Source organism: Schistocerca cancellata, chromosome 8, assembly GCF_023864275.1.
Source record: "Schistocerca cancellata isolate TAMUIC-IGC-003103 chromosome 8, iqSchCanc2.1, whole genome shotgun sequence".
NCBI lineage: Eukaryota > Metazoa > Arthropoda > Insecta > Orthoptera > Acrididae > Schistocerca > Schistocerca cancellata.
Window position 1 is genome coordinate 500,274,665 of NC_064633.1, and position 72,089 is coordinate 500,346,753.

General features: G+C 43.9%; 1 protein-coding gene across 1 annotated transcript; it reads right to left on the minus strand.

Moving 5' to 3' along the window:
- Nucleotides 1–30,536: 30,536 nt before the first annotated feature.
- Nucleotides 30,537–32,339, minus strand: LOC126095060 (G-protein coupled receptor dmsr-1-like). Its single transcript, XM_049909743.1, has one exon. It carries the CDS (start codon nt 31,698–31,700, stop codon nt 30,537–30,539), a length of 1,164 nt encoding a protein of 387 aa, XP_049765700.1. The 5' UTR covers nt 31,701–32,339.
- Between the last annotated feature and the right edge of the window lie 39,750 nt (nt 32,340–72,089).

Below are 72,089 nucleotides of genomic sequence, written 5' to 3' on the forward strand. Positions count from 1 at the left end.
ATAGGCAGAAGAAGTGCTCCCAGTTACTGAACGCTGTGTAGTCAAAGACGACTTCCAATCCAGAGGTGAAGTTCAGAATCGTATAGGTTCGGAACAGTACAGTGCCTAACTGTTCTAACTATAAACTCTCCTGAGAGCAAAGACAGCAAGACCGCCTGTATCAACAAAGCTGATACCGAGTGACCGTCACACACGGGCGCTCGCAACGGAAGACCACGTCTCCCCACTGCTGACTTTCAGCAAGGCTCGGCTTCCCAGCCTCGTAATTCCGAAAACGATCATATTCCCGAAACCACGGAATATTCTCCCTCTCTACAGATTCTTCCGAACGCCGACCAACCATATTTTAGTCTTTTGTCGTCCAGCGCGGAAAGTTTGCGAGGAAAAACCTATACTCGTACAATGGTACGCTTCTGAGTAAAAATCCTTGGAAATGACCCAGCCTGCGTGGTTTCCAAGGTGCCATTTCTTCGTTCCTCTCACCTGCGCCCAAGATTTGCAGAGTGCCCGGTTATCCTTCCGGTCCTGCTACAACAGCGGCCGGCCGTCACCCTACTGTGCTCCAGAACTCAGGTGCCACGACGTCCGTCTAGCTACTTCCTGTTTTTAAGTAGGACCAACACCTGTGCGGGCCTTCCACCCAGAGCTTGAGTTCTGCCTGCCATTTCATCTCCATTGGCTTTCCAACCTCTACTGGTATAGGCAATCATTCATTACGCCATTCTGATAATAAACACACTCCGCCACCTTTCGTGCAATAAGCGTTAAGACTTATTTACAAGACATACGTGGCAATGTCAGTCTCCTTTAAATATTCATATATACGATATTTTTAAATTTTTTTTATTTTTATTTATTTATTTATTTATTTTTTTTTTTTTGGTCATCAGTCTACTGACTGGTTTGATGCGACCCGCCACGAATTCCTTTCCTGTGCTAACCTCTTCATCTCAGAGTAGCACTTGCAACCTACGTCCTCAATTATTTGCTTGACGTATTCCAATCTCTGTCTTCCTCTACAGTTTTGGCCCTCTACAGCTCCCTCTAGTACCATGGAAGTCATTCCCTCATGTCTTAGCAGATGTCCTATCATCCTGCCCCTTCTCCTCATCAGTGTTTTCCACATATTCCTTTCCTCTCCGATTCTGCGTAGAACCTCCTCATTCCTTACCTTATCAGTCCACCTAATTTTCAACATTCGTCTATAGCACCACATCTCAAATGCTTCGATTCTCTTCTGTTCCGGTTTTCCCACAGTCCATGTTTCACTACCATACAATGCTGTACTCCAGACGTACATCCTCAGAAATTTCTTCCTCAAATTAAGGCCGGTATTTGATATTAGTAGACTTCTCTTGGCCAGAAATGCCTTTTTTGCCATAGCGAGTCTGCTTTTGATGTCCTCCTTGCTCCGTCCGTCATTGGTTATTTTACTGCATAGATAGCAGAATTCCTTAACTTCATTGACTTCATGACCATCAATCCTGATGTTAAGTTTGTCGCTGTTCTCATTTCTACTACTTCTCATTACCTTCGTCTTTCTCCAATTTACTCTCAAACAATACTGTGTACTCATTAGACTGTTCATTCCGTTCAGCAGATCATTTAATTCTTCTTCACTTTCACTCAGGATAGCAATGTCATCAGCGAATCGTATCATTGATATCCTTTCACCTTGTATTTTAATTCCACTCCTGAACCTTTCTTTTATTTCCATCATTGCTTCCTCGATGTACAGATTGAAGAGTAGGGGCGAAAGGCTACAGCCTTGTCTTAAACCCTTCTTAATACGAGCACTTCGTTCTTGATCGTCCACTCTTATTATTCCCTCTTAGTTGTTGTACATATTGTATATGACCCGTCTCTCCCTATAGCTTACCCCTACTTTTTTCAGAATCTCGAACAGGTTGCACCATTGTATATTGTCGAACGCTTTTTCCAGGTCGACAAATCCTATGAAAGTGTCTTGATTTTTCTTTAGCCTTGCTTCCATTATTAGCCGTAACGTCAGAATTGCCTCTCTCGTCCCTTTGCTTTTCCTAAAGCCAAACTGATCGTCACCTAGCGCATTCTCAGTTTTCTTTTCCATTCTTCTGTATATTATTCTTGTAAGCAGCTTCGATGCATGAGCTGTTAAACTGATTGTGCGATAATTCTCGCACTTGTCAGCTCTTTCCGTCTTCGGAATTGTGTGGATGATGCTTTTCCGAAAGTCAGATGGTATATCGCCAGACTCATATATTCTACACACCAACGTGAATAGTCGTTTTGTTGCCACTTCTCCCAATGATTTTAGAAATTCTGATGGAATGTTATTTATCCCTTCTGCCTTATTTGACCGTAAGTTCTCCAAAGCTCTTTTAAATTCCGACTCTAATACTGGATCCCCTATCTCTTCTAAATCGACTCCTGTTTCTTCTTCTATCACATCAGACAAATCTTCACCCTCATAGAGGCTTTCAATATATTCTTTCCACCTATCTGCTCTCTCCTCTGCATTTAACAGTGGAATTCCCGTTGCACTCTTAATGTTACCACCGTTGCTTTTAATGTCACCAAAGGTTGCTTTGACTTTCCTGTATGCTCTGTCCTTCCGACCTATCAAATGATACCTAATTGTGGTTGTATCTCACGGAAAAGTATGTGGATGAGTGCTTGCAAGGCGCGAAATTATAGCCACCTTACAACTTATATCGATATGCTTTGAAAATTTGTCTGGACAACCTCCGAAATTTTGCCGATGTGGTTCTTGTTTACTTTGCACGTCGCAACAAAATCTGTACGCTATATACACTACTTGATCAGATGCACCCGAACACCCGTACGTAACGCGAAACTGATCTCTGGACGTGACGAGGGACGGGCCCGCCAGTGGAGAAGGAGACGGGCAGTGTCGCGCCGTCGGCAGAGCAGCGGTCACGGCAGCACGGGTAGGGCAGGAGAGCTCTGGGACTCGACACGAACCGGTCATCTGACGTCACTGGAGTGACAGAACCATCGAGGACAATCAACCCTCCTAAAGCTACCTGTGTCCGACGTCAGCGTTGTGATTGCCAAGTGGAAACGCGAAGGAAGAACCTCAGTTAAACCGAGACCAGACAGACCTCATACACTTACGCACATTGCAATGAGTATGATCGAAGGTGACGAAATGAATTAAAATTTGTGCTGCGGCCGGGACTCGGAACCGGGTCTTCTTCCTTGCTAGGGGTGTTTGCCAATAGCGGAGAGCCCTGGCAGTATTGACAATATGTAAGGGAAAATGAAGTTTGTGTTGGGGAGGGCACTCAACTTACGTAGTTCTTGCAGCACTGTTGACCATCGGGCTGTGGTTGTGCAATGGTTAGCATTTCTGCTTAGCAAGCAAGAAACCCTGGGTTTGCGTCCCGGCCGCAGCACAAATTTTAATTCATTTCGTCGTCTTCGATCATTATCGTAAATAATAAAGAGACTTAAATGTCTCAGGGAAACATTTAATTATAAGATATATAAGACTGTGATGAGTGGTGGTAAAAAATCGCGCGTAGTCAGCAGAAAGAACCACTCGTGAGTTCCAAATACTTCAGCTAGCCGAATGACTGAATACAGCGAGTAGTAAAGAATGGGGTACAGTGACGGAGCAGCTCCTTGTAAGCCACACAGTTGTGCAGTCAGCGCTGAGAGACGCCTGAGGTGGTGGGAAGAGCAACGTCATTGGTCACTGGGTGGCTGGAAGCGAGTTATCTGGTGTGACGAATCACACTATAGCTTGGGGAAATCAGATAGAAGGGTCTGGGATTCCCGAATGCCATAAAGTGCAGTGGCAGCAGTGAGATACGGAGGAGGTGTGTTACGGTACGCGGGTTACTGTGTGGTCGGAATATTTCATACACGGAAGGATGTGAACGCTTTTTACAGATTTCTGTATTGTAGAGGAGCAGTTTGGAGACGGTGACTGTATCAGCGTGACAACGCACCCTGTCGTAAAGCAACATCTGCGACGCAACGCTCTGAAATGCACTGGGCAGCCCGCAGGCCCGCCCTGAACCCAGTGGAACTGCCCCAGGATGAGTCGGAAATTCGACCTCGCTCCAAATCACAGCGTCCGACACCACTACCTCCTCTGATTCCGGCTGTCAGTCAGGCAGCAGTAGCCGACCGAGGCAGACCCGGCAACAGGGAAGTAACCGCATTTGTCATTTACGAGTTCCTAACCAGGAGCGAATTTTATATCATCTGTGTGCGTTAATAGTTCAGATTCTTGACTTTCTGCGTGTAAATTCAATATCTAATAGCCACAGTTGTCGCGTTTTTCGTTTGCGTCGAAAAGTAAACCGATTTTGTGGCATATTACAAGTTCCAAATCAGGGCCAAGTTATTTAGATTCATCTGAGTCCTTCGGTAGTTAGGTTTTTGAATATCTACGTATTACTAGACACAGTTCGTGCGTTTTCATCAGGTTCTACAGTAGAGTTGCACAGCACGTGCCAATAGTCCGTTTATCTGCATAGCTTAGTTTTCCACGGTCTTTAGTATGGACAGGGAGGGACTGCGATTGTTGTGTTCGGATGCGATCCGAGTTGGTGACACATCGCTCTCAACTTCAGGCAGTGATGGCTTCGGTTCCACAGCTTGAAGCTGCAGTGGATGAGCACCACTGTTGTGGGCCGGCTGTGGGGATCCAACGGACGTCCAGCACGTCCGAATCCTCCAATCGGTCCTCACCGGCTGCCAACCCAGTTACTTCTGACACTGAGGCTGACCTCTCACCTGTGGTCGAATGGGAGGTCGCCCTGGGGCGAAGCAGGCGGCGGAAGGCTTCCCAGGCGGCTGCACGTAAGGCCTCCCCGATTTGTCTGACAAACAGGTTAAAGTTGCTGTCTGTGGCTGATACTGTCACCGAGCCGGATGCTGTCGCCTGTCCTGTTTCAGAGGAAACCACTCAGCCTGCGAGATCCTGGCAGTCGCAGAGGGTGGAATTACTGGTAGTTGAGGGCGCCAACGTTATGCGCGTTATGGGGTCCCTTAGGGATTTGGATGACAAGAAGGTTAAGAAATCGGTGAGAATACCAGCTGGAGTCATTCCAGATGTTGAGAGAGTCCTACCGGATGCCTAGAAGAGCACAGGTTGCAGCCAACTGCTGGTGGTGGCTCACGTCGGTAACAATGATGTGTGTCACTTTTGGATCAGAAGAGATTCTCTCTGGTTTTGAGCGGCTAACAGAAGTGGTAAAGGCTGCCAGTCTTGCTTGCAAGATGAAAGCAGAGATGACCATTTGCAGCATAGGACCGATTGGGGACCTCTGGTGTGGAGGGTCTGAATCAGAGGCTCAGACGGTTCTGCGACCCTGTATGCTACAGATTCCTCGACTTGCCTCAAAAGGTGGTTAGGTTTCGGGTTCCACTGAATGGGTCAGATGTCCACTATTCGCAGGAAACGGCTACACACGTAGCAGGGGCTGTTTGGCGTGGACTGGAGGATCTCGGGAAAACACAAGAAGGGCTTCAGTCACAAAGGGTGCAGGCTGAACACAGGAAAATCGTAGATACAGGAACCATTGGTATAACAGTTGTAAATTGTGTAACCTCTCCATAGAAATATATAAATGAAAATGAACCAAGTGTAACCTCCGCACAAAATAATAATTGAATGAATTTTATATATTGTAACCTCTGAACAAAATTAATTTTAATGTAACCTCTGAACAAAATTGGCTCCCATTTATAGTCTCCGTGCAGAAATGCATTCACATTTAATGTAACCACAAAATTCAATTCCTAAACCCGGAAATAATAAAAAAAAATTTCAGTAACCTGGTAAATTTTATGACGACAGCAGCGCTGCGCCTCGGCCCTGTATCCTGAATAAGAAAAGGAAAAACTCTTACCTCAATAAAAACTGCGAATATATCTGCTCTTACGTAAAAACTTTTCGACACAGCTTCGTGCAATGCTGGCCTATATATTTTTTTTTTTTTAATTCTTGGAAGGAATGATCACGCATTGGAAATATTCTTTAAATTGAAATGAATGCTTTTCTTAAAAAAAATTACTTTATACTGTAAAAATTATTATTGGGGCATTTATTAAAAGAAATTAATTGACAGTTAATATACATTACTAGATATGCGCAAGGCTGCTTCTTTACCTTCTACAATAATACTCATCCTCCAAAGTCCCGACCAGAGCAGACTGCCGACACGCGCAGGCACGCGTCGACTACTGTCGACAACTGCAGACTATTGAAAACTACTGCCGACTACTGTCGACTAGCGACAAGCAACAACTAACTACATACTACTCTCTGGTCAGAGACTCTGCCATGCCTCGCCCATCACCGGCAACGCATACGTCTTACATAACCCTCCACTGGGGGGGGGGGGGAAATTTGGCAGCGATGGTGAGACAATTGGACTTGCCATGAGCAACAAATTTTTTCTTAATTAACTAAGTTTACAATCACAGAATATATACATATATATAAGTGCAGAACATGAAATAAAATATAGTGCACATGCTCTGAGTACAGAACATTTCAAGCAATGACAAAATGTATACACAATGAGTACAAATCATATTAACAAATGACATAAAGTGCACACATACTGTAGTTCAGAATATATCAGCAAATCACAAAATGTATATGGAATGAGTACAAATCATATTAACAAATGACAAAAGTGCACACGCACTGTAGTTCAGAACATATCAGCAAATCACAAAAGTATATGCAATGAATACAAATCATATTAACAAATGACAAGTGCACACGCACTGTAGTTCAGAACATATCAGCAAATCACAAATGTGTAGGCAATGAGTACAAATCATATTAACAAATGACAAAAGTGCACACGCACTGTAGTTCAGAACATATCAGCAAATCACAAAATGTATATGCAATGGATACAAATCATGTTAACAAAATGACAAAAGTGCACACGCACTGTATATACTTTTTTTACTATTTTACAAGAACTAGGATAGGAAAGGGAAGGATTGCATCATGGTTGTAGCACTTTAGGTTGCACGCAGCTGCACTGAAAGTCCATATCTTTCTACAGAAGCACAACACCAAGTGAGACAATCTGAAGTCCTTTCCTTGAAGTATTAATCAGTGTAGCCAAGACACTGAAATGTCGTAGTAATATTCCATGTTATCATTTTGGTAGTACATTAGGTACACCAAACAGTGGGATCATAATAACATCTCCATCGCTCAAGGTGGTGGACAGCATGTCGTGTCAACACCACGTTCTTGTAAGGTACACCAACGTAGAATTAGTGCAAAAACCAAATATAGTGCTCCATGATCATAAGGATAGACAGGACAAACGGATATTGCAGTAATTTCTGGTAATTAGGTCAGAAGGTGAAGGACATTAAGTCACATAGTAGTCTTCATTGAGAATTACACAAGTCTAACAACTGATTTGAATAATTGGTGGCACTCATCGCCCAGTTACTGAACATTTCTGTACCATGTATGAAGTATTACAGAATAATGTTCATAAAATATCTGGTTACAGTGAACATTGGCACTCATTGGCCAGTTACAAAACATCAGAAGTCATCATTGAAAACAGGAGCTAATGAATGGCATAGTATTAATATAATTCACTTAGTTATAGTAATTATTGGCACTCATTGGCCAGTTACAAAACATATAGCAAGTATTTAATAGTACAAAACATTTTTCATCATTCAAGTGACATACGACATACTTAAAATAATTATTGGCACTCATTGGCCAGTTACAAAGTATTCTTATGTTTTTATAAAACCTTATTGAGTATTATTCAGAAGTTATCATTCAAAATAAGAATCAATTATTGGCATAGCATTTATAGAGTATAACAAAATATTATTTACAGAAATTATTGGCATAGTATTTTTGCATTATTACAAACCATCATTCAGTATTACTCCAGAACTGATCATTCCAGTGACATAGGACATATTGAAAATGTAACATACTGTAACTATTGTTCAACGTCTGTGACTAGAAAACATCATTCAGTGTTACTCAGAACTCTCTTAAACTGGTAGCATTATTTGGGACAGGTAATACATTTTTTTTTTTTTTTTTGTGCTAGCAATGCATTGCGTTGGGATCGATAATTAATTACTGGGGCATAACAATATTTGCATTTGACTTATTGCTGCAAATGAAGATGTGTAACATCATTCGTCATGAGTCAGCTGTAGCAGGGTTATGAAACAAGTAGAGTAAATGTGATCACATTCATGAATGACACAGGTTTAATGATTAACTGCTTATAGCGTATTAATTTCATGAACAATTTCTCGTGCAAAAAATACAAAATGGATTATTAAACTGAAAGAAGAAACGCATATTATGCTGAAAAGTAGTGAACTTCGAATTAACAGGTAGTGAAATGTGTATAAAATATATATGTTCTCTAGCTGTCCTTTCCAAAACCTTCAGTCATCATACCATGCGACATAAGACATACTGTCAAAACGAGCTGCAACAAATACTTCAATAACTACATAGCATAAATACATAAACTTCAACATTATCCTCATCTGCAAAGAAAAACTTCATTATCCATATCATCACAAATCCATTATTATCATCACCTATAAAAAAAAACTTCATTATCCATATTAACATATTCTTCATCATTATTCATCACCATTCATTATCATCTGCAAAAAAGTCACTCAATTATTCATTATACAAATATTCCTTATTTCTAGCATATTTCATCACTAAAACTAAGATGTGTAGTTCTGTCCGACAGCCTGCATCAGTCGCCTCGTATTCTGAAAGAAAAAATTAGTTAAGACTATCATGTGATGTGTATAGTATATTCTCGTTAATGCTTGTTAATTCTGATCCATTTACTCTTCGTGATGAGGTATTGCATCTTCTTTCGTTCATTCCGAAGGTGAAATTCCCATTTCTGTTTAATTTATTTCTTTTACACGTTATTTCTGTCTGAAAAGGATGAACAAAGATTAATGTCTTGCATTTAAATCATATACCCATTAAATAGAAACTGGTTTCTAGTGATATAATTGAGCATACAGCATAGCATGACAGAAAACGTGATATGTCAAAAAACATAGACAGTGTTCATATGCAAAAATGTACACAGAGTATCACAATGTAGCAGCAAAAAAAATGTAAAATAGTCACGATGTTGAGATATCATAAGGCAAAATGTCAAAGTCAACTGGTGTTTATTATACACTCCTGGAAATTGAAATAAGAACACCGTGAATTCATTGTCCCAGGAAGGGGAAACTTTATTGACACATTCCTGGGGTCAGATACATCACATGATCACACTGACAGAACCACAGGCACATAGACACAGGCAACAGAGCATGCACAATGTCGGCACTAGTACAGTGTATATCCACCTTTCGCAGCAATGCAGGCTGCTATTCTCCCATGGAGACGATCGTACAGATGCTGGATGTAGTCCTGTGGAACGGCTTGCCATGCCATTTCCACCTGGCGCCTCAGTTGGACCAGCGTTCGTGCTGGACGTGCAGACCGCGTGAGACGACGCTTCATCCAGTCCCAAACATGCTCAATGGGGGACAGATCCGGAGATCTTGCTGGCCAGGGTAGTTGACTTACACCTTCTAGAGCACGTTGGGTGGCACGGGATACATGCGGACGTGCATTGTCCTGTTGGAACAGCAAGTTCCCTTGCCGGTCTAGGAATGGTAGAACGATGGGTTCGATGTACCGTGCACTATTCACTGTCCCCTCGACGATCACCAGTGGTGTACGGCCAGTGTAGGAGATCGCTCCCCACACCAAGATGCCGGGTGTTGGCCCTGTGTGCCTCGGTCGTATGCAGTCCTGATTGTGGCGCTCACCTGCACGGTGCCAAACACGCATACGACCATCATTGGCACCAAGGCAGAAGCGACTCTCATCGCTGAAGACGTCACGTCTCCATTCGTCCCTCCATTCACGCCTGTCGCGACACCACTGGAGGTGGGCTGCACGATGTTGGGGCGTGAGCGGAAGACGGCCTAACGGTGTGCGGGACCGTAGCCCAGCTTCATGGAGACGGTTGCGAATGGTCCTCGCCGATACCCCAGGAGCAACAGTGTCCCTAATTTGCTGGGAAGTGGCGGTGCGGTCCCCTACAGCACTGCGTAGGATCCTACGGTCTTGGCGTGCATCCGTGCGTCGCTGCGGTCCGGTCCCAGGTCGACGGGCACGTGCACCTTCCGCCGACCACTGGCGACAACATCGATGTACTGTGGATACCTCACGCCCCACGTGTTGAGCAATTCGGCGGTACGTCCACCCGGCCTTCCGCATGCCCACTATACGCCCTCGCTCAAAGTCCGTCAACTGCACATTCGGTTCACGTCCACGCTGTCGCGGCATGCTACCAGTGTTAAAGACTGCGATAGAGCTCCGTATGCCACGGCAAACTGGCTGACACTGACGGCGGCGGTGCACAAATGCTGCGCAGCTAGCGCCATTCGACGGCCAACACCGCGGTTCCTGGTGTGTCCGCTGTGCCGTGCGTGTGATCATTGCTTGTACAGCCCTCTCGCAGTGTCCGGAGCAAGTATGGTGGGTCTGGCACACCGGTGTCAATGTGTTCTTTTTTCCATTTCTAGGAGTGTATCTTAAATATTTCATAGTGCATACAAACAAAACAGGAAAACAATCATACATACATAAAAAATGGAAAATGTACACGGTCTGATATATAACGACAAGAAATGACTTTCTTTGTGTTCAGCTTGTATGTTGTGTAGTTAATAGAGTCGAGAATTGAAGACTTTAATGGAGAGAGAATTTGATAAAATTAATATGTCACTAGATAGAATTGCATAATTGTTCATAAAATATGTAAGTTTATCTGGAAAAATGTGCACGGTCTGATGTGTAACGACAAGAAAAGCGACCTGCTAACCTTACCTTGCCGGGCACTTGCCAAGAAAAAATACGATAATCATCAGTAAGTAGTCACATAAATATTATTGCATAAGTGGTCATAAAATGTGTAAGTTCATCTGGAAAAAAATGCACGGTCTGATGTGTAACGACAAGAAGAGCGACCTGCTAACCTTACCTTGCCGGGCACTAGCCAAGAAAAAATACGATAATCATCAGTAAGTGTTCATGTGAATATAATTCCATAAGTGGTCATTAAAAAAAAAATCAGGAAATGGCATTACAGTGTGATAAATCATAAGTATGTTCATTCAATAAAGGGTTTGATATTGGAGACATGGTGATTGCCCTTGCTTTTTCTGGTTCTCAAAGTTTCGACGTGTACTACATTGGGGTGAGGAATGCTGCGAATTCGATATGGACCTGCATATAGAAGCTCAAATTTACTGCATCTATTCTTTCCTCTGTTGGATGAATAGTGTGTATGTACTAATATCTTCTGTCCAATGGAAAGTCACGGCGTGTACAAACCTGTTCTTGCTGTCTTCTCCGGCGCTCTGCGGCACGTTTGATGTTGTTCAGCGCAATGTCAATTATTTCATGGTGTCGTAGTCGACGAGATGTAGGAAAGGTTACTAATTCTTTAATTTTGTTAGGTGGTTCTACATTTTTCAGTATAACAGACGGAGATAGCATAGTAGATTCATTTGGTATGGAATTAATTACATCCTGGAATGAGAGTATGTGTGTGTCCCAATCAATATGTCTTTTATGTTCTACACAGTTTACCAATTTCTTTCATTAATCGTTCACAAGTGTTCGAAGAAGCATGGTACCTGGATATATAGATCGGAGAAATGTTTCTAGTTCGTAACATACGTGTCCATATAGCAGATCGAAACTGTGGTCCATTGTCGGAAATTACTTTCAACACATGCCCTACTTGAAATAGAAAATGTTTTACAAATGCTTTCGAAACAGTTTTAGGAGTAGCTTTGCGTAACGGAGTGAAGGTAACAAATTTTGAAGTGAGTTTAACAGCGACAAAGATGTAGCAAAAACCTCTATTAGTTCTGGGAATCGGACCAAAAATGTCTACAGCGGCCATGTGTCTCAATTTAACAGGTACAATGGGATGTAATGGAGGAATATGTGAAGTCGCATCTGACTTAGCTTTCTGGCAGATTTTGCATGACGCTAAAACTCTTCGAACACGTTTCTCCATGCCGGTAAAATAACAGTTCTGTCTCAGTATAATTACTGACTTAGCTTTCTGGCAGATTTTGCATGACGCTAAAACTCTTCGAATACGTTTCTCCATGTCGGTAAAATAACAGTTCTGTCTCAGTATAAGAAAACATTTTCTGGCTCCGTAATGTGCTTAACTTGAATGAGTATACCAAATTGATTTGTTAACAAGTTCGTCAGGAATGCATAATAACCAATTGTTGCTGTCAGGGTGAGAGCGGCGAAACAGAATATTATTGCGTACAGTGTAATGGTTTCTAATGGTAACATTATTCCTATCTTGCCAAAGATGTTTAATCTCTTTCCATACGTTGTCTTTACTCTGCTCTTGTGCTATGTCTTCTAATGACGACGAAATGAAATTTTCAAATGCAACTTGTTGAATGTACATGACGCTGAAATTTTCTTTGCAGAAGTTGGTTGCGATGTCTTGCTGATTGTTGCTGAGAGAACGGGATAGTGCGTCTGCTACAATATTTTGTGTGCCGGGAAGTGAACAATTGTAAAATTAAAGTCCTGTAAATTAAGTTTCCATCTGCTTAATCTGTCGTGTGTAAATTTAGCGGAAATTAAAAACTGTATCGCTCTATGGTCTGTATATACGGTCGCATGTCTTCCATAAAGGAAATGCCGAAATCTCGTAAATGCCCATACAACACATAATGTTTCAAGTTCTGTAACAGAATAATTACGTTCAGCAGGTGACAGAATGCGACTCGCAAAGGCGATGTTTTTAATTACTGTAGTGCCATCTTCTTCAATTTCCTGAAAAATGTGTACGCCTAAAGCGGTGTTAGAACTGTCGGTGGCAATGGAAACATTTCTAGTAAGATCTGGATGTGATAAAATTGGTGCATTCAACAAAGCATGTTTCAGGTTCATAAATTCAGAATGTGTTTGCTTATCCCAGGACCAAATAGTGTTTTTACCTGTCAATGGACATAATCTAGGGGTGTCTAAAGCAGAGTAATGAATAAATTTACGAAAAAAGTTAAATAAACCCAAAAGGCTGCGTAGTTGTTTCTTCGTCGTAGGAACAGTAATGTCACGTAAAGCTTGAAGTTTTTCCGGGTCAGGCGCATGTCTTCTGCTGAAATTACATGTCCAAGAAATTTTATAGAAGTTTTGCCAAAGTCGATTTACTGAGATTAACTGTGAGTCCTTGTGCACGAAAAGTTTGCAACAGTTGTTCAAGAATCAGATTGTGTTCAGACCAGTTAGCTTCTGCGATAAGGGTGTCGTCTACGTACGTCCTGATTCTGTCTTTAAGTTCTGTCGGAAGTATTGTATTCAAACCGCGAATAAATGCTACTGAAGAAATAGTTAAACCGAACGGTAATTTACAAAATGTATAACAGTCACCAAAACAGAGAAAAGCCGTGTACTTTCTGCAGTTCGGATGGAGTTGAATTTGCCAAAATCCCGATTTCAAATCTAATGTGGAATAAATAGCAGTACCATGAAATTTCTGTAGAAGTTCTTCTAGTGTCTGTGGGCGATCCGTTTCATTAATAATAATGTCATTGATGTGACGCGAATCAAGTACGAGGTGAAGTGAACCATCCTTTTTCTTAACAATATGGAGCGGGTTTATGTACGGACTAACTGCCGGTGCAATAATTCCTTGGTCAAGCATAGCTTGCAATTATTTCTTAACTTGTTCTCTGTGAATATACGGAATGGGATAATGTTTCGCTTTAAATGTGTCGTGCTGTTTAACTTGAAATTCATACATAAAACCGGACATAGTACCAGGAACGTTGTCAAAAACTGGAGCTTGCTGTAAAAGAATTTTGCGTAGTTGTGTGCGTTCGTCGTCTGTATTTGCACTGTTCTGTTTAACTTTATCAGAAATCATCTGTATAACGTCATAGTCAGTTTCGTCTGGAGTATTATAGTTGTGTACGTACGTATCTGTGAACAATGTGGAATGACAGTCTATGTTACGTGATGCGGAAAAGACCTCTGTACGATTAATTGTTTGTTCTTCTGCAGATAAAGAGTGCTGACATTCTAAAGCCAGTTGTACATTTTCATCCTTTAACATTAAATAGGAATTTTGAAATTCAATAATTGCGTCGTGTTGTACCAGAAAATTCGTACCTAAAATAACGTCTGTCGTCAATAAAGGAACAATCCAAAAATTTGAGTGAAATGTATGATCTGCAATACAAAATGATAAATGTGTCTGTAATTTAACATCTACTCCTTTACTAGATACTGCTCCTTTTACTTTAGTTTTGCCTAATGGTAACGTAGGATAGGTATTCTCTTTGTTACATTCGTTGAAAGTTTCCTCATTTATGACTGACATAGGAGATCCAGAATCGATTACCGCTGAAAATTTCGATGATCCAATTTTTACTTCGATGACAGGGTGTGAAATGGTTTTTTGAATAACTGGTCTTTCCTGCAAAAGAGTGTCTCGGATGTCCTCAAAAGTAATAACGTTTTCGTGAACATGATTCTGTGTGTCAAAAGTATCGCTAACGCTGCTGGAAGATGCAACCTTTATTGTATTTAGTCAAAATCTATCTGACGTGCTATTATTTTCGGGAGGATGCTGTGGCATTTCAATTATTTGTACGGTTCTGTTATTTCTTCCTGACGTATTACGTTCGGGATGATATCTACTGTCTGGTTCATTCATGATAATATGTTGTTGCGGATGATTTTGCTGGTGGTAAGTCCGACTGTTATTAAACGTACGCTGAAAATTCTACATCTATCTACATCTATACTCCGCGAGCCACCTTACGGTGTGTGGCGGAGGGTACTTATTGTACCACTATCTGATCCCCCCTTCCCTGTTCCATTCACGAATTGTGCGTGGGAAGAACGACTGCTTGTAAGTCTCCGTATTTGCTCTAATTTCTCGGATCTTTTCGTTGTGATCATTACGCGAGATATATGTGGGCGGTAGTAATATGTTGCCCATCTCTTCCCGGAATGTGCTCTCTCGTAATTTCGATAATAAACCTCTCCGTATTGCGTAACGCCTTTCTTGAAGTGTCCGCCACTGGAGCTTGTTCAGCATCTCCATAACGCTCTCGCGCTGACTAAATGTCCCCATGACGAATCGCGCTGCTTTTCGCTGGATCATGTCTATCTCTTCTATTAATCCAACCTGGTAAGGGTCCCATACTGATGAGCAATACTCAAGAATCGGACGAACAAGCGTTTTGTAAGCTACTTCTTTCGTCGATGAGTCACATTTTCTTAGAATTCTTCCTATGAATCTCAACCTGGCGCCTGCTTTTCCCACTATTTGTTTTATGTGATCATTCCACTTCAGATCGCTCCGGATAGTAACTCCTAAGTATTTTACGGTCGTTACCGCTTCCAATGATTTACCACCTATGGCATAATCGTACTGGAATGGATTTCTGCCCCTATGTATGCGCATTATATTACATTTATCTACGTTTAGGGAAAGCTGCCAGCTGTCGCACCATGCATTAATCCTCTGCAGGTCTTCCTGGAGTACGTACGAGTCTTCTGATGTTGCTACTTTCTTGTAGACAACCGTGTCATCTGCAAATAGCCTCACGGAGCTACCGATGTTGTCAACTAAGTCATTTATGTATATTGTAAACAATAAAGGTCCTATCACACTTCCTTGCGGTACTCCCGAAATTACCTCTACATCTGCAGATTTTGAACCGTTAAGAATGACATGTTGTGTTCTTTCTTCTAGGAAATCCTGAATCCAATCACAAACCTGGTCCGATATTCCGTAAGCTCGTATTTTTTTCATTAAACGTAAGTGCGGAACCGTATCAAATGCCTTCCTGAAGTCCAGGAATACGGCATCAATCTGCTCGCCAGTGTCTACGGCACTGTGAATTTCTTGGGCAAATAGGGCGAGCTGAGTTTCACATGATCTCTGTTTGCGGAATCCATGTTGGTTATGATGAAGGAGATTTGTATTATCTAAGAACGTCATAATACGAGAACACAAAACATGTTCCATTATTCTACAACAGATTGACGTAAGCGAAATAGGCCTATAATTATTCGCATCTGATTTATGACCCTTCTTGAAAATGGGAACGACCTGCGCTTTCTTCCAGTCGCTAGGTACTTTACGTTCTTCCAGCGATCTACGATAAATTGCTGATAGAAAGGGGGCAAGTTCTTTAGCATAATCACTGTAGAATCTTAAGGGTATCTCGTCTGGTCCGGATGCTTTTCCGCTACTAAGTGATAGCAGTTGTTTTTCAATTCCGATATCGTTTATTTCAATATTTTCCATTTTGGCGTCCGTGCGACGGCTGAAGTCAGGGACCGTGTTACGATTTTCCGCAGTGAAACAGTTTCGGAACACTGAATTCAGTATTTCTGCCTTTCTTCGGTCGTCCTCTGTTTCGGTGCCATCGTGGTCAACGAGTGACTGAATAGGGGATTTAGATCCGCTTACCGATTTTACATATGACCAAAACTTTTTGGGGTTCTTGTTTAGATTGTTTGCCAATGTTTTATGTTCGAATTCGTTGAATGCTTCTCTCATTGCTCTCTTTACGCTCTTTTTCGCTTCGTTCAGCTTTTCCTTATCAGCTATGATTCGACTACTCTTAAACCTATGATGAAGCTTTCTTTGTTTCCGTAGTACCTTTCGTACATGATTGTTATACCACGGTGGATCTTTCCCCTCGCTTTGGACCTTAGTCGGTACGAACTTATCTAAGGCGTACTGGACGATGTTTCTGAATTTTTTCCATTTTTGTTCCACATCCTCTTCCTCAGAAATGAACGTTTGATGGTGGTCACTCAGATATTCTGCGATTTGTGCCCTATCACTCTTGTTAAGCAAATATATTTTCCTTCCTTTCTTGGCATTTCTTATTACACTTGTAGTCATTGATGCAACCACTGACTTATGATCACTGATACCCTCTTCTACATTCACGGAGTCGAAAAGTTCCGGTCTATTTGTTGCTATGAGGTCTAAAACGTTAGCTTCACGAGTTGGTTCTCTAACTATCTGCTCGAAGTAATTCTCGGACAAGGTAGTCAGGATAATGTCACAAGAGTCTCTGTCCCTGGCTCCAGTTCTGATTGTGTGACTATCCCATTCTATACCTGGTAGATTGAAGTCTCCCCCTATTACAATAGTATGATCACGAAACTTCTTCACGACGTTCTGCAGGTTCTCTCTGAGGCGCTCAACTACTACGGTTGCTGATGCAGGTGGTCTATAGAAGCATCCGACTATCATATCTGACCCACCTTTGATACTTAGCTTAACCCAGATTATTTCACATTCGCATTCGCTAATAACTTCACTGGATATTATTGAATTCTTTACTGCTATAAATACTCCTCCACCATTGGCGTTTATCCTATCCTTGCGGTATATATTCCATTCTGTGTCTAGGATTTCGTTACTGTTCACTTCCGGTTTTAACCAACTTTCCGTTCCTAATACTATATGCGCACTATTTCCTTCAATAAGAGATACTAATTCAGGAACCTTGCCCTGGATACTCCTGCAGTTTACCAATATTACGTTAACTTTTCCTGTTTTTGGTCTCTGAGGACGGACGTTCTTTATCAACGATGATAATGTCCTCTCTGGTAAGCCGTCAGGTATTTTATCGTTTCGCCCAAGGGGGGGTCCCTCTAACCTAAAAAACCCCCGTGTGCACGCCACACGTACTCTGCTACCCTAGTAGCTGCTTCCGGTGTGTAGTGCACGCCTGACCTGTCTAGGGGGGCCCTACAGTTCTCCACCCAATAACGGAGGTCGATGAATTTGCAACCATTATAGTCGCAGAGTCGTCTGAGCCTCTGGTTTAGACCCTCCACACGGCTCCAAACCAGAGGACCGCGATCGACTCTGGGCACTATGCTGCAGATATTAAGCTCAGCTTGCACTCCGCGTGCGATGCTGGTTGTCTTCACCAAATCAGCCAGCCGCCGGAAGGAACCAAGGATGGCCTCAGAACCCAAGCGGCAGGCGTCATTCGTTCCGACATGTGCTACTATCTGCAGCCGGTCACACCCAGTGCGTTCAATAGCTGCCGGAAGGGCCTCCTCCACATTACGGACGAGACCCCCCGGCAAGCACACCGAGTGCACACTGGCATTCTTCCCCGACCTACCCGCTATTTGTGCTCATTACTTTTACGTCTGTCATGATAGTCGTTTCTATACGGTGCACTGCGATAGGAATTGAAATAGTGTGTTTTCTGTACGTACTGATTTCCTTGTTGCTGTGCGGTAGTATTTGTGGGAGCTGACGCTATGCGCGTAGGCGGCGAAACATTAAAGCTTGGTTGACCTTGCAGACTGCATTGTTGGTTAGGAATGCTAGCCGGTTGGCTTTCACGCTGTTGCGGTGAAAAACGTCTATTGTTACCAAAATGTGGTTGCTGTTGCTGATAATTTTGACGATACTGATAATTAAAATTTTGTCTGTTATTAAAGTTCTGGTGATTGTCGTTCCTGAAGCGTCTATCAGCTTTGCTATTGAAATTGCGTGGCTGATCGTAATTGCTGTATGTTTGTTGACCTTGGTTATTATATGAAAAATTTTTGTTTATGAAGGAATAATCCGATTGCTGCACTTCCAAAAGCTGTAACAGATCTCTGAATGCCGAAATATTTTCTTTATGCTGACACGTTAAAAGTGACACTCTTAATGATCGTGGTATTTTAGAAATACATAATTGAATATGTGCAGATTTACTGTATGGTTCACTGAAGTACTGGTTTTGTTGGACCATGTGTTCAAAAAATTGCGTGACAGTGGGAAAATTTGAATTCTCATAATTCGGTAAACTAATTAGTTGATCCTTAATTCCGCGCTGTGTCGTATCGACCAATACGCTGACAGAAAAGCATTCTGAAATTCTTCTACCGAGTAGCATTGTCTCGCGATCGGTCTCATACGAGTTGCCGGTTCGCCTTCCAAAAAACTGCAAATAAATTCAAGTTTGTGCGTTACAGGCCAAGTCGGTGGAAAAGCAAAGCTAAATTGTTGTATCCAATCCAAGGGGTGAATCTGTGTTCTGTCATTTTTAAATACTTTAAATTTTCTCACGGATAGAAAATGCTTGTAATCAAAATTATCGTCTCTGTATGTCTGAACAGGTTCAGGATTGTATGAGAATCTATTTGTCTGTGATTGATCGGAATCTAAGTCACGTACTCTCTGTACATTGCCTAAATTATACTGGCTGTGTGAGTGTGACAAATGTTCGGAATGTGCCGTATGCTGTGAAATGTTATTGACTGAAACATTTTTCATCTCTGTCACTTCTTGCTGTAAAGTTGACAATTTTCTACGTAATGTATTATTAGACGAATCTATCTCACTGATCGTCTGCTGTAAATTTTGGAATTCAGGTGTTTGATTAAACGAAATCGGTGTAGTATCGTCTGATTTGCTGTCATTATTACTTTCAATAACGTCAATACGACTGGCCAATTCATCATATTTTTCAGTCAGTGTTTTTATCTGATTATCGTTTTTAGTGTCACAAGCATTAATTTATTTTTGTATTTTACGTGTGGTTTCGTTCAATTTTTTAACGTCTGCTTTGATGACATCGGAATCCTGTATTAGTTCTAATTGTTCGAGTCTGCCGGTCGCGGTGGTCTAGCGGTTCTAGGCGCTCAGTCCGGAACCGCGCGACTGCTACGGTCGCAGGTTCGAATCCTGCCTCGGGCATTAATGTGTGTGATGTCCTTAGGTTAGTTAGGTTTAAGTAGTTCTAAGTTCTAGGGGACTGATGACCACAAATGTCAAGTCCCATAGTGCTCAGAGCCACTTGATCCATTTTATTGTTCGAGTCTGTCGGTCACTGTCTGAAAATCTACTGTGTGTGTATCTGTTTTTGATTTAAGATCGGAAATTTCATCACGCAATTCGGTGTTTAACTGTTTGATAGTATTAATTTCGTCTGATACTGTAGCAATATTGTTGTCTACGTATGTTTTTGCTTTCGTAAACAATTTACGTTTATCTTCCTGTCTCTGTGCGGTAATTGTTTCCATGACTTGTCGTTTTACTTTATTCTGTTCCTGTATAAATTTACGGTGACGCGTTTCACTGTTTTGTAGGTGGTGATTAAAACGTTCGTCAATTTGACTGTTCTGTTGGTCGAATTTCGCGTCTACTTTTGCATCCAGTGTGCGCGAAAGTTCTGCTGACATTAATTTAAACTCGTCGCGTAACTGTGTTGCGTTTTCAAAGCATTGTTTACCGACTGCACTAATTTCGGCTCTAAGTGATTCTGTTGTAGCTGCATGTCTATTATTTAATTCTTGAGCAACAGATCTAATTTCCTCACGTAATTGTTCTTTAGTATCGTGACATTGCGCGGCAACGGCTGTAATCTGTTCACTAAGCTGTCTGGAATTGTTGTCTAATTTTTCATTATTATTTTTCGTTGTTTGAGATTTTCATTATTTTCATTAAGTTGTTGTTTGAGATTTTCACTAAGTTGTTTGTAATTGCTGTCTTGCTTATCATTCGATTGTTTAAGACTTTCACTAAGTTGTTTGAAATTTTCACTCTGTTGTAGCAATACTGCCGTAATTTGATCCAAACCAATATTACCTACTCTATTCTCTGTGCTGTTTGATGGCATACCTGCAATTGTCACGTTTTCTGTAACCATTTGGTCATTCTGTAATTCTTGAAAAGGTTTGCCAATCGAATGTGCACTGTTGGTCACTAAATCGGAATCAAATAAATCTGTCGTATTTTGAGTACACTGTTCATTTTCGTTAGAAAAAATTATCTGTTCACAATTCAAATTTTGCAAATCGGGTGTGTTAAACTGGGCAGCGTTCATTGTATCGGAACGCGCCGCGGCGTCAATTGTCGTTAAATTGACAGACGACACAATTGAATTTATTTGTTCATCATTAGGATCAAAATCACTATTAGTGGTCGGTACGCACTGATTGTCTACAGTTAAGGGATTATCATCATTACACTGAGTGTCGCAAATATTATCGGTCAAATTATTCGAGTCGGCTATTTCACTCATTGCGCATCGCGATGTACTGTTAACAGTTTTTCGCGGCATTTTCCACAAATCAAAATTAAGCACAAATGAAACAAGGACAATGCAAAAATGCAACAAACACAATTACAACAAAGAGCAACAAATTGCCGATGATCTGTGAAAGAAAGAGTGACAAATTAGTAAATGCGCTGCGCCAGATGCAAACTACATTTAAGCAAATAAGAGCAGATATATGACTACTTATCAGAAGATTCACAAAGAAATACGTTCCTGGCCGGATGTCGCCAAGTGTAACCTCCCCACAGAAATATATAAATGAAAATGACCAAAGTGTAACCTCCGCACAAAAATAATAATTAAACGAATTTTATATATTGTAACCTCTGAACAAACTTAATTTTAATGTAACCTCTGAACAAAACTGGCTCCCATTTATAGTCTCCGTGCAGAAATGCATTCATATTTAATGTAACCACAAAATTCAATTCCTAAACCCGGAAATAATAAAAAAAAAATTCAGTAACCTGGTAAATTTTATGACGACAGCAGCGCTGCGCCTCGGCCCTGTATTCTGAATAAGAAAAGGAAAAATTCTTACCTCAATAAAAACTGCGAATATATCTGCTCTTGGGTAAAACCTTTTCGACACAGTTTCGTGCAATGCTGGCCTACATTTTTTTTTTTTTTTTTTTTTTTGATTCTTGGGAGGAATGATCACGCATTGGAAATATTCTTTAAATTGAAATGAATGATTTTCTTTAAAAAAATTACTTTATATTATAAAAATTATTATTGGGGAATTTTTTTAAAGAAATTAATTGACAGTTAATATACATTACTAGATATGCGCAAGGCTGCTTCTTTACCTTCTACAATAATACTCATCCTCCAAAGTCCCGACCAGAGCAGACTGCCGACACGCGCAGGCACGCGCCGACTACTGTCGACAACTGCAGACTACTGAAGACTACTGCCGACTACTGTCGACAAGCGACAAGCAACAACTAATTACATACTACTCTCTGGTCAGAGACTCTGCCATGCCTCGCCCATCGCCGGCAACGCATACGTCTTACAATTGTCTTAGCTGTGTTGGGAAAGTACCAGAGTTCCAAGTGATAATAGAAAGCACTGATGCTCAAATTGTTATAGGCGCTGAAAGCTGGCTAAAGCCGGACATCAGCTCAACCGAAATTTTTGCGAATAACCTAACGGTGTTCCGAAAGGATAGGCTAAACATGGTTGGCTGTGGCGTGTTTGTTGCTGTCAGAAGTAGTTTAACTTGTCGCGAAATTGAAGTAGATACTTCCTGTGAGTTAGTATGGAATGAGGTCATTGTTGGCAACCGGAATAAAATAATAATTTGATCCTTTTACCGACCTCCCAATTCATATGATACAGTTGTTGAAAGGTTTAAAGAAAACTTGAGCTTGATTTCAAACACGTAACCGACTCATACGATGATAGTTGGTGGTGACTTTAATTTACCCTCGATATGTTGGCGAAAATACATGTTTAATTCCGGAGATACGCATAAAATATCATCCGGAATTCAGCTAACCGAATTCTCTAAAAATTATTTCGAGCAGTTAGATCACGAGCTCACTCGAGTTGTGAAAACACACTTGACCTCTTAGCAACAAATATTCCTGAGTTAACAACGAGCATCAAAACCGATTCAGGGATTATTGAACACAGGGCTGTCGTAGCAAGAATGAATATTGTAATCCTCAAATCCTCGAAAAATAAGCGAAAAATATACCTATTCAAAAAAGCAGATAAAAATTCACTTGCCGCCTTCCTGAGAGACAATCTCGACTCATTCCACATTAATAAGTGTATACCAGATGTGGCTTAAATTCAAAGAAATAGTATCGGCAGCAATTGAGGGATTTATACCAAATAAATTAACAAATGACGGAGCTGATCCTCCTTGGTACACAAAACGGGTTAGAACACTGTTGCAGAAACAACGAAACAAACATGCCAAATTTAAACAGACGCAAAATCCCCAAGATTGGCGATCTTTTATAGAAGCTCGAAATTTAGCGCGGACTTCTATGCGAGATGCCTATAACAGTTTCCACAATGAAACTTTGTCTCGAAACCTGGTAGAAAATCCAAAGAGATTCTGGTCGTATGTGAAGTATGTTAGCGGTAAGAAACAATCAATGCCTTCTCTGCTCAATAGCAATGGAGATACTATCGAAGAAAGTGCTGCCAAAATATAGTTACTAAACCCAGCCTTCCGAAATGCCTTCACAAAAGAAGACGAAGTAAATATTCCAGAATTCGAATCGAGAACAGTTGCCAAAATGAGTAACGTAGAAGAAAATATCCTCGGAGTAGTGAAGCAACTTAAATCACTTAGTAAAAGCAAGTCTTTTGGTCCAGACTGTATACCAATTAGGTTCCTTTCGAAGTATGCTGATGCATTAGCTCCATACTTAACAATCATATACAACCGTTCGCTCGACGAAAGATCCGTACCCAAAGACTAGAAAGTTGCACAGGTCACACCAATATTCAAGAAAGGTAGTAGGAGTAATCCACTAAATTACAGGCCCATATCGTTAACGTCGATATGCAACAGGATTTTAGAACGTATATTTTGTTCGAAGATTATGAATTACCTCGAAGAAAACGGTCTATTGACACACAGTCAACACGTGTTTAGAAAACATCGTTCCTGTGAAACACTACTATCTCTTTATTCACATGAAGTGTTGAGTGCTATGGACAAGGGGTTTCAGATCGATTCCGTATTTCTGGATTTCCGTAAGGCTTTTGACACTGTACCACACAAGCGGCTCGTAGTGAAATTGTGTGCTTATGGAATATCGTCTCAGTTATGTCACTGGATTTGTGATTTCCTGTCAGAGAGGTCACAGTTCGTAGTAATTGATGAAAGTCATCGAGTAAAACAGAAGTGATTTCTGGCGTTCCCCAAGATAGTGTTATAGGCCCTTTGCTGTTCCTTATCTATATAAACGATTTTGGAGACAATATGAGCAGCCGTCTTCGGTTGTTTGCAGATGACGCTGTCGTTTATCGCCTAATAGTCATTAGAAGATCAAAACAAGCTGCAAAACGATTTAGAGGAAATATCGGAATGGTGCGAAAAGTGGCAGTTAATCTTAAATAACGAAAAGTGTGAGGTCATCCACATGAGTGCTAAAAGGAACTCGTTAAACTTCGGTTACACGATAAATCAGTCTAATCTAAAAGCCGTAAATTCAACTAAGTACCTAGGTATTACAATTACGAACAACTTAAATTGGAAGGAACACATAGAAAATGTTGTGGGGAAGACTAATCAAAGACTGCGTTTTATTCTCAGGACACTTGGAAAATGTAACAGACCTACTAAGGAGACTGCCTACCCTACGCTTGTCCGTCCCCTTTTAGAATACTGCTGCGCACTGTGGGATCCTTACCAGATAGGACTGACAGAGGACATCGAAAAAGTTCAAAGAAAGGCAGCACGTTTTGTATAATCGCGAAATATAGGAGAGAGTGTCAAAGAAATGATACAGGATTTAGGCTGGAAATCATTAAAACAAAGGCATTTTTCGTTGCGACGGAATCCCCTCACGAAATTTCAGTCGCCAACTTTCTCCTCCGAATGCGAAAATATTTTTTTGACACCGACTTACAGAGGGAGGAACGATCACCAAGATAAAATAAGGGAAATCAGAGCTCGTACGGAAAGATATAGGCGTTCATTATTTCCGCGCGCTATACGAGATTGGAATAATAGAGAATTGTGAAGGTGGTTCGATGAATCCTCTACTAGGCACTTAAATGTGATTTGCAGAGTATCGATGTAGATGTAGATGAAATGGCCGCCATTCCCCCGCAGGCTTTCAGACGCCTCACTCAAAGTGTCCGCAGCATGGTGCATGGCGTAGCTAGGACGAAACGGTAGACACACTCCGTATTACTCTCATATGTCTAGGGGCTGCATCTAATCGCTACAACGAAAGAGACTTTGTATTCACTTCATAAAATCATCGATAACAAAGTCAATCTGCTTGGAATAGCTCCTGTCCTTTCAAATGAACTTAACTGATATTAAGTCGACATTTCTTATACTTTTAAATAACTTAATGAGCGCTTCGCTAGAACTTTTGCAGTTTTTTGCGGACTCAGACTTCATTGTGCTGTTAACCAATTGAGGTTAATGTCAATAAAATAACGCTACTACCTGCTCTACTTCTAACTGATTTCTTATTATAGAGCAAGAAATTGCATTTCAAGTACAAATTATTTAGCCTAGATATTGTGGAATATTGCACTGTTCCTGTACGTTGACTCATTCCATGCATGCAGTATTTGCGAACACTTAGACAACCATAGAAATCTTATCTTACGAAATTTATGTGTTATTTTGCGCCGGTTGGCGCTTCAGTCTGGAACCGCGCGACCGCTACGGTCGCAGGTTCGAATCCTGCCTCGGCCATGGATGTGTGTGATGTCCTTAGGTTAGTTAGGTTTAAGTAGTTCTAACTTCTAGGGGACTGATGACCTCAGATGTTAAGTCCCATAGTGCTCAGAGCCATTTGAACCATTTTTTATTTCGCTTTCGGCAATGATGTCCACTCATAAAAATATGTCACTCCGTAAGTTTCTGTCTGTATCCGAGACAGCGACGCCAGTACAAAGAACTTACGGTCAAGACATAAACCAACTAAGAGTTACGACGCACCTTACGAAGAGTTTCTTTAATTTGGACACATTAGTAGTCTATTTGACAATGTTAACTGTTCATTTTGATATCTATTACACGGAATATACGACTGTTCTCTTATATGTTTTGTTATAATTATAGCTCCGTAAGCAATTGAGAAATAAATTTTTCAAAAATGAATAGTAAATATATAAATAAAAGCTAAGAAAGAAATTATTTATGATCCAGCTTAATAGGGAATTTAGACGAACAGAAGTACTTAAAAGGAAAGTGTCTAAGTACGTACAGTGTCACGCAAAATAAAGACATCTATACTTATTTGATATGAGTCCATCAAAAGAAATCAGAGATTAGTCGGAAGAAAAATCTTTAATTGCGAGTATGTTTTTTGTTTCACAAAATACAGAGATTGTAACTTCAAATAAAGACGTAAACAACAAGAAACATTTGTTAATAAGTGCTCTCCTCAGTCAAGTTTTCATCGATAAGTGTATAATATCTTACCTTTTGCGTTTTGAATGAAAAAATATACTTCAAATTGGGCTCAGTATCTGAAGTATATTTTCACCATTAGCACCACATATCACGTTCTAACACAAAGTACTTGCTTGTAGTTTTTCTTGCTGTAGTAAATGCAGGAATTAATCGGTGAAATTTTCGTACTGGTTGATCGTATGTTACTTATGGCACAAGCACTGCTGCCAAAGCTGAAAACTACACTCAGTAAGTTTGTTCTGCACTAAAAACATTTCATAGCAAACTGTTTGGTAATCAGTATATGCAGGTACTGAACACAGGCAAACCACGAATACAAAAAATTAAGTGAAAACGTGGCTCCTAGTAATGGTAGAGAGAACGCGGCGTAATGAGAAATTTCAAGCGCTGTTGCACTGAGCCTTCTTTGTAATATAGTCCGTCTTCTAGTCACAGAGAAAACGGAGTGCTGCGTCACAGTTACAATACTGATGTGTCAAGAAAAAGAGCAGTCTGCAGTCAGTGTACTAAACAGTACAAAAATACAGAGACTGGGTACAGCAAAGGTATACAATTGTCTGCGACGTAATCTGTTCTGTAATCAGACGTGTTATGAAGCTTAAGTGCCCAAATTTTCTCTCTCTCCTAACTGTTCTCAAATGAAAAATAATTATTACAAATCTTTTATCGTATTAAAAATAAAGCAGAAAGGATACCGTATGTATTCCGTCAAAAGAACAGGTACCGTTAAAGAAGTACTTTTTCTTTTTTGAAAAAGACTGTGCTAAAAGAGTGGACAGTTCTTAACATTTGTTTGTGAATACATTAATGTCTGTGAATTATTTTACATTGTCTGTCAGACTGCTGGTAAGTATAACCATAGTTTATTTTAAACGGAAGCCTCTTTAAATTCAAAGTCAACAGCATTTGGGAAAGGCGCAGCAATTTAAAATGCAGTACGATTATGACTACTGCTGTCATCATGTGGAATGCTGACACATTTGTAGTACTTCAAGGAGAAGCAATAATGCTAACTGTTGGTGGAAACTGGTGTTTCTATATCAGCAGTCGGCACAAAAATTTAGTACGCAAGTGCATGAGTTACTGCGTGAATCGTTTCATGGCAAAGCAGTAATCTTTATTGCAGTGCGAATCATCGACGAGAGTAGTAGTAGATGCACATTGCAAATAACATTGGATAAATACTCGCGACTATAGGTACTTGGTAAACGTAATTACTGCTGAATAAAAACAATTAACCCACGAAGTTTGAATTCTTTTGGGAATTACGTATTGTAATAAAATTAACACTGGTAATCAGCGCATCTGTTCAAAATTCTGCAAAACTGTAGCGCGGTGACGCATATCAAATGCTTTGCAGTGAAACAAATACAGAGGTAAATGACTTAGCTCGCGATTATATTTATAACTTGTGAATATAGTGAGGTTTTATAAAATCTACATACGAGGAGAAGAAAGTTTTGTAGTATCGTTAATTTGCAGAACATAATAAGCGCTGCCATATACCAGACTTGGCATATTGTAATATGTCTCGGTTACCGTATTTCCAACGGAAAGTGCTAAGAACATCCCACCTCATGCGGGACAGAATTATTTATTGTTACTTTTCCCAAGCAGGATTAGCAGTTCTTTACTGCCTTCAGAAGATAATTGTTTACTGCATCACGTAAAAGTAACTGCTGTGTTGCCCTGAAAACGTCAGACAGCACCTGTCCACAGCTTCACGTAGTTTTCAGAGTTTCATCCCTGGCCAGACATGCCCTTTGTGTACGAGATGAGGATTGCATTAAGTGTATGCTTCACATCCATGTAATTTTGTTTGGCAATGATATGACATTACTGGCACTTTGCATTATACGCTTGAGTCATTGTTATAGGGAGATTGTTAATAAGCTGAAAATGTCAATGAAAATGTCACATCACATCGATGAGAAAGTGGTTTGTGTAAGAGCTTTAATAAATCGAATTTTATGCGATTAATACATTTAATTATTTTAGCACCGTCTCTGAGAGGAATAAAAGGAAGAAAACATGATGTGGTTTGCAGCCTGATACAACCACCTGCTACTGTACGCAATTACGATGGCTGTCGTATTCAGGTAGCTTTTGGTTTGGAGTGAAACCTGATGCGGATATTTCCACAACTGAATATGGTGTCACCGATAGTCGAACCAACGAGTCCATGTCAGTAACTAGCGGCGGGAACTGCTGCTCTGTAGAGACGATCATTTGATCAGCGACGGCATTTGTCAGTCTCACTAAGCTCATAAAAGTTGTTCCTTCGTAGGAAAAATGAGCTGTGGTCCACTGAAAGATTGTAAGGGCGGGGGAGTATGGCTGGGAGTTGGGTAACCGAGAGTAACTGCCAGGAGATGGACGCACAGAAAGCATTTGCTATGCTGCAGCCTCAGGACGAATTCGGCACGGTATTGTGGCCTGATTTTAGATTTCGATAAGTAATGTATCTAATTTACCGCAATATGTCGGTGGTAGACAAAGAGCATACACAGAAATGGAGAAAAGAGGGAAGGAAGGTAGATTCAGAGCTTCAGTATGCAGTCTAGTACGTGGTCATTGGTCACGAAAGGAAAGTCCGGGTTGTCAAAGAGAAAGGAGGAAAATACGTAGTGGAAGTGTGCTGGCAGTTGGCGTAAGTATTTTATGGAATGCACGTAAGACGTAATTTTATCGAGAATATTAAACTCTGAGAAAGATACAGTATGAACATTTTACTACCATCAATACGAGGTATTAGCAACTTTTATGTAAGGCACCAAACAGTTGCCGACAGAATGCAGCACAGAAAGTGAAATTTCCTTCCACCCTCGCAGTCGCAGCTGCCTCAACCAGATGAAGTAATGGAGAATGTAACAGGTGTTGTTCAGGGTGGTGTAGCAAATGTCCACTTCGTAGTGATAAAAAAAAGGTTTCCACGCCTCACATCTATCTGAAAGAGTCTTTAAGCGAGAAAGACCACTCGGCAGAACGTGGTCCGGTGTCAGTATAACCAACAAAACTGTATGGGAATGCATGTAACATTAAGAGCCTGATAGGTGTGAACCAATACCCTCCAGGATAGCCGAGAGACCCGCCAGGATAGCCGAGAGCGCTAATGCGCTGCTTCCTGGAGTCGGGTAGGCGTGCCGGCCCCGTATCGAATCCGCCCAGCGAATTAACGACGACGGCCGGTGTGCCGGCCAACCTGGATGTGGTTTTTCGGCGGTTTTCCACATCCTGCTATGTGAATACCGGGCTGGTTCCCACGTGACGCCTCAGTTACACGACTCGCAGACATTTGAAACACATTCACACAGTTTCACGATTTACACTCGACACAGACAGCTGGGGTACACTAATTCCGTCCTGGGGGGTATAGGGTGGCGCCAGAAGGGCATCCGGCCACCCCTTAAAATTCACCATGGCAAATGCGTACTTAACCCTGCCTACCCTGCGCACAATGCAGGATAAAGGCAGTAGCAAAAGAAAGAAAGAAATAAAGGTGAGAATAAATTAAATTACGACGACATCCGGTGTGCTGGTCAACCTGGCTGTGGTTTTTAGGCGGCTTTCCACATCCTGCTAGGTGAATGCCGGGCTGGTTCCCACGTCCTGCCTCAGTTACACGACTGGTAGACATTTGAAACACATTCACACTATTTCACGATTTACACTCGACGTAGACAGCTGGGGTACACTGATTCCGTCCCGAGGGGTACGGGGTGGCGGCAGAAGGGTATCCGGCCACGCCTTAAAATTCACCGTGCGAAATCCGTACTTGGCCCTGCGCACAATGCGGGATAAAGGGAGTAGCAAAAGAAAGTAAGAGAGGTGTGAATCAATTAAAGTTGTGTGTCGGGTGAGGAATGAGGCAGAAGTCGAAAGTTCGTCGGCCGCCCTGTACGGCACTGTGTGGGTTCTGTGGCGGCGGGTGAAGGACGAGCCAGCTCTGTATATCGCAGCCGGTGAAAGTTCCACCGTCGTCGTCTCCGCCTCGGCTGCATCCGGCGACTTGCCCGTTCGACGACCTCCTCGCAAGTTTCGAACGCGCCACGCGTGCGACGACGTCGGCGGCAGAGTTGCGGACGGGTGAGACGGGCCATCGGTCGCGGACAGCCGGCGGCAGGAGCCGGCGTCAGCAGCGGACGTCGCCGATGACGAACGGGGCGCCGTCGCCGCCTCCGCCCGCGCCGCCCCCGCCGCAGCGGCGCGCGCCGTCCGCCGACCGGCAGCGGCGCACGTGCTAGAGCTGCGTCACCTGCGTCGCGTTGTTGGTGGTGGTGTTGTTGGCGTCGTGCGACGCTTCGACCGGGATCCACCTGTCGAGCGCGCGCGGCCGGAAGAGCTGGCAGAAGGTGACCCGGAACTGGCGGCTCATGCTGCAGTAGAGCACGAAGTTGACGGCCGAGTTGAGCAGCGCCAGGCCGTCCATGAGCTCGCCCAGCGGCACGTAGCACTCGGCGAAGAAGCGCTGGCCCAGCAGGCCGCTGAGCAGCCCGAGCACGCCCTGCGGCAGCTCGGTGGCCAGGAAGAGCAGCAGCACGGCGAGCAGCATGCGCGTCGTGCGCTCCGTCTGGCGCTCCTTGGCCGGCTGGCGCGCGGCGGCGGCGAGCGCCAGCTGGCGGCGGCGGCGCTTCGTCTCGAGCAGCGCGGCCACGATGCGCAGGCTGAGCGCGGTGAGCGCGGCGCACGGCGCCAGCTTCACCGCCACGGCGTACACCCAGAAGTTGAGGTCGGCCAGCAGGCCGCCGGCGGCGCGGCTGAGCCGGCTCATCTGCACGACGTGCAGCGTGGCGCCGCGCTCGCGCACCTCGGCCACCTCGAAGGCGAGGAAGTGCGGCGCGCACAGCAGCGGGCCCAGCAGGTAGGCGGCGGCGACGGCGGCCAGCGTGCGCGCCACGCCCACCTGGCCGCGCCGCGGGTGCGCCACCGCCAGGTAGCGCCACACGGCCAGCTCCACCGTCAGCAGGATCGACACCGTGTGGCACACCTGCGCGAAGTTCGAGTGGAACAGCACGAAGACGGCCCACGCGTACGTGTAGGTGCGCGCGCGCGGCCGCTTCAGCAGGTACGTGTGCAGCGCGTACGGCACGTACTCCACCATGACGAGCAGGTCGGCGACGGCGAGCGCCGTCAGGATGCTGTTGGTGGCGGACACCATCTCGCGGCGCGTCAGCACCGCGATGTTCAGCGAGTTGGCCACCGAGCCGAAGACGCACACCAGCAGGCTGAGGTAGCCGTGCACCTCGCGGTAGCCGGCCTGGAAGTGCTCCAGGCCCGGCCCGCAGAACTGCGCCTCCGACGTCCCGTTCGCGACGTCCGCTTCGCCCGTCAGTGTCTCGTTCGAGGTCGTCCCGTTCAGCACCTCCTCGGACACCGCCAAGATCGCCTCCGTCGTCGTCGTCATTGCGTAGCCTAGACTCCCACTGTTGTTACACGAGAGGAGTCACGGACAGTCGACACCATTTTCACAATTCTTCGCGAAATATACATCTTTTCTGATGACGTCGCAGGTAAAATCCCGAAGCTTACAGCTGTGCTAGACTACTTTTAATAAATGTCCTCGAACTCTATTGACGATAATATTCTTCCTCTGCCACTGTTACCTCTCATCTCTTCCTTGCACAAAATTAATCGTCGTATATCCTCCTCTGGCGAAAAACGTAACAGCAAATGAGTAGGTTTGGCGACCTCTCGACGGTATTGTCACTGATGTCCGACAGAAGCTGCCCAATTGCCACGTCTTCTGCTCTACCGTAACAATGTCGGCGTAGTAAGTCCACCACTCTTGAAGCAAATTTTCTTACAGTCCCAAACTTGGCACTTCATACCACCGATAAGAATAGCAGTCTCGTCACAAGACGGTCGAAGGCTTCGCCGCTATGCAAATTCACACCTCGCGTCTAAAGTAACGAAAATTTTCGCTGCAGAGCTACTCTGTATTTGGAGACGGATGGGGAGGTTTCAGGTGAACACCGGGCCCAGCTGCTGTCCCGACACGACGCCGGCAGGGGGCGCTGCGCGTCGCCACTGCACCTGGCGTCGGCGTCGGCGTCGGCAGCCGGCGGCGGACTGCCACTGCCACTGCCTCTGCTTCTGCCACTGCCACGCCACGCGCCTCTGCCGCCAGGCGGGGTGTGCGCCTGCGCCGCCTCCACGCGGCCTCCCCGACTGGTGCGCATGCGCGCCCCACCGGCCGGCGACTCCCGCGTGTCCGGCGAATGTTTGGCGACACTCGGGGACCGCCGGCCGCCGCAGACGCCCAAACAGCCGCTGCCCACGTAGGGCCTCGGCGTATTCCCCAGCGTGCGACTGAGGACACTGCAGTCCGCGTGCGCAGTCGAGCAGAGGGTACAACATAATTAGCATTATCAAATGGCTCTAACCACCATGAAACTTGACATCTGAGGTCATCAGTCCCCTAGACTTAGAACTACTTAAACCTAACTAACCTAAGGACATCACACAACACCCACTCATCACGAGGCAGAGAAAATCCCTGACCACGCCGGGAATCGAACCCGGGAACCCGGGCGCTGGAAACGAGAACGCTACCGCACGACCACGAGCTGCGGACGGTTCCGAACTGAAGCGCCTAGAACCGCTCGGCCACATCGGCCGGCAATTAGCATTATCATTCTGAGTTGATTTCTCCAGCTATATACTACTACGCGAGCCGCTGTACATTGCACGTGAAATGTGTCTTCTTATAGGACGACTAATCAATAAGTTACATCCAATAATATCCATACAGCAGACTCTGTACACAATTTATTAAATTGCCAATACTAAACATTTTTAAATAACAACAAATACATATAACTTACAAAACTTAACAAACGGTTAAAGCGTGAGCTTTTAAAACAGTAACGGCGGCTTGCCACCATAACATCAAGAAAATTGTACAACAGTGATTTTAGAGTTTATCCAAAACAAAAAATCCAATAATAAGTTAATTGGCATTACAAATTTAAAATGATTTATATAAAAAACCTTGAGAAAGATAATGGTGCTTGGCACCATAAAATGAAAGAAACGCAACACACAACCAATAAATATAATAACAAAATAATAATTTGGTACAACCAAAGGACAAGAGCAACTCCCAACGCAATCACAGACAAGCGAGCTCTCAACACTTTGGAGCCTTCCCACTGGAAACGGTCCCCGAAATAAACCGCTGAGAGCTCCCCGACATGCCTCCCACAACTTCCCACCACTCTCGCACCTGTAACACACGACAGATAATATCAACACAAGATAAAATTCAAAAATACAGTATAACATCCCGACAGCACATGATAACCACAGCGCCGTTAACTCGGGCGCTCTTAATAAGTGCCGGAAGCCAACACACACGAATCTCAAACAATTCTCGCTTCCTAAAACGAAACAATAAAGGCCAAGCGCACATGAATAGTCAAACCACAGTCTTAGAAGTGCCTTAACGACACCAAACGCGACTATTCCACCAAGTTAATAATAACATAGTAAAAAAAAATATAGAACATACCACTAAATGCTGTTACACAACCAAATTGACTAGATTGTGTTGTTCAGGTCCCAGAAGACCATATATACCAAGCAGCAGTAATTCACTATGTATATACTGTACAAAACCGCCCTTCTTAGGCAGACTTTACCTAACACATCAAATGCCAAATATACCTCACATGAACGCAACTCCGGGCAGGACTCCAGTACCAACAAATATCGTAACGAGCCACACACACAGCAAAAAGTTCCAACAACACCGTCCCACATCAGAAAAGTTCAGAAACCGCTGCTGGAGCTTCCAGGGGAAAATCTGAAGAGCCAACCGAGCCCACACCCTAAGCTGGCAGACGACTCCAAAATTCAACAACTAGTTGTCTCCGGTCCAGAGTATCACAGGACCCCACCGGACCTCCACATCAGACAGGCAGACAGAACAAGTACGCCGACTCCAATTAATCACCACCGCATGGCCAGCACAGCGGAGATTCGCCTCTGCCCCAGACCACTCTGCTTATATTGCGAGGCACAACAACCTTAGCGCTAGTCACCAGCAGGTCAGGCAGAGTGAACTTCACGTTCCGTGCAATCTCCGGAAAACCAACTACCCTCTCGCTTTCCGCCGGCCACCGCAAACACACGCCAGCGACGTCATAGCAAATCGCCACCGGAGCGCCACCCGCACCAGGACAGCGAACTATAATCGATTACAGTGCGCGCTCTGAACAAGATCACAGGTTAGCGGAGCGCGCCATATCAGCACGGAGCAAGGTGCATCATACCAATATTATAACTTTTCTCTCCTGTTCCACTCGTGTGCCGAACGAAGGAAAAACGATCGTCTACATGTCTCTGTACGTACACTAATCTTTCCTGTCTTATTCTCGTGAATCCTATGCGATTCCTTAGTCATAGCATTTGCAATGTTATGTGAGCCTCACTGCCGGTTTTTTGTAACTAATCTGTGTCTGATTTTATTCTGAGAAGCTCAGAAATGTATGTAAATACCGTAAATGTAAATCTGATTCAAAAAGTACTTGAAGTGAAGTGAAACGCAGCTGGACAGCAACAAACCCTTAGCGCGCAATGCCCGAAACGATAGTAGTTGTGAATCTTTGAGTATGGACTCTAAAAAAAGACAATTCATTTATTAAAACAAAAAAAAATTGTTAATCTGTATCTTGTGGAAAGAGGACGTATTGCTTTGCTGTCGCTCAGAACATATTATTACATTTAATGAAAATAGATATTTTAGTGATAAAACCGAGTGAAGTATGTGTAAGAGTTGCCAAAAATTTATGTATACAAATTTTCTGGAAGTGAAGAATAGAAATATCTTGCTTTTTGAAAAGGAAGTGAACTTCATTGTCGTCGCCGTCTATCAATCGACAGAATTTAACTGGATTATGTTCTTGTACAATAGTATAGTGCTGAACTCCATCGACCAATTTTGATGTAGCAGGACGTGTAGTTTGAAGGAAGTTTGTGTGCTAAGAAATCTCCTTTTCTCACGAAAAGCAGATTGCTGTTTGATCTTATTTACCTACAACAGTGGTCGCTTAGGTATGAAAAGCTTCGAAAACTTGGGCTCAAAGCTATCCGCAACACGGCCAAGTAACTAACAGAGTCGTATTTTAAACCTTAAAGAAGAATAACTTTCTCCAAATTGCACTACGTCAACTACTAGTGCAGAAGCTGATCATTCAAGGAGGCAGCAACCAAAATTCAGATACCAGTTACGACTTAAAGTAAAAATCTCAATCACAAATAAATCTCTCTCTCTCTTTCTCTCCGAAGGCATATATAAATATTCATATTATTTAAAAAAATGCCATTTTTATACATTCTAATGGCACAGTCTCTTTCGAATAAAGATTATCTAAATTTACTCAAAAGGATTTACCTGAACTAAGTCGTCTTCATTCTAGAGATTCCCATAAAAGTTGACCGAGCATTTCTGTTACAGTTTCGTGTGGGATACAGCGACCTGTTAAGATCGTAGCAGCGCGTTTCCGAATTCGTTCGACGCTTGCTGTCTTGGCTAGTCGATAAGGAGCCCAATCACCTCAACAGCAGCCCAGAGTTGGTCGCACCAGCGCCTTGTATCCGACTTCCTTTCTAGATGCTTTACAATTTCCCAGTACCATTCCACTGCCCTTCACTAATACCGATAACACACGATCGTTCCGTTTTATATCGCTCCTCAGTATTACCCCTAGATACTTACACAACGTGACGTGCTCACGGCGTTGACCACTAATAAGTCTAGGAGTGTGCTAAGTGTTGCGTAGTAGTCATAGGCGAGGTGTAGCCCTAAACTCCACGAAATTCCGGGGTCACACTACCACGGCAATAGCATCTTGAAATCTAATGAAAATGTGTTAGAAGTCATAGAGAACTTAGGACCTTGTGTGGATTCAGAAGTGAGAATGTGGGTGTGGCAATAAATATTTTGGATAGGAACTTTGGTACGATATATGACGACCTAGACAAAGTAGCTGAGGACGACATTTGTGACGGCTGATTTTGGGCAGGTTGCGTTGGCACCATCTGGGAGTGTTGGGAAACGATGCTTTACACGGCGGAGCCTGCACCTGAACGGAGCTGCAAGGGACAGGTTGGTTAATCTCATTAGGAAAAGCATAGTGAATTGGTTTCTGGACTCACACGTTCGAATACCGGCTGTAGGTAGGAGACCAATGCCTTTTTTTAGAACAGACCCGGACAACAGTTGCAACTGATTTAGCTAATATCCCCATCACAATAGGAACTTCTCCAGTCAGCTCACAAAATACCGAGTCTATCACAGCAAAAGGCTTGCTTATTAGGCATCAGAAAATAAAGAAGCCACGAGGACAAGTCACACCGGAATTCATACAGATCTAAAAATCCTTCATCAAAACATTCAGTCAGTAAAAAATAAAATACACTAGTTTAACGTTCAGACTTCAGGTTGTACTGTAATTTGCGTCACAGAACAACATATAACGTTATACTCTTATAAGAGAGAAAATTACTGTTTTAGGACTTCCCTAGAGCGGGGCGATCGTGCATACACATGAAAAATTCAACGTCTAGTTTGCTGGATGCTCTGCTACTTGTATGATATTGGTACACAGCTACTGCGTGAGGTTGTCTACGAGGAGGAGGAGGAATAGATCCAAGTTATGGTCGAACATCATCCGTGACAAAAATATTTATCTAACATTTTTTGCTTCAAGGTTCAATCAAAACAAGTAATAAAATTTACTTGTAAGCTTTCAAGAATGAATTAAAATAAACACGTTAAGAACGACAACATGTCTCAAGAGAATTTCATAAATATGTACTTCCCCAACATTTTGCGGTCTTTGAAACAAAATATGTGACCCTCAACTATGTACCCTCAGATTCAGAGTTGAAATATTAAATGTTCCGGCTGGTTTCGTTGCCTAGGGGCTTTGAAATGGTATCAATACGTGGATGACACCTTTGTGATATGGAATCATGCTGAAGAGGAACTGAGTGAATTTTTTGGTGCACATCAACAGTTTCAGTCCAAAGATACAATTCACCATGAAGAAAGAGAGTAATGGACAACTAAATTTTTCGGATGTGTTGGTTATTAAACGGGCAGATGGGACTTTAGGCCACAAGGTATATAGGAAAGACACACACACCGATCGTTACCTACATAAGGATTCGAATCATCATCCTAGGCAGAAGAGAGGAGTCATAAAAACTTTAGTGGATAGGGCTAATAACATCTGTGAGCCAATTTATTTGCAAGAAGAATTAAGCCATTTGCGAACGGCTTTCAAGAGAAATGGGAACACTGACAACGAAATAGATCGAGCACTCCACCCTAGAAGAAAAGTGTCCGAAAATACACGACAACAACAACCGTCGGCTGGAAAAGTTTTTCTTACATTTATTCATAACATCACGGACCGTATTGGGAAAGTTTTGGCCAAGTTTCAAGTGGAGACGGTCTTTCGACCTACCAAGAAAATTAGTGAAAGCTTAAGATCGGTGAAAGACGCACGACACCCCTTAGCTACCCCAGATGTGTATAAAATTCCGTGTAGCTGTGGCATGGTTTATACTGGAACAACTAAAAGGAGTGCTAATACCCGCCTAATGGAACACAAAAGGAACTGTAGATTGGTAAAAATTGACAAATCAGCTGTAGCGGAACACGTTTTCAAAGACGGTGATCACGAAATAAAATTTAGTGAGACAAACGTGATAGTTAGGACCTCACATTATTATACCCGCATGTCTAGAGAAACTATAGAGATCTATAAGCACGAAAATAATTTTAATAAAAAAGAAGAAGGATTAAAACTAGAGAACATATGGCGGTCGACTCTGTACCAGCGAAGTGACTATCGATTACCTATAATCGAGAGACATGGCACTAGCCAGAGGTAGTTTTAAATCCGAAAGCACGTGATGAGTGGTGGCGCCATCTAAGCGCTCTATACAGGGTGTTACAAAAAGGTACGGCCAAACTTTCAGGAAACATTCCTCACACACAAAGAAAGAAAATATGTTATGTGGACATGTGTCCGGAAACGCTTACTTTCCACGTTAGAGCTCATTTTATTACTTCTCTTCAAATCGCATTAATCATGGAATGGAAACACACAGCAACAGAACGTACCAGCGTGACTTCAAACACTTTGTTACAGGAAATGTTCAAAATGTCATCCGTTAGCGAGGATACATGCCTCCACCATCCGTCGCATGGAATCCCTGATGCGCTGATGCAGCCCTGGAGAATGGCGTATTGTATCACAGCCGTCCACAATACGAGCACGAAGAGTCTCTACATTTGGTACCGGGGTTGCGTAGACGAGAGCTTTCAAATGCCCCCATAAATGAAAGTCAAGAGGGTTGAGGTCAGGAGAGCGTGGAGGCCATGGAATTGGTCCGCCTCTACCAATCCATCGGTCACCGAATCTGTTGTTGAGAAGCGTACGAACACTTCGACTGAAATGTGCAGGAGCTCCATCGTGCGTGAACCGCATGTTGTGTCGTACTTGTAAAGGCACATGTTCTAGCAGCACAGTTAGAGTATCCGGTATGAAATCATAACGTGCTCCATTGAGCGTAGGTGGAAGAACATAGGGCCCAATCAAGACATCACCAACAATGCCTGCCCAAACGTTCACAGAAAATCTGTGTTGATGATGTGATTGCACAATTGCGTGCGGATTCTTGTCAGCCCACACATGTTGATTGTGAAAATTTACAATTTCATCACGTTGGAATGAAGTCTCATCCGTAAAGAGAACATTTGCACTGAAATGAGGATTGACACATTGTTGGATGAACCATTCGCAGAAGTGTACCCGTGGAGGCTAATCAACTGCTGATAGTGCCTGCACACGCTGTACATGGTATGGAAACAACTGGTTCTCCCGTAGCACTCTCCATACAGTGACGTGGTCAACGTTACCTTGTACAGCAGCAACTTCTCTGACGCTGACATTAGGGTTATCGCCAACTGCACGAAGAACTGCCTCGTCCACTGCAGGTGTCCTCGTCGTTCTAGGTCTTCCCCAGTCGCGAGTCATAGGCTGGAATGTTCCGTGCTCCCTAAAATGGTTCAAATGGCTCTGAGCACTATGCGACTTAACATCTGAGGTCATCAGTCCCCTAGAACTTAGAACTACTTAAACCTAACTAACCTAAGGACATCACAGACATCCATGCCCGAGACAGGAGTCGAACCTGCGACCGTAGCAGTCGCGCGGTTCCGGACTGAAGCGCCTAGTACCGCTTGGCCACCGCGGCCGGCCGTGCTCCCTAAGACGCCGATCAATTTCTTCGAACGTACCGCGCCACGGCTATTGCCCCGTGCTGATCCATACATCAAATGGGCATCTGCCAACTCCGCATTTGTAAACATTGCACTGACTGCAAAACCATGTTCGTGATGAACACTAACCTGTTGATGCTACGTACTGATGTGCTTGATGCTAGTACTGTAGAGCAATGAGTCGCATGTCAACACAAGCACCGAAGTCAACATTACCTTCCTTCAATTGGGCCAACAGGCGGTGAATCGAGGAAGTACAGTACATACTGACGAAACTAAAATGAGCTCTAACACGGAAATTAAGCGTTTCAGGACACATGTCCACATAACATCTTTTCTTTATTTGTGTGTGAGGAATATTTCCTGAAAGTTTGGCCGTACCTTTTTGTAACACCCTGTATAAGCAGAACCTCCAGCGCCTAGGAGCCAGTCGCCGACTCACCTCAGAAGATGTTGCCCGCAGTAGGCAACGAAACGTCAGGAAGGAGAAGCAGTTTTATATATGGACCACGGCAATTCAGCCCGGAAGTTTTAATTAATGAACCGTTTCGATTTTAGAAATTCGTTGCTGGATATTACTTGCATAATTTACAGTCAGATACTAAACTTTAATAAAGGTATTGAAAATCTGATTACACCACAGGATCGTCGTGCAAATAATGGTAATGTACATGTTTCTTTTTGAGGTATTATCATTCCTCTGGCTACTATTAATTTCTACATGAACTGTGAAATGTCTGCCATTATGGTTTCACAAAGTCCGCCATCTTTTGCAGTCCCGGCATACAAATCCCCTACAGCGACACAAAGCACAGTTCCCGACACAGCGTCAACATGGAATTCCCAGCCACGCAGTTGGCCTGGACCACGAGCTGCGGCTCCCCTCCTGCTCCGGCTAACGTTCGGCACCACGCGGTTGCTGACGAGCCCCGTCTTGCCGAGCGCAAACTTTGAACTTAGAATAGTTTCAGGGCGCCACAACTCGTCCGTTACCTCACAAAGTGTTGCAGATTTTACTTTGCATTCAAGTAAGACTTCAATACACTGTCACGTTGACTCACATTATACTGTTAGAAACATAGGAAACGATAAATGTTGTATACGGTTATGAAAATATCTATGTTCAAAGACAACAAATAAGCTTTGCACTTAACTATGATAGTTGTGGAAGCCAGTAGTTTTAACAGCGTACATCACAGAGGCAAAGAAATTTGTTTCAGTGCCTTGAGAATTCATTGCTATTAACTAAATTTCATTTCCTACACTACTGGCCATTAAAATTGCTACACCACGATGATGACGTGCTACAGATGCGAAATTTAACCGACAGAAAGAAGATGCTGTGATATGCAAATGAGTAGTTTTTCAGAGTATTCACACATGGTTGGCGCCGGTGGCGACACCTACAACGTGCTGACATGAGGAAAGTTTCCAACCGATTTCTCATACACAAACAGCAATAGACCGGCGTTGCCTGGTGAAAAGTTGTTGTGACGCCTCGTGTAAAGAGAAGAAATGCGTACCATCACGCTTCCGACTTTGATAAACGTCGGATTGTAGCCTATCGCGATTGCGGTTTATTATATCACGACATTGCTGCTCGCGTTGATCGAAATCCAATGACTGTTAGCAGAATATGGAATCAGTGGGTTCAGAAGTGTAATATGGAACGCCGTGATGGATCCCCGCTTCCCACGCCCGGGTTCCCGGGTTCGATTCCCGGCGGGGTCAGGGATTTTCTCTGCCTCGTGATGGCTGGGTGTTGTGTGCTGTCCTTAGGTTAGTTAGGTTTAAGTAGTTCTAAGTTCTAGGGGGCTGATGACCATAGCTGTTAAGTCCCATAGTGCTCAGAGCCATATGAACCATTTTTGCTGGATCCCAAAGGCCTCGTATCACTAGCAGTCGCGATGACAGGCATCTTATCCGCATGGCTGTAACGGATCGTGCGACCACGTCTCGATCCCTGAGTCAACAAATGGGGACGTTTGCAAGACAACAACCATCTGCACTAACAGTTCGACGACGTTTGCAGCAGCATGGACTATCAGCTCGGAGACCATGGCTGCGGTTACCCTTGATGCTGCATCACAGACAGGAGCGCCTGCAATGGTGTACTCAACGACGAACCTGGGTGCACGAATGGCAAAACGTCATTTTTTCGGATGAATCCAGGTTCTGTTTGCAGCATCATGATGGTCGCATCCTTGTTTGGCGACATCGCGGTGAACGCACATTGGAAGCGTGTATTCGTCATCGCCATACTGACGCATCACCCGGCGTGATGTTATGGGGTGCCGTTGGTTACACGTCTCGGTCACCTCTTGTTCGCATTGACGGCACTTTGAACCGTGGGCGTTACATTTCAGATGTGTTACGACCCGTGGCTCTACCCTTCATTCGATCCCTGCGAAACCCTACATTTCAGCAGGATAATGCACGACCGCTTGTTGCAGGTCCTGTAAGGTCCTTTCTGGATACAGAAACTGTTCGACTGCTGCCCAGGCCAGCACATCCTCCAGATCTCTCACCAATTGAAAACGTCTGGTCAATGGTGGCCGAGCAACTGGCTCGTCACAGTACGCCAGTCAATACTCTTGATGAACTGTGGTATAGTTTTGTAGCAGCCGGCCGGAGTGGCCGTGCGGCTCTAGGCGCTACAGTCTGGATCCGAGCTACCGCTACGGTCGCAGGTTCGAATCCTGCCTCGGGCATGGATGTGTGTGATGTCCTTAGGTTACTTAGGTTTAATTAGTTCTAAGTTCTAGACGACTGATGACCTCAGAAGTTATGTCGCATAGTGCTCAGAACCATTTGAATCCTTAATCTCTAAATCATGAAACTGGAACAACATGGCTAAGAGCATAATTACACGCCATCGAAGCTCTGTTTGACTCAATGCCCTGGCGTATCAAGGCCGTTATTCCGACCAGAGGTGGACCTATGCAACCAAATTGCGTGAAAATGTAACCAGTTCTGGTATAATATATTTGTCCAATGAATACCCATTTATCATCTGCATTTCGTCTTGGTGTAGCAATTTTATGGGCAGTAGTGTATAATATCATGTAATTATTAGGACATCACCAATTTCTAGTAAACTTTTATGTGACATAAGAACAATGCAAGAATTTATTACAGTACCTATGCTTCAACACGATAGATACAACTAGAATAATTTGTGTGACGAACAATTTAAGAAATTATCTTATCCTTTTTTCTGACAGCTAGTTTACCGATTTACAATTTTCTTGGTACCACAGAATGTTTCACAATGCCACTCACCAAAGGAACAAAAACTTACTAAAACAATGACTGTAAAATTTATTCAACTCCCTAAAAGACACACACACAGATTTCGAAAAATACATAATTAAAAAAAGGCCAAGACAGGTAGAATTTTTTCCCACGGGAGTGCTGTTGATGAAGAAGCAGCGCAACCCACGACCTTCAGAACCCAACCGACTGCAGCCAGGTAGCTGTTCAGCGTAAATGCGACATAGGTTCCACCTGGGTAACGCAATTTTGTGCATGGCGCTAGTAACTGCTAGTATCACCTGGCAAGTAAAAGGGTCTTTAAGTTCAACAAATAAATAAATCATAAACAATCCTTAATCTCTAAATCATGAAACTGGAACAACATGGCTAAGAGCATAATTACACAGCCACATACTAATAAAGGGGCAGAAGCCTAGTCCCGCAGTATCAAAATAATAATAATAAAAATAGCGACTTATTACTACCGGCCGCGGTGGCCATGCAGTTCTAGGTGCTTCAGTGCGGAACCGCGCGACTGCTACGGTCGCAGGTTCGAATTCTGCCTCGGGCATGGATGTGTGTGATGTCCTTAGGTTAGTTAGGTTTAAGTAGTACTAAGTTCTAGGGGACTGATGACCTCAGATATTAAGTCCCATAGTGCTCAGAGCCATTTGAACCATTTGAACTTATTATTGAATACACACCACAATCTTAACAAGGAGGCAAGAAGATTCGCCCGCCACCCACAGTTCAGTTTCAAAACGACGCCCGACGGTGTAACGGTAGCAAGCGGCCCGCCACGCGGGGCGAAAAATGAACAAGATTTTCATGGATGCGCACTGTTGGCAAATGAACTTCGATTACATTATCAGGCAGCGCCTTAAATACCACGCAATCGGCACGAATCGTTTTATTCCAGAATTAACTAGTTAACTAGCAAGCATCAAAGCCATTCACAGTAATAAATGAGATAACTTACATCAAAGTCCTCAAGCTATAAGAAGGTAAGAACATGGTACCTCTTAATTACAGAAAGTCGCAATTTACACTGGTATAATACGTAGCTGGTACAAATCCCCGCAGGCCTCTGAATTCGCACTCAATGTATCGATGAGCGGGGCTTCAGCAAGCAGGAATATTTAGCCAGTATTTTTAAAGTTATAATAGTCGTGAAGGCTGGTAAGGCGTTTAAGTAGGTGGTGACGCACGCAGGAACTTTTTTCGAACCTCACGCTGTCCCCGAATGTACTCAACAGAAGCAAGGTACCTCACTGTAGTTCTAAGACGGCATGCTTCCATCTTAACCGAGGCGCCGCAACCACGGACATCCACAGTGGGAATAACTTCGGCCGCCTCCTGTTCTCCGGAGCCACCAGGATGAATACTTATTCGTAGACACACAGCCCTCAGGTGAAATACTGCAGCCCAGTCGTCCGATAGAGGAATCGCACGGCTCGAATCTCAACACGACCTGCCCGGAGAAACCTTTCCGCTCCGCCGCCTGCCGCCGTCCGAATCATTTCTCCCACTGTCCCTCGTTTACGTCAAAACGGCTCTGCGTAGAGGCATAGATGGCATGCGAAAGACGTACCGCGACCTACCGACACGGTACAGCTCAGACATCTTGCTGACGCACTAGGAGCCGCACTTCAGAAGCGTTTATGTGCCAGACTCGTATTCTAACATAGAGCTCATCAGTGGCAATTGGTACATAAGAAATGAACAAATAAATTCATAGCGACGTGGGCAACGTGAAAACATTATAAACGCACTAAGGGACAACGTAAGATTTCTTAACTACTGTGCACGTTCACAGAAAAAGACTTTTTCGTCAACTATAAATTCTTTATTGTAGTTGGAAATAATATGGATCCAGAGAACATGTAACCCCGCGAAAATTGAAAATTTGTTTGTAGCCTGCACATAACCATGCCTACATGAGCACGATAGGGCCCGTATCTGTCTTACGTCAGCGGTACACAGACGTTTGGACATGTTATAGCTGTGATACTTTTAGCGGCTACATTTCGTGTCGTATCGGACATTGCTGCAGCGGTAGGCAAACTGGAACTGGTGGTGAGGACAAGGTGTCTCACAGTACAGTTCCTTTGTTAGTTCTGACACCTTACCTAGGCACAACTGTCGCAGGCGCACTATGTACGTATCGGTTTCAACTCCCAGATCTTAAGAAAACGAAACATTAACTCGGAGTCCGTACAAGTAAGGTATTCTGATACAGAATTTCAGAATCCAAAGAGTTCTACACAAAGTAATCCCTATCGTCCGCCGCACTCCATTAGCATCACCTCAACCTGATCGAGAAGCTGCTATTAACAACTTTTGTTCTTTGATAATGCAAAATATCATCATAAGTTCTCGCTACGGAACTACCCATTGCAATGTCATCCAGTTCCAAAAAGAACCTTGTTGTTGAACTGTAAATAGTTTCATATCAGTTGTCGTAAACTAAAATCTTACTAATATCTTCTACACAGAAGTGACAAAGGTCATGGGATAGCGATATGCACATATAGTGGTAGTACAGCATACACAAGGAATAAAAGACAGTGCATCGGCAGAGCTGTTATTTGTACTCAAGTAAGGGGTTTGGAAAGATTTCCGACGAAGAAAATGGTTCAAATGGCTCTGAGCACTACGGGACTTAACATCTGAAGTCATCAGTTCCCTAGACTTAATACTACTTAAACCTAACTAACCTAAGGGCATCACACACATACATGCCCGAGGCAGGATTCGAACCTGCGACCGTAGCAGCAGCGCGCTTCCGGACTGAAGCGTCTAGAACCGCTCGGCCACAGCGACCGGCTTTTCCGACGAGATCATGGCCACACGACGGGGATTAATAGACTTTCTAATCGGAGTGGTAGTTGGAGCTAGACGCGTGGCATATTACGTTTCGGAAATTGTTAGCGAACTCATTAATGCGAGGTCCACATTGTCAATAATGTGCTGAGGGATTACCTTCCATCACGGCAACGCAGTGACCGACGGCCTTCGCTTAGCGACCGAAAGCAGCGCCGTTTTGCGTTGAGTCTTCAGTGCTAACAGACAAGCAACAATGCGTGAAATGACCGCAGAAATTAACGTGGGACGTACGACGAACGTATTCGTTACGACAGTGTGACGAAATTTGTCGTTAATGGGCTATTGCAGCTGAAGCTGAGAAGGCATACATTTTAAATGTGACTCTCAACTGGTATGAACCAGCAGAAACATTAATTCTGACCCTTAAATAAATATACAATCCCTCATAATACAAGAAAGGTGACAAATTACAGCAGCCAGTTATTACAGAAAACTGGTAACAACCACGCAAGTTTGACACTGAATGGAGTTAGCTAATGACTGCGGATAAATAAATTCAGCAGCTGATATTCATAAGTATCTTAACACGCTCCAGAATTAGCAAAATAGGACCTGCAAGATTTAAAAAAAATGTTCAAGGGCGAGTAGAGTCACAAGGAACTTGGCACTTGCAGAACACACCTTAAGGTGTGTGTGATTGCTCAACTCTCAGTATTTGAATAGATCAAGAGTTCCGCAAATAATTAGGCGATACTCTGCTGTGGCAGTTACAAAAGCGATTAAATTTACTTAATTTCCGCTAATAGGAGGCAGCTGACAGAGACGCCTGGCTGCGGACAAACCTAGACGGAAGTGTCGACGCAGCAGGAACAAAACACGTATTTGCTCCAGGCCCAGGAAACAGGAGCGCGTCGTCCGCTGCCAGAACTACCCTGCCGACATGCACCAGAAAGGAACCAGCAATCTGCCCAAATAAGGCTGCAAAAGGCAATATATAAGATGTAGGGAATATTAACTTATTGTGAAAGTGGCTACACATACAAGCACGATCTAGACGCTCCTTAATATTACATGAAAATTGACGACGTGAACTACACCCACACGCAAATCAAAATAACGTAACACACCCTCTTTTAACAGTGCATTGCCTTCGACACAGATTATGTTGCAGTCCCAATTACGTCAACTGAATTTACTACAGAGAGTATTCATACACTCGCAATGAATATTATCTGGAACAAACAGATTAAAATCAGTTACACTGACCACTGACCATGCACACAATCACTCACGTGACAAGTTTAATTCAACGTTAACACGGACATGGGCTTACTACAACAACTACCAATAAAATATCAACACTTAACTCCACTTAGGTCCGAAGGAGCCATGATTTACAAGATTCCAAGGAGGGGTGTTATTCCCTCCAATCCGTGAAGGTGATTTACAGGTGCCGTAATGTTTAATCCATACTAAAACTTTGGCTGTGACCAACTTAACAACTCGCGGCTTAACGAGCTCCGCGCCTGGACAGCAGGAGTGCCGTAGAAACCACCTCGCCGGCCACGTGGTCTCCGCTAACTGCCGGTACCGCGGCCCGCCCAAGTCCAACCACACACTCCTCGACCAATGACGGTAGGCCTGGTATTTGACCAGGATCGATACCAGCTGTACACGTAGTTAGTGGCCCCAGTGGAGTGCCATGCCCGTCAAAATTAAAGCAGGCTCACTGGTAATCGAACAATACTTCTTTGAACCTCTACAACGTTACTACTTTCCGCCCCATCGAAACTCATACTATTAACGTCTTCCCCTGACAGTGCCTTCTTAATCTCTCAAACATCTCCTTATGTCTTAGTTTACCCACGGATCAGTCGTCTCGCTTCCTTTCTTTGCCGTCTTTCCTCCTCAAACGCGTCGGCTGGTTTAACCGGGCAACAGTAGTAGCATGTATTGCTCGAGTAGATAAGGTGGACACAACTCCGTTCTGTTACGCAGCCTTCATCTGCTCCGATATATTTCCGTTGTCCGCTGTCACGACAGCTGTATTACCTGAAAGGTAGCCCCCATGTTGTATCGACCCCGACAGGGTTGACCCATTATCAACTAAAGAACAAAAAACGACATGAGAACAAAGTAGACCGACGAGTAGGACAGTTGAATATAACAGCAACATAACACTTCTTCCTATAACTTCAGCTTTCCGCCTGAACGGCAGCTCATGACTACTACTTAAGGGGTAACAACACCATAGAAATTTCAAAAAATCATTTTTATTCGCTTAAAAGATGCTTTGTACCTTCTGAAATATGAGTCAAGAAGTGTAGTTACTGAAAAAAAAAGTAAATTTGTTCTATGGAATTCAGAGCTCCTCCACCAGCGCCTCCGATGACCCAAAACTGCTACGGTCGCAGGCATGCCTCGAGCATTTCAAGACAATAATAAGTGGACTTGGCATCAGCAAGCGTCAGTACGTGTACCAAAATAACAATTCTTTCACTTCGACTCTTGATTTTTGTTGCAGTATTGACTTTTGATAGTGTATTTATGACCTTACGGTACACAGTTTTGTCTTTCAAGGAGGAATGAGTGGTGAGAAAGTGTATTCTAGCAGAAAACGTCGAATTCGTGGCTGCGTCGTAGCAGTATGTCATGAAAGTGAGGCTGAGAGCAGGTCGAAAGGAGTCAGTGCCACTGTTAAGAAACTGAAAGACAGTGGCACGGATTTTGATGTGGATTACGGATTGAGCGGTAGGATTATAAATGTTCTTGCCATTTTCTCTGTTACTTCTCGATACGTGAAATGTAAAATGTGCAATGCAGACGTCAAGGTGCAAGTAGAATGTCCTCGAGGCTTAGGCTTCAGAGTAGCTATTGCTTGTCCAGGCTGCCCAGAAGTTATTACACCACACAGTAAGTTTATACGGAACGCATGTGAAACCTACCACCGAACCGTTCTAGCACTGCGCTTGCTTGGAGTGAGAGTAACCGGAATTGTAAAGTTCTGTGCGTTCATGGAACTGCTGTGACCGATATTTCAGTAGCTGTGTGATGACCTAGTGGATACGATTTCGATCGCAACGACAACAGTACGAAAGGCCAGTCCTGGTTCACTCGCTACACTTTTGTACATAACATAGATGTTTTCTTCAGGTTAAAATTGGAGATCGCCTTAGATTCAATATGCCTCGGGAGAACAGCTGCAGTGTCGCTATTATTTTCCGACAAGAAGTTGTTGTAATATAATTAAATATATGCTCAATAAAGCAGCACTCCCTCTTGAGGCCACAAGTGGCCCATCGAGACCATCCGACCGCCGTGTGATTCTCAACGGATAGGAGGAGCGTGTGGTCAGCACACCGCTATATCGATCGTAATGGTGGTTTTCTTTGACTGGAGCCACAAATATTCGGTCGAGTAGCTCCTCAATTTGCATCACGAGGCTGAGTGCACCCCTATGCTCCATAACTATCCATATTACTGTTTCTCTATCAATTTAAGCCGCGAGCCACTCGTGTTCGTGCCGTTTATTGCTTGACATCTTGTCTTTGCGGTACTGCTATCCCGTTTCTTATTCGATTTTTTGGCGTCACTAAGTTTCTGACTTGCCTGATCGTGAGTGGCAGCAGCAGCGCTTATCGATAAGAGCACTGCCGTACTAGCTTTGGATCGACCGCTAGTATTTCCGGGTCGTCGTGTGTCTGGAGCTCAGTCGGCACGGAGCAGCAGTGAGGTCCAGACAGCCATGACTCGCCCGACCGTTGCCGCCACACACGACTTGAGTGGGGGACGACCTTTGTTGGTCGTTGAGTCGGTCGTCTCATCAGACGACGTGTATTTAGTCGCTGGCCACTTCTGGGCTCTCTGTGTGTGTCGACTTGTGAATCTCTAGCGGTTCTGGCGCTGCAGTCCGGAACCGCGGAACTGCTACGGTCGCAGGTTCGAATCCTGCCTCGGGCATGGGTGTGTGTGATGTCCTTAGGTTAGTTAGGTTTAAGTAGTTCTAAGTTCTAGGGGACTTATGACCTAAGATGTTGAGTCCCATAGTGCTCAGAGCCATTTGACTCGACTTGTGATTCATCTTTGTTGTTCCAGTCACTGGTTTCAGTATTGTTCGAGTTGTTTGTGAAAGTCTTTTCGTGGACCCGTGTGTAGCTTGTGTGGTTTTGACTGAGCATCTGTTGCAATACTGTCTGCATACCGCTTGTAGTCAGTCGGTTGGGACGGAGCAGCGAGGCTGTCTCAGAGGCGCCACGCCAGGCCGGGTCCACTGGCGGCGTGCACTCGCTGTCGGATCGTGAGGAAGTATCTGCGAGTTCATTGCCCACCGAACCTGGAAGCTGAAGTTGATTGATCGGTTAACCTGTTACAAAACCTCAACTATTGTGACATCTCTTCGTTCATTTGCGGGTTGTTGCCCCTTGGGCCGTTCGGGCTAGCAGCAACGTATGATGTGTTGGAGTCGGCGAAATCTTGCAGCCGCCTTCCTAAATTGTAATTACTTATTAAATTGACTGTTACTTGCCAGTGAAGTGCACCAGCGGTATTTTCTGACCTGTGGCCATTAACGGCCCATTTACCTACCATGGTCGTTAGCGTACTTTTCCAGCAGTGTGCCTTTCCTCATCGCCTTGATGCTGTCCCGCATGGCGTGTAGTTTGACAGCATTTCTACATCTACATCTACATCTATACTCCGCGAGCCACCTTACGGTGTGTGGCGGAGGGTACTTATTGTACCACTATCTGATCCCCCCTTCCCTGTTCCATTCACGAATTGTGCGTGGGAAGAACGACTGCTTGTAAGTCTCCGTATTTGCTCTAATTTCTCGGATCTTTTCGTTGTGATCATTACGCGAGATATATGTGGGCGGTAGTAATATGTTGCCCATCTCTTCCCGGAATGTGCTCTCTCGTAATTTCGATAATAAACCTCTCCGTATTGCGTAACGCCTTTCTTGAAGTGTCCGCCACTGGAGCTTGTTCAGCATCTCCGTAACGCTCTCGCGCTGACTAAATGTCCCCATGACGAATCGCGCTGCTTTTCGCTGGATCATGTCTATCTCTTCTATTAATCCAACCTGGTAAGGGTCCCATACTGATGAGCAATACTCAAGAATCGGACGAACAAGCGTTTTGTAAGCTACTTCTTTCGTCGATGAGTCACATTTTCTTAGAATTCTTCCTATGAATCTCAACCTGGCGCCTGCTTTTCCCACTATTTGTTTTATGTGATCATTCCACTTCAGATCACTCCGGATAGTAACTCCTAAGTATTTTACGGTCGTTACCGCTTCCAATGATTTACCACCTATGGCATAATCGTACTGGAATGGATTTCTGCCCCTATGTATGCGCATTATATTACATTTATCTACGTTTAGGGAAAGCTGCCAGCTGTCGCACCATGCATTAATCCTCTGCAGGTCTTCCTGGAGTACGTACGAGTCTTCTGATGTTGCTACTTTCTTGTAGACAACCGTGTCATCTGCAAATAGCCTCACGGAGCTACCGATGTTGTCAACTAAGTCATTTATGTATATTGTAAACAATAAAGGTCCTATCACGCTTCCTTGCGGTACTCCCGAAATTACCTCTACATCTGCAGATTTTGAACCGTTAAGAATGACATGTTGTGTTCTTTCTTCTAGGAAATCCTGAATCCAATCACAAACCTGGTCAGATATTCCGTAAGCTCGTATTTTTTTCACTAAACGTAAGTGCGGAACCGTATCAAATGCCTTCCTGAAGTCCAGGAATACGGCATCAATCTGCTCGCCAGTGTCTACGGCACTGTGAATTTCTTGGGCAAATAGGGCGAGCTGAGTTTCACATGATCTCTGTTTGCGGAATCCATGTTGGTTATGATGAAGGAGATTTGTATTATCTAAGAACGTCATAATACGAGAACACAAAACATGTTCCATTATTCTACAACAAATTGACGTAAGCGAAATAGGCCTATAATTATTCGCATCTGATTTATGACCCTTCTTGAAAATGGGAACGACCTGCGCTTTCTTCCAGTCGCTAGATACTTTCCGTTCTTCCAGCGATCTACGATAAATTGCTGATAGAAAGGGGGCAAGTTCTTTAGCATAATCACTGTAGAATCTTAAGGGTATCTCGTCTGGTCCGGATGCTTTTCCGCTACTAAGTGATAGCAGTTGTTTTTCAATTCCGATATCGTTTATTTCAATATTTTCCATTTTGGCGTCCGTGCGACGGCTGAAGTCAGGGACCGTATTACGATTTTCCGCAGTGAAACAGTTTCGGAACACTGAATTCAGTATTTCTGCCTTTCTTCGGTCGTCCTCTGTTTCGGTGCCATCGTGGTCAACGAGTGACTGAATAGGGGATTTAGATCCGCTTACCGATTTTACATATGACCAAAACTTTTTAGGGTTCTTGTTTAGATTGTTTGCCAATATTTTATGTTCGAATTCGTTGAATGCTTCTCTCATTGCTCTCTTTACGCTCTTTTTCGCTTCGTTCAGCTTTTCCTTATCAGCTATGATTCGACTACTCTTAAACCTATGATGAAGCTTTCTTTGTTTCCGTAGTACCTTTCGTACATGATTGTTATACCACGGTGGATCTTTCCCCTCGCTTTGGACCTTAGTCGGTACGAACTTATCTAAGGCGTACTGGACGATGTTTCTGAATTTTTTCCATTTTTGTTCCACATCCTCTTCCTCAGAAATGAACGTTTGATGGTGGTCACTCAGATATTCTGTGATTTGTGCCCTATCACTCTTGTTAAGCAAATATATTTTCCTTCCTTTCTTGGCATTTCTTATTACACTTGTAGTCATTGATGCAACCACTGACTTATGATCACTGATACCCTCTTCTACATTCACGGAGTCGAAAAGTTCCGGTCTATTTGTTGCTATGAGGTCTAAAACGTTAGCTTCACGAGTTGGTTCTCTAACTATCTGCTCGAAGTAATTCTCGGACAAGGCAGTCAGGATAATGTCACAAGAGTCTCTGTCCCTGGCTCCAGTTCTGATTGTGTGACTATCCCATTCTATACCTGGTAGATTGAAGTCTCCCCCTATTACAATAGTATGATCACGAAACTTCTTCACGACGTTCTGCAGGTTCTCTCTGAGGCGCTCAACTACTACGGTTGCTGATGCAGGTGGTCTATAGAAGCATCCGACTATCATATCTGACCCACCTTTGATACTTAGCTTAACCCAGATTATTTCACATTCGCATTCGCTAATAACTTCACTGGATATTATTGAATTCTTTACTGCTATAAATACTCCTCCACCATTGGCGTTTATCCTATCCTTGCGGTATATATTCCATTCTGTGTCTAGGATTTCGTTACTGTTCACTTCCGGTTTTAACCAACTTTCCGTTCCTAATACTATATGCGCACTATTTCCTTCAATAAGAGATACTAATTCAGGAACCTTGCCCTGGATACTCCTGCAGTTTACCAATATTACGTTAACTTTTCCTGTTTTTGGTCTCTGAGGACGGACGTTCTTTATCAACGATGATAATGTCCTCTCTGGTAAGCCGTCAGGTATTTTATCGTTTCGCCCAAGGGGGGGTCTCTCTAACCTAAAAAACCCCCGTGTGCACGCCACACGTACTCTGCTACCCTAGTAGCTGCTTCCGGTGTGTAGTGCACGCCTGACCTGTCTAGGGGCGCCCTACAGTTCTCCACCCAATAACGGAGGTCGATGAATTTGCAACCATTATAGTCGCAGAGTCGTCTGAGCCTCTGGTTTAGACCCTCCACACGGCTCCAAACCAGAGGACCGCGATCGACTCTGGGCACTATGCTGAAGATATTAAGCTCAGCTTGCACTCCGCGTGCGATGCTGGTTGTCTTCACCAAATCAGCCAGCCGCCGGAAGGAACCAAGGATGGCCTCAGAACCCAAGCGGCAGGCGTCATTCGTTCCGACATGTGCTACTATCTGCAGCCGGTCACACCCATTGCGTTCAATAGCTGCCGGAAGGGCCTCCTCCACATTACGGACGAGACCCCCCGGCAAGCACAACGAGTGCACACTGGCATTCTTCCCCGACCTACCCGCTATTTTCCTGAGGGGCTCCATAACCCGCCTAACGTTGGAGCTCCCTATAACTAACAGGCCCGCCCTCTGTGACTGTCGGGACCTTGCCGGAGAATCGGCCACTGGCCCAACAGGCGAGGCATCCTGTGGTGGCTCGGAAACGATGTCATCACCACTAGGAAGCACCCCGTACCTGTTGGAAAGGGGTAAGGCAGCTGCCACGCGGCCAGATCCCACCTTCGCCTTTCGGCCAGGCACGCGCGAGCCCACCACTGTCCGCCATTCACCCTGGAGTGATGGCTGACCGGTAAGATGCTCACTGCCGGAAGACGCAGCGACATCAGGGGTTCCATGCGATTCCAAGGCCACCGAAGTAGGCATAGGTCTCACCACAGTTGCCCCAACGCCACTACGAGCCGACGCCTGCGCCTAGAGCTCGATGAGCCTAACAGACAAAGCTTCCACCTGCCCCCGAAGAGTGGCCAATTCTCCTTGCGTCCGCTCACAACAACCACAGTCCCTACACATGACTATGTTTACCCTACCCTATACGGTGACAAATTCCCAAGATAATCTTCTGATGAGCTACTCTGATAATCAAGAAACACTCACTGAAATACGAGACGCGAAAACTACGCTAGGTTTTCCCAGAAAAACTATTTAAAAGCTAAGCGCAGCAAATAAGTACAAAAACGCTTTATACAAACAGTACTCGCTGCTGCTGGTGCTCTCGCTCTGGCTGTCACAAGACAACTGCTGATTCAAGTGACTAGTGGCTAACGGCCGCGAAACAAACAAAAGACGGTTTTAGGGCGCTTTCTGTTCTAAACGATCAAGAAAACACTAAGAAATCTAACACGAAAACTACGTAAAGTTTTATCAAGAACTGTTAGTTACTATGCAGAGCAGATAAACACAAATAGAATCCCTTCCTTTGTGGAAGGTCGTAAACAAAATGCAAAATAAACGCTTTATACAAACAGTACTCGCTGCTGCTGGTGCTCTCGCTCTGGCTGTCACAAGACAACTCAAGACTTTTAAGTTGTTTGGTTCATATTTTGCTTAGAGTGGTTATTGTTCCCTTGATTGCTTTTAGACACCAATTTATGAAGACGTTGTGCTGTTCGTATCCGATATTTTACATCATTATGACGTTGGTCGGACGGAAGGGAATTGGTTAAATTGTTGGTCGGTCCTTGGGCTGTCCCTAGTTTGGGTTTCCATTCGATTATTTAACATCAACTCTTGGCTGCCTGTCTCACCTCGCCTTACGTTTGAGCCACCTTCTTAGGCCGACCATTGAAACACTTCTGAGCTACACTTGTTCCGTTCGCTTTAGATTGTGATTTTAATTTTAGTTTGAAGTATTCTACGAGGCCTTCAGCCGTGTCTTAATTCAGTTCTTATAAATTGTACATAAAGGCCTTCAACTGTATTAAGTTAAAATTGTGAAGATCGATTTTATTTTTTTTAAAAAAAGGTTTATTTCCTTAAAATTTGTTCTATCTGAATTTGTTTGTAATCCAGGCCTCAAGCCGTTAGTTGATCGATGTGTTATGGGTGGTCTTCAGCCGAGGATTTACGTGAACCCTTTTAATAAGGCCTTCAGCCATGTGTATTCTTTAAAGGAAAATTTTTTATAAGAAGGAGGGGGTTTATTTTAAGGTTTTTGTCTGACCTGTTGTTCAGGCCTTCAGCCGTTGTTTCAAATTTGTTTGTGGCCTTCAGCCGTGCAATAAGTTAATATTCCTTTAACTAGGCTTTCGGCTGTTCTGTTTTAAGTTTAAAAACAAATTTCTTGGTTAGAAAAATTGTTTATTGATGTGTTTTAATTATAATTGTCCTTTAGACGTGTAGCGTAGGCCTTTAGACGCTAATTGTTTTCAGTTGCATTTTTTTTAAATTTCACCTTCTATTTAAAATTGCCTTTGATTTCTAAGCCAGGCCTTCAGCCATTCTTGTTTTTGGGTTGGTTCTGTGTCTTCAGACCAGAAAGCATCTCACGTTTTCTTGAACTAGGCCTTCAGCCGTATTGCCTAATTGTGATCTTTTAAAGCAATGTGTAATTAAGTGATTCTTAGAAAAATAAAGTTGTGTGTTTGATTGTGCAACTCAGAGTAACTGTGGACGGCCCCGTCTACAATCTTAACCTTATCCTGTGCGCTCTCTGAGTACCTACCAATCAGGCTTCACATTTCTCCTTGCACCAAGAACAGTTTTCAACTAAACGCTTGTTTTAGGCCATTACGTTGTGTTACTCCTCAATAACAGTGAGCCAGATTTATTGCTCACAAAAAAATACACTTCCCGTTCCAAACGGTGCAAAGTTAACGTGTTCCTTACAGTCCTTGGAACCCAGTCTGAGTTTTCACTCCCCAAAAAGGACATACAAATACTACTAAATTTCTGGTAAGAGACCCAATGGATTGCCTTGACACTTCCAGTGAAACAAAACAAAAATAAAACACTGCACTCGCTCATCTGGATGTTGACCGTACGTGTTTTGTGGCTGTTGACGTAGAGGCGGCAGCAGTCACTTCTGTCAAGAAATGCAGAAGCCTGGTTGTACGGCACCTGTGGTGGACGGCAGTGCTGGTAGGTGAGAGGCCAGGACGTTGTAGCAGTTCGCCTCCCAGGCGGCGATTCTGCGTGGAAACAATGCTGCTCGAGCTAGTCCTTCCTTCCGTAAAACAGTGCAGTAGTGAGGACGGAACTGCGGAGGCGGTCAGTGAACTCTGTGACGTAGGCGGCCGTGCCCGGCCCGGCTGAGGGAGTCCACATCGGCAGTGGCGCTCGACGCTCCCAACTGGTAGAGAGCCTGCATAGGGAGAGAGTGGCCAACCGGACGATACGGCGGCCATTTTCCTGCCAAACTGCGGGCGGGACTTTTGAATAGCCAGTAGTGGAGTACACACTCACCGAATCAATAGCACAAGACAATATGGCGAAATCACTCGTTAAAAGCCTTTCTTTACAGCTATAATATACTCACAGTAGCCTACAACGTGCAGCACAGGAAAATTTGATACAGTGGCTGTAAAAATTATTCGTTACTTGCATTTATCTCCTTTAAAGTTCGTTTACTAGACATATTGCAATGAAAGTAACGTAAATAAAAAATAGTCTATAGCATTTGTTTTGTATCGGAAGTGCATAACGCTAAATATTTAACGTACCTGTATTACGTCGGATGAATGGAAGTCGTAAGCAGTTGTTTACTTGTGACATGCAAAAAGTATGAGACGTATTAGTACTTCTTGTCATGTCTTCAAACTTTTTGCATATCGCAAGAAAACAACTGCTTACGACTTTCTTTCATATATGTGGAATACCTCTCGTAGATAACAAACGAAAAAGATTACAAAAATTGTGGTGTCACCGCTAGACACCACACTTGCTAGGTGGTAGCTTTTAAATCGGCCGCGGTCCGCTAGTATACGACGGACCCGCGTGTCGCCACTGTCAGTAATTGCAGACCGAGCGCCACCACACGGCAGGTCTAGAGAGACGTACTAGCACTCGCCCCAGTTGTACAGCCGACGTTGCTAGCCATGGTTCACTGAGAATTACGCTCTCATTTGCCGAGACGATAGTTAGCATAGCCTTCAGCTACTTTTGCTACGACCTAGCAAGGCGCCATTACCAATTGATATTGTGATTATAAAGCCTGTACAGTAACGAGAGATGTTCTACAAATGTGGATTAAAGTTAAGTATTCCAGAAGCTACGTACTTTTCTTTATAGAATTCATTACGTATCCTGTTTCAGACCTCACGCCAGCCTGCGTGAGCTTATAGCGTGCATTTCGGTCTCCTCCAACAAAACAGTGTTGGCACGTCTGCCGACACTTCAAAAATTAGGTAATGTTAAATGTAGGCTACTGTAAATACGACCAAATATAACAAGAAAACTACCGGATCCCTTCTGCCCCAAAGTTGCCCTTCTGCCTATTAAAAACTGTCTTCAAGAGTACCTACAATTATTTACTATGAATAATGTTTCAGCAACCACGACAACTGCGGAAAACATGCTAACAACTTGCCTGCGTCAACAGTCAGACAATAATACTGAAACCAAAATAATGCCTAGTGTCTGCAGAACGAATTACAGATGTCAAAAAGAATACTGTACTATTACTAACGTGTTTACTTCAAACATGTAGGCCTACCGACTTCATCACAAAACTCTTCATTATTTCAATTCGTATTTAAGATCGCAAACGCTAATTACGTACTAAGACGTACTAAGAACGATATACAACTACGTCGAACATGCATGCACAACGATAACAAGTCTCTCAATAATTCAAATACCTTTTAATCGTTTCCAAAAGTCCTCTGAACTTCAATTCAACTCAAAAGCACGGCGAACATAGGAAGCACGAGAGAAGCTTGGCAGAAAAATGGCGCCAAAGATAATCAACCAATCACGGGCAACTTCACCTATGGCCACTCTCTCTGTATACAGGCTCTCTACCAACTGGAGGCGGCTGGCGAGCTGCTGCGGCCGGCTCAGCAGCGGAGGCGGCGACGGCCGTGGCTGACTGTTCTGCCTCCGCCACTCGCAGGGAAGCAGGGTCGCACTGCGGCCGCCGGCACGGTTCATGACGACGGTGAGAGCCCACACTGGTCGATGTGGGCAGCGGCAGCGCTTGCCCACTCGAGGCCACGAGGGCTGGACAGTTGGACGGCCTGGGCTCGAAGCCCGGTCTGCCGGGAAGGCGGCAGGCCCCATGTGACAGTCGGCCAGCAGCGGGACAGGCACCGAGTCGCCGGCGTTCGGTCTCAGCAGAGGCAGTGGGCTGCTAAAGGCGCGAAGCCCAGGCGTTGGGCAAGTATGACGCAATGCTCCAATTCTTCCATCAGCCACATCGATACTGAAGAAGCGTCACAATTAAGGGGCTCCGGAACGCCCTATACTTGCAATGTTAAAATAACGCTTATAAATTACATCTTTCCTCACAAAGTAATTGAGGTAGGAAGTTGAACTTTTTACAGATTATTTATTGGAATATGGGCTACAACTTAACACAGGGATTTTACAAAATTTTAGTTCAGTTATTAAAGATGATTTTTTTTCAATTGTAATGAAAATTCACAACATTTTTTTGCAATTTTTTATTTATATATTCAAAAATATACAGTTTTTTGGAAAAAGGCTGTGTTAAATTATGCAGAAGGTACTGTGTAACATTTACTGAAAGTTTGAAACAAATATGTTTGGAAGATCCTTAGAAAACATGTAATTAGTATGAGAAAATAAAAGTTTTTGGAATCGAGCGACAAAGATCGGATTAACTTTTTAGTGCATTCCAGGTCCATAGGATGGATTATCTTCATCCTCTGCAAACTCCTCCTCCAGCTTCCTCTTGTTCCTCCTCCTGTTTACTCTTGCTTTTATTTCTAGACTCTTTACAGCCCTGTCTGCAGCCCGAAGACGTTCCTTGTCTAAAGCAAGCATCGCTCGTACCATGTTAGAACCTATCTTCATTCCCATATTTCTAAATACCTTGCACCTTACAATGTTGCCATCATTGAAAGTCGCAACAGCATCATACACACCAAAGTGAAGTGTTTCTATTCCAACAAAATACAGTCTTGGGGATTCTCGACCATATAACACTATTTACACTTTCATTGGGGTTTTGAGTTTTTCCGTGAATACACTTTTTCAACAGTTCAGGTGCTGCTAAGTCTCTGAAAATAGGTTTTATCACCTCCATTATTGCATGAGGCAGACTATGCTTGTGAGTGTACACTTCACCAGTTAGCAATCCTTTGTTATATTTACACCAACTGTCTTCTTCTTTGGGACACAAGCTATGTTGGGGATTTTCATCGGTTGAAGAAGTATGAAAAAAAAAGAGCCCAAACAGCCTTCTTCATTTCGTCGACACTTCAGAGGATTTCTAATAACTTTACTTTTACTCATTATTATACTTCAACAAAACAGAGACTCAAGAAACAGAATTAATTACGAATATTTTCGAGATAACGACAGAGTAAATAAACATGAAACAATCGACAATCACACCAGCGATACATATTGAACCATCACAGGTTAGCCACAACACATACCTTATCTCACATCACTAAAATGTACCTGATGAACACGGACGTTAATAATAACACCATTTGACAGCAGTTTAACAGCGCCACAGTGGGTTACGCCCATGTAGAACACATTTCAAAAAAAAATTTAAAAATAGTTGTAGTATTCGGAATTGAATAAATTATATATCTATTAAAAGGTAATAGTCTGCAGATTCATATAACGCAAAAAAGTAAAAATTGAACTTTTCATGATTTTGAGCCTTTCCGGAGCCCCTTAAGGTGGCCTGCGTTGTCGTCATTCTGACTGTGCGCGCGGGCTCTTCCTCCCTCGTGGCGGCACATTGGAGTGTGAGTGTATAGTGCGAGAGGACTCACTTTCCTCCCCTTGTTTCCACTGACAATAACTGGACGGAACAAGTTGTCTGGTATAAGTGTTTATTACACTAAACTTTACAACTTGCACAGGCAGCGCGCCAATGTGGCTCCTGGCTTGGCTGGAACACATACATGCCCGTCCGCTATGGGGTCTCGCATCTACCTGCTCGACCGTTACCACTGCTTATCTTACCTGCGCGTACAAAGGACCTGGGAGATCCACTTCTGCGCGTAGGTTGCAAATTCTTCCGACAGGGAGAAGACTGTACTGGACAGTCTGAACCGCCCAGTTTGAAGCTGCCACTAGACGGCAGTTGGTGTGAGGAGCAGAGTCCAAACAGTGACGTTTTGCTGTTCTGCCTTGCGGAGCCGTCGCGCCACGGCTATTAAATTCAGAGAACACATCGACACCGGTGATAGCTGTAGATCTTCATTTGGGAACCGCCTTCTTACGACCAAACAACAGTGCAGTGATATCGAAAATTCCTCAAGAATTCTTCACAAAAGCGGGAAGGGAAGACAGCTTGACTGCTTAGAGCGAAATCAAAGAGAACGCGACTTGAATGAATACACTGACCTCAAAAGTAGGAGTTTCTTGGTTTCAGAAATGGTGTTTTTAGATGGAGTTGGAAATTTTGCACTGTTGCTCTTGGCAAATACTCTCGCCCATAGTACGCTTCTTTCTAATTATCACTTGCTTTTAACCGGCTCTAGTTAGGCTATGATCACATTAGCACGTACCTGTATGCTACTAAGCCCACATGTGTTTGCATAAACAAAGTTCACGCTTGTGGATCTCCATCTTCAAGTTACATTTAGGATTCTTGACCGTACTACACTCCAATTTTACTGGAGTTGTTCCCTGTAACTATCCAGGTCATTTCATTTCTAGGGTCCATGCCTCAGCCGGCCAGGGTGGCCGAGCGGTTGTAGGCGCTACAGTCTAGAACCGCGCCGGCCGGAGTGGCCGAGAGGTGCTAGGCGCTTCAGTCTGGGGCCGAGTGACCGCTACGGTCGCAGGTTCGAATCCTGCGTCGGGAATGGATGTGCGTGAGGTCCTTAGATGAGTTAGGTTTAAGTAGTTCAAAGTTCTAGGGGACTGATGACCTCAGAAGTTAAGTCCCATAGTGCTCAGAGCCATTTGAACCATCCATGCCTCAGTCGTCAAAAACGGAATCCGTATACGACAGACGTTTCAAGTTGAAATTTGTGCCACATACTAAGCTCTATTGAAGCTTCTAAATCTATGCAGTGGACAGATACGGTAATTTACGTCACATATTTTGGCACTTGCAAACTCACTCAGCAAAACGCAAAACGTATAGGGTGCTTCCTTTTGGCTTAGAATTACGAAATTTGATAGCAAGAAGCAAGGTTTCATAGTTCAAGCAAAGAAAAAATTCATAAATTAATTAGTAATTGTACCAAAAATAAATATTGTGTTGGGTAGTAATAATCGCTTCAGCTGTATTCAGTCATTCATTATTGGATCACTACCGGTTTCGTGGCACTAAAAGTCACATCTTCAGGTCAACATATCACTAAAATATTAGAGCGGAAAAGCTCGAAACCTTTTTACCCAACATTCATTCTTCGTCATAACAAAACACCGCTAAAAGGCGGTATGTCATAGAATAAAACAGCCGGATTCCAATATAGTAGAGAAGAGGATCCATGCAGCAGTTATGATGATTACTCTTAGCTGTAGTTGCCCTACCTATAAGATTGTCTGCAAGAAAATATTGTATCCGACTGTCTGTTAGCCCGACCTCTGTTTCTCAGTAGTGCATGGAAGTATCAATTTCAAATTACGTCACATACTATGGTCTACAGTCTATTAGTGGTGTACAGGGTTAAGCTTCTAAGTCAACTCAGTCAAAACATACAGTCAATTACGTCATATATTTTGATACTCGAAAACTCACTCTTCCAGAAGTGTAAGGCACTACTCATATACATATGAACGGATGAACTGCCTATACACGCCATTAAGTATGTGCGGAATCCTCAGTGCGCAAGTCGTACTTGCACTTGGCCAATTTTTACCACACGACATATCAGTCGTGATTAGATGTATATGTACTCTTATACGTGGCTATATGTGCTTTTATTAACTCTTGTGTTCATATTAGCACATCACGGTCGGCTGTTGTGGCCGAGAGGTTCTAGGCGCTTCAGTTTGGCACCGCGCTACCGCTACGCTCGCAGATTCGAATCCTGCTTCGGGCATGGATGTGTATGATGTCCTTAGTTTAAGTAGTTCTGAGTTCTAGGGGGACTGATAACCTCAGATGTTAAGTCCCATACTACTCAGAGCGATTTGAACCATTTTGAGCACATCAAGTGCACAGTAAGACTCATCACGTGTGTCCGTGTGCGCTTACTCTGGTGCTGCCACGACTGCCCTGCGTGCGCCGTTGCCAAGTCATCTGCCGCGAGTGTTGAACCCGTCCGCCTTTGCTGCGTTGCTTCTCGATCTTCGCAACGTGCCGCAGTGCAGCGGGCAGGCGTTGACGGTAAGCTGATGCGCTGGCCCCAGTCTCTCTTCACACGGCGCAGCTGTCACGGTGCACGATCTCCGATGTTCCAGAGGCTGCCGGCCAATCAACGACGGCGACACAGAGCGGACGTCCCCAGATACTGTGGCCTTCTTCACCAGAGGCAGACAAGCAGGTACGTGTCCACCCATTCCAAGAGGTGGTACAAGGCTCGTGACCACACAAGAGGTGTACAGCTGTAAATAGGGAAAGAAGTTCTGAACAATCTGAACACATGTGGTCGGAAACAACATGGAAAGACTCCAAACGACTAATAAGATACAGGAAAACCGACAGCTTTCAAAACAGCTTCCAGTCGTTTAGGAATGGACAAATACGGGTCCTGTACGGTTTTCTGAGGAACTTTATACCGTGGTTCCGGCAAAATAATGGCGAGTTCAGGGAACGAGGGTGGGGAATGATAGCGATCAAGCAGCCAATATACAGGGTGGTCCATTGATAGTGACCGGGCCAAATAACACACGAAATAAGCATCAAATGAAAAAACTACGAAGAACGAAACTCGTCTAGCTTGAAGAGGGAAACCAGATGGAGCTATGGTTGGCCCGCTAGATGGCGCTGTCATACGTCAAACGGATATCAACTGCGTTTTCTTAAATAGGAACCCCCATTTTTATTAGATATTCCCGTAGTACGTAAAGAAATATGAATGTTTTAGTTGGACCACTTTTCTCGCTTTGTGATAGATGGCGCTGTAATAGTCACAAGCATATAAGTACGTGGTACCTTTCCGCCAGTGCGGACGGTATTTGCTTCGTGATACATTACCCGTGTTAAAATGGACCGTTTACCAATTGCGGAAAAGGTCGATATGGTGTTGGTATATGGCTATTGTGATCAAAATTCGGAACGGGCATGTGCTATGTACTCTGCTCGGTATCCTGGACGACGTCATCCAAGTGTCCGGATCGTCCGCCGGATAGTTACGTTATTTAAGGAAACAGGAATTGTTCAGCCACATGTGAAACGTCAACCACGACTTGCAACAAATGATGATACCCAAGTAGGTGTTTTAGCTGCTGTCGCGGCTAATCCGCACATCAGTAGCAGACAAATCGCGCGAGAATCGGGAATCTGAAGAACGTCGGTGTTGAGAATGCTACATCAACTGCACCCGTACCATATTCCTATGCACCAGGAATTGCATGGCGACGACTTTCAACGTCGTGTACAGTTTCGCCACTGGGCACAAGAGAAATTACAGGACGATGACAGATTTTTTGCACGCGTTGTATTTAGCGACGAAGCGTCATTCACCAACAGGGGTAACGTAAACCGGCATATTATGCACTATTGGGCAACGGAAAATCCACGATGGCTGCGACAAGTGGAACATCAGCGACATCGGCGAGTTAATGTATGGTGCGGCATTATGGGAGGAAGGATAATTGGCCCCCACTTTATCGATGGAAAACTAAATGGTGCAATGTATGCTGATTTCCTACGTGATGTTCTATCGATGTTACTACAAGATGTTTCACTGCATGACAGAATGGCGATCTACTTCCAACATGATGGATGTCCGGCACATAGCTCACGTGCGGTTGCAGTGCTATTGAATAGCATATTTCATGACAGGTGGACTGGTCGTCGAAGTACCATACCATGGCCCGCACGTTCACCGGATCTGACGTCCCCGGATTTCTTTCTGTGGGGAAAGTTGAAGGATATTTGCAATCGTGATCCACCGACAACGCCTGACAACATGCGTCAGCGCATTGTCAATGCATGTGCGAACATTACGGAAGGCGAACTACCCGCTGTTGAGAGGAATGTCGTTACACGTATTGCCAAATGCATTGAGGTTGACGGACATCATTTTGAGCATTTATTGCATTAATGTGGTTTTTACAGGTAATCACGCTGTAACAGCACGCGTTCTCAAAAATGAAAAGTTCACAAAGGAACATGTATCACAGTGGAACAACCGAAATAAAATGTTCAAACGTACCTACATTCTGTATTTTAATTTAAAAAACATACCTGTTACCAACTGTTCGTCTAAAATTGTGAGCCATATGTTTGTGACTGTTACATCGCCATGTATCACAAAGCGAGAAAAGTGGTCCAACTAAAACATTCATATTTCTTCACGTACTACACGAATATGTTAGAAAAAATTGGGGTTCCTATTATAAAAAACGCAGTTGATATCCGTTTGACCTATGACAGCGCCATCTAGCGGGCCAACCATAGCGCCATCTGGATTCCGCCTTCAAGCTAGACGAGTTTCGTTCTTCGTAGTTTTTTTCATTTGATGCTTATTTCGTGAGATATTTGGCCCGGTCACGATCAATGGACCACCCTGTATTTCTTTCTCCCAAACATATCTCGCGAAAACACCACATATACAAAATTAGAGATTCTAGCCCACACGCAGAATTAGCAACATTCGTTCTTTCCACGAACAATTTGTTACTGGAACAGGGAAGGCGGGAAGTGTCATTGCAACAGAAACTAACCTCCGCCACACTCCACGCGGTCTCTTGCAGGAAACAAACGTAGATCTATAATACAAGCGACATTCAAATAGAAAAATGGTTCAAATGGCTCTGAGCACTATGGGACTTAACATCTATGGTCATCAGTCCCCTAGAACTTAGAACTACTTAAACCTAACTAACCTAAGGACAGCACACAACACCCAGCCATCACGAGGCAGAGAAAATCCCTGACCCCGCCGGGAATCGAACCCGGGAACCCGGGCGTGGGAAGCGAGAACGCTACCGCACGACCACGAGATGCGGGCCATTCAAATAGAAAGGAGCAATGGAAAAAAGTAAGTGAACTGATTATTATTTCGAAAGGAGTCGCCATAAGTGTTAATACATTTACCGCACTGTGAGACAAGAGTATCAGTGACTTCCTGGAAAATGTTTCCAGTTGCCTACAGTACCATCACTCTTCCGATGGGTGCACCTCCTCGTCCAAAGGAAACCTAAGACGAAGATCTTTCTTTAGGACTCCAAATATATGGAAATCGGATGGGAGGCGGGGTATATCAGGACTGTGTCGAGGATGTGTAAGGGTTTCCCAGCGAAACTTCTGCAGCGTATTCGAAACAAAGTGCCAACAAAATTCCTCCCCCCCCCCCCTCACATTTCAATGGTCGTTTAGACTAGGCTAGAGAGGTTTCGCTGGGAAGCCCTTACACGTATTCCATACAGTTCCGATATCTCCAAAAGGGATTTCTATATTTTTGGAACCCTGAGGAAAGACATTGGTGGTCGTCTATTTGATTCGGACGAAGGGCTGCACGCTTGGGTACAACAATGGTTCCTCAAGAAACTTCCAACATTTTTCCGTGTCACGCAGGGGGGTAAATGTATGAAAAGTTATGCCGATTGCTTTTCAAATAACATACACTTACCTTTTTCCATCTGTCTCGGTTTCATTTGATTGGCCCTCATATAATGGTGTCCCAGCGGTATCGTAACAACTAAAACCTCAACACTCATTTCAGAACCTGTGGAATACGGCTAACATGCCCATGTCGGGGCGGGAAGGAGCGCCTGGTCCCCGGCACGAATCCGCCCGGCGGATTTGTGTCGAGGTCCGGTGAGCCGGCCAGTCTGTGGATGGTTTTTAGGAGGTTTTCCATCTGCCTCGGCAAATGCGGGCTGGTTCCCCTTATTCCGCCTCAGCTACACTATGTCGGCGATTGCTGCGCAAACAAGTTCTCCACGTACGCGTACACAACCATTACTCTACCACGAAAACATAGGGGTTACACTCGTCTGGTGTGAGACGTCCCCTGGGGGGTCCACCGGGGGCCGAACCGCACAATAACCCTGGGTTCGGTGTGGGGCGGGGAGGGGCGAAGTGGACTGCGGTAGTCGCCGTGGGGTTGCAGACCAACGCGGCTGCGGCCGGGACGGAGACTCTCCGTCGTTTCTAGATCCCCGGTTAACATAGCATAAAATAACATAACATAACATGCCCATGAGTATGGGAGTATAGTTTTTTCCGAGTAGCAAACGCAGCTTCCCTTAATACAGCTAAACAAACCGTGCACCACAAGCCATAATCCACACGTGCAGAAAATAATTTCTATATTGAAAATAGTTTTAATAGACTTTCTATCTATGGCACTTCTTTTACTTTATATATGTATTTCCGACTGTCCTAAGCACGAGTTAGTCTTCCTCATTAACGTGTTTTTAATTATTCATGATAGCTCACGGTAAAGATGTATACTACTAGACATCATCTAACTTTTCTTCTAGCATCCACACTAAACACTTAGTTTTCGCAATCTCTTGCTCGAAAATTGTATTTTCTCTTAATTATCGATGGGTAACAGCTCATTATTAACTTAGACACTATAATGTCTCTTATTCCTGCCACACTATAAGACTTACCGTGTCTGTAATCCTTTATCTGCTAGTGAACACCGCTATGTCAGAATTTGTGATTCTCCCTCGATTATGTTTCGCTCTTCAGTATCACGCAGAGAGCCAGTTTTCTTTCAAAAATGTTATTTAAATTCCTTAGAGTCTCTGTTCATTTTATATATTTAGCGTCTCGGTCGCATTGTGGTATCAGGGGTGGTACTATCAACAGCCTGTGAGCTTTCAAAACGCAGCACTAAATACTTGATATAATCAAGTATGCGCAATACTACACTACTGGCCATTACAATTGCTACACCATGAAGAAATGCAGATGATAAACGGGTATTCATTGGGCAAATATATTATACTAGAACTGACATGTGACTACATTTTCAAGCAATTTGGGTGCATAGATCCAGAGAAATCAGTACCCATAACAACCACTTCTGGCCGTAATAACGGCCTTGATACGCCTGTGCATTGAGTCAAACAGAGCTTGGATGGCGTGTACAGGTACCACAGTTCATCAAGAGTAGTGACTGGCGTATTGTGACGAGCCAGTTGCTCGGCCACCATTGACCAGACGTTTCAGTTGGTGAAAGATCTGGAGAATGTACTGGCCAGGGCAGCAGTCGAACATTTTCTGTATACAGAAAGGCCCATACAGGACCTGCAACATACGGTCGTGCATGATGAAATGTAGGGTTTCACAGGGATCGAATGAAGGGTAGAGCCACACATCTGAAATGTAACGTACACTGTTCAAAGTGCCGTCAATGCAAACAAGAGATGACCGAGACGTGTAACTAATGGCACCCTATACCATCACGCCGGATGATACGGCAGTATGGCGATGACGAATACACGCTTCCAATGTGCGTTCACCGCGATGTCACCAGCACGGATGCGACCATCATGATGCTGTCAAGAGAACCTGGATTCATCCAAAAAATGACGTTTTCCCATTCGTGCACCGAGGTTTGTCGTTGAGTACACCATCGCAGGCGCTCCTGTCTGTCATGCAGCGTCAAGGGTAACCGCAGCCATGGTCCCCGAGCTTATAGTCCATGCTGCTACAAACGTCGTCCAACTGTTCGTGCAGATGGTTGTTGTCTTGCAAACGTCCCCATCTGTTGACTCAGGGATCGTGACATGGCTGCACGATCCTGTCATCTCACCTGCAAGTGATACGAGGCCGTTCGGATCCAGCACGGCGTTCCGTATTACCCTCCTGAACCCACCGATTCCATATTCTGCTAACAGTCATTGGATCTCGACCTACGCGAGCAGCAACGTCGCGATACGATAAACGGCAATCGCGATAGGCTACAATCCGACCTTTATCAAAGTTAGAAACGTGATGGTACTTATTTCACCTCCCTACAAGAGGCATCACAACACCGTTTCACCAGGCAACGCCGGTCAACTGCTGATTGTGTATGAGAAATCGGTTGGAAACTTTCCTCATGTCAGCACGTTGTGGGTGTCGCCACCGGTGCCAACCTTGTGTGAATGCTCTGAAAAGCTAATCATTTTCATATCACAGCATCGTTTTCCTGACGGTTAAATTTCGCGTCTGTAACCCGTCATCGTCGTGGTGTAGCAATTTTAATGGCCAGTAGTGTAGTAAGCTTCAGATTGCAGTATTGTAATTAAAAACAGTGATAGGCATCTAGACCGGCTACGCTGAGACTCACTCTGGTGCCCCTGGGGAGCGAACGGCCCCCTCGTACCTCGGGGGTCGCCGAACCCGAGTGGATGGGCGCCTTGTGCGCTGTGTCGGCCGTTGCCCCCGGCACTCATCGACTGGCGACGCAGCAGTGTCACGTCTGCGACCCAGATGTCCCGCTGCTGGAGTGTTATTGCCGGAGTTCCAGGCGCCTCCAGCTGGGCGGGGTGCTCCTCCTCTCACTTCATAACCGCCGGGGCCTTCCTCATCGCGGAGGTCAAGAAACGGGAATAAAATTGGTTCCAGCAGAGTCCAACCTCAAGTCTGCTTCAGCGTTCTGTAGTAATTATTAAATTTAACAAGCTAAAGCCAAAAATGTGTCATCTGCTGAAGGTGAGGTTTCAAAAGATGCTAACACATTAGTCAATCTAGCTGTTGGCCTTGGGTCGATTTGGTTAGTGTGTATGTTCCAATAGAACCTTGGAAGTCACTCGAATCACCATCCTTAGAATTATGACTCTAGCAATTCATAGCTGCACCAGCTTTGCAGTATCATGTTAACCTACACCTTGTTTCTCTTTCTCCCTGTTGTTATTGGACATAAGATTTGGATCTAGTACACAACAAGCTCGAATGCGAATTAAGATACATAATTCAGCTCACTAACTGAGTAGTGCTTGCACATGTGAGTGCTTTGAAAGCAAGAAAATCTTATAATATTTCCAACCAGGACCCACCACTGATTCCTTAAAGAATCCAACTCCCACAAATTATACGTCATATGACCCAAACTCTATGTCTTACAGTATTATAATTTTGCAGGTACATTCGGTGATATAAGTGGGTAGAGTCTGGAAAATATGTTACGAACAGAGATAGTAGTAAAGAAGTAATAAATTAATAGGTCATGTGTGGTACTGTGGTTTTACTGCATGAACCATGTAAGAGGTCCATGACTAAGGAATTTGTTGCTAGCAGACTCGAGCAGATGTAATTTCGATGGATTGCTCACGCGCTGCCTGCGATATGTAAGCTATAAGAGAATCTCAGACCAGAGAGCAGTCTTGTCAGCAGTAGTAACTGTGTGGCAGTAGGAGTAAATAGTAGCTAGGAGTCGTGTGTGTGGAGTTGGCTGGGCCGGTCGTGGGGAGCGATGGCGGAGCCTGAGCGATGTAGTATAAGGTAAAAGCAGCCTCGCGCATATGTAGTATTGTTATATCAAGACCCCATGTAAATGTTTTTTAAAAAAATCTCTTAATAATAATCTTTCTTATAAAAATTAAGTTTTGACAATCATTCATCTCAATTTAAAGAATTTACTAATTTCTCGAATCCATGGTCAACCCGATTATTGTAAAGAAAAATCGGTTGTTTCCTTTTTTACATGACAAATCTATCGGCCAGCATTGCACTGAGCTGTGCCAGAAAAATTTCATATAGGAGCAGATATATATATGCGTTATCCGGCGACTTCATTGAGGTAAGAATTTTCAACTTATTCAGTATGATCTTTCAGGGCCATGACGCAGCACTGCTGACGTCCAAAATTCAGCAGTTTAAATTCACAGTCAATTATTGAAAGGTTATAAGTGAGCCACAATTTTATTGAGAAATTAGTCACGTTATTATTGGTAGGTTACGGAATAATAAACTGTTGCTAGGTTACACTAAATGTCAATGCTATACATATTTTTATTGTTGAGTAGTTACGCTAAATGTGAATGAATGCCATAATTATAATAATTTGTTGAGAGGTTACGCTGAATGTGATTATTATAATTATATCTTTTCTGTTGGGAGGTTACAACCGTTAAAGTGATATACTTTTTCACTCTTTCATTTTTTTTTGTGGGGAGCGAGAAAAAGAATTGTAATGGCTTGAACTTATGTGGAAAGTTTGCTGAAAGTCGCTAAGTGCGCTAATTCTCCTGGATTATTTACGTACTATGAAAATGCCTCACGATACACACGTAGTTTCTAACTGTATAGCCTGACTTACTGTACTCTGTCTACTCACATTAATGTGACCATCCTGAATAACCACCTTTTGCAACGGGGACTGCATGCAAGCAAGTCAGTGAGGCTCTGGGAAGTACCGACAAAGGTGTGGGGCTATGCCAGCTCTATTGACGTGGCCAGCTGCGCTAGGTAGGAGATCCACTGTGCAAACAGCCCGATCGAGGTGCGGTCCGACAGATTCTCGACTGGGTTTAAATACGGGGAGTGTGGTGTCCAGGGGACTAGGGTAAACCTGTCCTGGTGCTCTTTGAACCATGCAAGTAGAGTGCGAACTGTATTACAAGTTGCATTGTCCTGTTGGTGATGGCATCACATCGAGGAATAACAAACTGTGTATAGGTGTGTACATGGACACCAAAGACATATGCATACCTGTGTTGATTCATTGTGCTTCCATAATGACGAAATCTCCCAGCGAATGCCACTAACACATTCCCCAGAGAAGGACTGTTACAGTGTGTTTGCTTTCAGACGCTTCACGCTGTATACGTCAACAGCCATTCGGCCGATGGAGCATGAAACGTGATTCTTCTGAAAACGCCACCTCTCTTCAATCAGTGGACGTCCAGTTGCGATATTGGCGTGCCATCGTCGCCAATGACCAGAAGTCAGCATGGGTGCATAAACCAGGCGCCTGCTGCGGAAGCCCATACGTAGCAACGTTCTCTGTAGAGTCACTGTTGATAGCCCCTTGGTTCATTTGGCAGTCAGTTGTGCAACAGTGCATGTCAATCCACCTGTACATACCTCTGCAGCCATCGTTCACCCTTGTCATCAATGGCCCGTGATGCATCACACTTGCCTGCGGGTTTTGGAATGCGTGATTTTCCCATGCACAGTATACTTTAATATGGTGGCAAGCAAACAATTTACAAATTATGTAATTCCAGTAATCCTTCCATCCTTGGCCCAAAGGACAATGACAAAGCTCTTTTGGACGTCAGATAAATCAGTCAGTTTCTGCATTACAACAACGACTGTATTGTTTTTCTGTGTTCCCCAACACTCTTTATATGCTCTCCATTGCTAGTGCTGCCACTTGCCGACTCTGAATGGTTATTGTGCATTGTCACCGAACGTAAGTGATGGTCACATTAATGTGACTGGACCATGTGTTAAGGTTCTAAGAGAAGATCGTAGCACTTTGTGAGTAGATTATAACAGCAGTTTCAGTTTTTAAATTCAGTTATTAACTGTATGAGATATTCAATATCAGACTATGATGATGATGTGTGCTTTGGAGGGCGCTCAACTGCATGGTCATCAGCGGCCCGTACAATTTCCCAATTTTTACACCGTCCACTTTTTTTTCGTAGTCCAGTCTAGCCACTGTCACGAATGATGGTGATGATGAAATGATGAAGACA

Excerpts from the sequence above, each read along its gene's own strand:
- LOC126095060 (XM_049909743.1), bottom strand. The coding sequence starts at position 31,700 with ATGACGACGACGACGGAGGCGATCTTGGCGGTGTCCGAGGAGGTGCTG.